Below are 72089 nucleotides of genomic sequence, written 5' to 3'. Positions count from 1 at the left end.
AAAAAGATGGGGAGTTGGTGTCCGAGTGGATCGATAACTGAAGTGGTTACAGCAGCAGCGTATTGAGCCGAATGTCGTGGGTTCGAATCGCGCTCGTGACACTAACTTTTCCATCTCAATCAAAATTTTACATACAAAAGAATAATTAATTGCCTATTGCATATTATTGTTACAATTTCATTATTTGTATATTGTTAAAAAAATTAAATTTTGTTTGAATGAAAACTTGGTACTTAATAACACCTTAAAACTTTAGTGATTTTACTTGCAAGCTATTGTAAATCCGCTACAAATTGTTACATATTATAATTTGTACATATTATTTATTTGTTAATACTCCTATTTGCTTATTTATTTGTTTGATTATTAAATTATTTATTTTGTTGAATTTTGAATGAAATTTTATGTAGGTTAAAAATCAAGTACATCTACAGATTGTATATAATATATGCCATAACAATTTATATAATTTTCTTCTATTTTTATTTACGATATATGTACAATTATTTGATGAAAAACGAACAACTTGGCAAGAGGATTATTGTCCATTGTCTTTTGTAAATTTAATTGTAAAAACGAAAATGTATAAAGTTCAATAAATTTATTTCTTCTTCTATACACATTCAAGCTTTTCCTTAAAGCAATATTAAATAATAAAATCTGCTGTATTAACAAATATTTTTCATCAGAAACACACAAATTAAACTAAATATTTCACAATAAACAATTGGATTAGAGTAATCCGAAAAGAACTTGTACGGTTAGAAAAGGGAAACCTTTCGTTTGGCGGATGTCCCTGTCGGAAAATTCTCTCTGTGCGATTACAGCTTTGAAAGCTCGTCTCAAGAGTTTCGATCAACCCCTGAGGTACAAATGGGTGTTTCCACTAGGTAAATAAAGCCCGGGACACCTTTCGTCAATCTTCATCAATGGATCATCTAACAACCACTTTATCTATTTGCACGCTATTGACTGTTACGTCTATTTATAAAAAAAATGTTTTGACAAACTTTGATATTTTTACAGTTTTTATTCTTTAGAAAAGAAAAAAAATACTAAAACAATCATCATCTTGGTTTTTTGTTAATCTGTTCTCGAAGTTTATCCGTTGATAATGAAACCTGAAGTTATATAAAATATAAAATAATAAGAGTTTTGCAACATCAGCTTGGAATAATGTAAACACTGAAATATATTATTAATTATTCTTTTCATCTAAGGTTTTTGGTTGAGATGAAAAATTAGTGTCACGAGTGGGATTTGAACCCATGACTTTCACTTATCATACTATTACCTATTACATTATTAATACTAGACCTAATTACGAACTTTAATTTTTAAATTGAAAGAAAGTTTAAGCAGGTCGTTTTGTATTTTTACACCTGATTCTTTAACTCTTTTACTGTATTCGATTTTCAAATCGATACTGCAAGAATCGTTAAAACTCCAAGAAGAAAGGAGATTAGAAACCTGAGATCTCAGAGACGCCCTGATTCGCTTTAATTGGTTCGAACACAGTAATCGGCGTAAAAAGGGGTTTTCATTTAATGAATAATAGCGTCTTTAAGGTAACTTACAGCCGGGAAATCTTTCAAAAAACGACTATTTTTCTTTTAATCACGGCTCTGAGTAACGGAGAATTTTTCTGCGGGCAATTTTTCAAGACAATTGTGTATCTCGTTACTTTTTCAATCCATCGAAAGTATTTTCGAGATAAATTTTTATTGTGAACTTTTCATTGTTTTACTATAGTTCGTTATATCATTGTTATTCAGTTGACATTTCGCGATGATTTCCAAACTGATTACATTCTTAAAAATTTTAAACAACAAATTTTAAAAGATTTTAAATTGTTCAGATTGACGATAAAATGGGCTTTTAATTTAAAATAATAATCTTTCTACAGAAGAATGAAGAGTAATTATAGATGTCTAGGCTTATCTGACCTATTTATCTGAACATGCACGCCCAGATTTTTCTATATTTGCCTAATGGGTAGGACTTCAATTCCACTGGACCTCAGCCAAAAACTTCACCAAGCTAAGCCCGAAAACGCTGACTTTAATCAATCATATTACAACGAACATATTTTTGTTTGGTACAAGTGTTTTGTATTTTTGGTTTTTGTTTAAACCGCTGTATCATAAATAATGATAATAAATTGAATATTAAATGTTTCTGCTGGGTTTAAGCCTCACTACGCAGGCAGAAGATTGATCTCTTCTGAAAAACAATATAAATAAAAAAGAATAATGGACAGCACAAGAAGAAAGTCGGGAACAAAGTTTTCACTGTGTATCCCTCTTCCTGAACAATGAAGTTGTGGGTAATTTTCACTCTGACAGGACTAATTTATGCTGAAGCTCGACGGAGGAGAATAATAAGCATTAATTAAAAATTATCGGACAGACAGATTTTGTACAGAATTTTAACATTTTTTTAACCAGGTTTCTTAAATTGAATATTGAAATATATTGTATTTTCAACATTGAAATTTTATATACGTATGTATAAAATATGGAAACAGGTAAAAAGTGAAACGAATTACTTCTGTTTGTCTTATGACTTCTTAACAAACATAAAAAATTTCTATTTTGGAAAGAACATTTTCTATTTTTATGCATTTTTATGCTTTTCTATATCAAATTACAAAATGCCGTATATCTTTGTAAATTCATGCTACGCCGAATGAAAGCAGTGATCAATGCAAGTTGAATAAAAATTCCATGGTTAATGAATTTTTATTTAAATCTCTACGTCCTCGTTCGTTTTGGCCGTGGAATTACAAAAAAAATCATAGATAATTTTAAAAAAATAGTGTAAAATTTTGTATATTTTATATTCTGTAAAATTACTTTCTGAAACTAACGAAATATCTAAATACCAAAAAACTTCAAAAAAGTAGGTATTGTTATAGGTTTTTAGATTTTCACCTACCGGTTGAGGGGCGAGTTGTGAGTCGGGGAATGGAGGTTTTCGACTGATCTCATGTACCCCCAATCGGGTCAAAAATTGGTCAAAATATTTAGAAATCCTTAGTTAAACTAACAAAATCTCAAGTTCTAAAATACTTCAAAAAAGAACTTTATCTTTATCAAGAAGAACGTCGAAAATTAGTTCAACTTGCTCTCAGGTACATATCGGTTCAAAATTTATACCCAATATGTACAAATACGTTCTGAAACGAACAAAAGATCTAAAATACCAAAAAAAAAAACCATGAAAAAAGTATATAAGTTTTTACCGTTTTTTAGATTTTCACATACTGGTTGACAGGTGAGTTGCAATTTGGAGAATGTGAGTATTCGACTAATTTAACTTGATCTATTAATAACTATTTTTTTGACCAATTGATTACGTTCATTTGTAAAGAAAAAGGTCTTCGGTGAGGTCACAATAGAACAACGATTCTTGAAGTTTTTGCCGAGCTTTCGACGATTATATCGTCACATCAGGGCTTTAACTCGATGAGTGTTGAAATATATCTTGAGAAAAAGAAAGTAGATTTATAATAAGTTTATTTAAAATTAGGTCAAGGTCAGTATCTCGATTAAAATATACAAATAAGTTCATGCCTCGTTTTTTATTTAAAATTACTTTTTTTTGTATATTTGAATATTGTATAACGGAACTTCCGTATTCCGTATAATTTTTGTTAATTTTTCATAAATAACTTTGTTATACCTAGATGTTGACTCTTTAAAATTATTAAATCATATACATGCATATGGGCTTCAGGCTACTTAATGAAATATCTCTAAAGGCCTTTCTACATGGCGAGGCTCCCAAAGCACGCAATTTACTCAAATGAACAGTTTAGGATTTTAACTTTTTGTTCAGTTTTGTTGTGGTTAGTATCAAGAACTCTTCGTTATGCTTTGTTTAATTATTCAGAAATCGTGAGATGCGGTCTGGTGTGATGTAGGTTTCAGAAAAACATTTTCTTTATCGTGCCAACGTTTCGATCTTTATTGAGACCATCTTCAGGGCTCAAAGTGTTTGTCTTCTGGGTAATTGTGCCATTCTTGCATGTCGTGTTGAGAGTGCCCACTTTGAGCCCTGCAGATGATCGAAACGTTGGTACGATAAAGAAAATGTTTTTCTGAAACCTACATCACTCTAGACCGCATCTCACGATTTCTGAATAATTATCGATTAACGGTCACTAATCACCACACTTTATGCTTTGTATTAAACCAAAGCTTGGTCAGGGTCGTGTGTCTTCTGCAGACCAGGCTTTTCGTCTCCCAGGAGTAGGAATCTCAATCTGCATTATACAAAAGAGGACACCCCGGGTTTTTCTTTTTTTCCCTGACAATATCTACACAGTATTTTTTGCTGTACTATGTCTAGATATAAACGTCCATAGTCTGTCCGTGTCCAGTCAGCAGTCCAACGATTATTCTAATGCTTATGAATGTCGTATTATGCAACAATCTTATTTCAAACCAACTCTGATGCTTCGGACGAATATTACGATAATCAGTTATGTTTAGTGTTGTTCAACAGAATATAACTTTTCATCATTGATTTTTATTGCATTAGGTAGTACACGTGCTGCTGGTTAGAAGGAAGTATTTGTTGTAGGCCTTGGGTTTTATCATAGTATGCCGTGGTATATGAGAGCAGTAAAAGTTTGATGTCTGATTGATTTACGAGTCGTTGGAGCCACGTGGCCAGGACACCTGCCGATATGGTTCAGCTGGAAAATTTTTTTCTTTAAAAAGTAATAAAATAGAAAAGAAAAACATTTGCATTAAAAAGACGTCCAGAGCGGGGAAAAGGGTCACTTTATTTTCTAGCTGTCGAGTGACAGGTCACATGTTTGCTATAGACCTCTCACCCAAAGGCAAAACAGTTTATCTAAAAATTTTGAAACGCTTCTCTCTAGTTAAACAATAACAAACATGGCCATGCCGCAGGGTCTAACAATAAAAGAACGCCTTTTAACAAATTTAAACTTTTGGAACCGTTTAAGTTGAAAAAAATGCCTAAAGTTTCTTTTATTAAAAAATGTAAATTATTTAATTATGTCAATAAAAAACAAAACACCTCCTCACTAACAATAAAATCAATATTGTTAAAGTTTAAAGACGAATTTAATTAGATAGAAACAGAAAAAAAAAACCAGTGAACTCTGGTTTTGTTCGGTTGCCTTTCAGCTGAAAATCTTCAGAGTTTAATCCTGACTTGACAAAGCAGATCAAAGTTGGTATACGTTTGCATAACTTAATTAAGCCCTTAAAGTAACCGCGGCGAGCACCACTAAGCCCCATCGATCTAGCCCGTGCAATCAACTAACTTTATTTCATTGGCAAACTACTTCAAATATTTTTAGTTTTTCTTAGTTCAAACCTTTTGTAGTTAAGGACGAAGTCTCATCGAAAAATCCTAAATCCTGTCTAACTCTTAACAACTCAATGGACATGGAGATAGCAGAGCCATACAAACATCTACTAGAATTATTAACAAAGAACTTTATTCGAAAATTAATGTAACTTCATTATTCAGTCGAACTAATTAATTAATCAGCAAAAGATCAAAACTTTCTTAAATAATTGACTAAATATTTAGGTTGTCTTTTGGTTTTGGTCGTATCTACTAAAAATTCTACTATATATATTATGCAGGGTGACTTGTCATGTGTCGAAAATTTCCGGAGAAAAAAATTTCTACTCACCATATGTGACAAAAAACTTCCTATAAATCCCTGTCGAAATCTCAAAGGTAAAGAAGTAATTCCAGGTTTTGGGTGTTTTTTTAATTGTTTTGACTTAGATTCACTAAATTGCTTATAAAGTTGAAATAACTGACAGTAGCAAAATCTGATTTGTGCCAACCGAAAGAAGGTAAAATTTTCTGTAAGGAAACCTATTTACAAGGCACAATTGATGAAGAAATTCTGCACGAAAAATTCAGAAAAAAAAAATTTTCACATTTGGATTTTATTAAATGTTGGATTGGTAACTGTTAATAACTACAGACTTCTGGAGCTTTGCAAATTTAACCAAAAGTTTTCCATTTAATGAGATTCTAGGGGTATACCCACCTTTTTGGATTGCGCTTCTGGAAGGCCCAAAAAATTTGCATTTTGTTGAAAAAAACTGGTGACGATGAAGGGGGGCACGTTCAATTTTTCCAGAAAATCCGTCTGGCTGTTGAGTTGTCAGTTTTTTAAAGTTTTATTCAATCAGTTTGCTTTATGTTATCAGCTGACAACTTCCTCACTTCCTCAGGTTGGAGATTTAAATGCATCTTTTTTCCTAATGCACATCTTGCTGATATGCATTTCATTTACGGTTGTATAACGGGTGTTTGGGTCTCGTGTAACAAACTTTTCCCGTAGATTCTACATTCAAAACTGAACCAAAAAGTCTTAAGTTATCTATGGTCCGAATCTCAACAGTTTCGGAGTTATTTCACTTTTTCTGATTTTTTAATGTTTTACGATCTTGCTTCAACAATGATAACTCTAAAACTAAAAGGTTNTCCAAAAAATATTAAATAATATAATGTAAAATATATGAATACATATAATTAGCTACTATAATATATACTATAATTATCCCTTGTTTACAATCAATGTGTTTCTGTCAACTTGTTACGAGTATTTCAGTCAAGAGTAACGAAGGGCTTAGGGGCAGGTGGTGGACGTGAGAGGAATTCTTTCTAACCGCAATAACGTTTAGTATTAATTATTGAGAAACGAGAAAATGTAAGAGGGAAAAAAAGGGTCCACTCAATCCCCCTTCGGTTTTTCTCCATTTGATCATTCGTTATTTCCCTTTCAATTTACCGCCTCTTTCACACCAAGGTCGGTTTGGTAAGTTTGAATTTTTCATTTTTTCTAACGTGACGTTTTCTTGAATGAAATATTTATAAGAGGCAAGAGGTTTTCAACAAGAGAATTTGTGAATTTTTTGTAAATGGAAAAAAAGGTTAAACCCTTAGAATGAAAAACAAAACATGTATTAATTTAAAAATGCCGCATTGATTAATTACAGTGATATCGTTTAGAGTGAGAGAGATTGATTGATTGATTATCGCTTTATGTAATAATCACTCAAGGTTTTGTCTAGTTAGGGATGGTTAACGACCACTCTTACACCTAAAGTGAAATTACAGCAACATGATTTTATAAACTCTACTCAATCTACTATACACAAGAAAGGTGAAAAAATTAATTATACATATAAATACAAACTATATACTTGTTTACAGTGGAATAACACATTCGAAAATAAAAAGTAATCTTTAAATAATAACAAATGTATCTTCTATCAGGAGAAAAACTAACAATAGACATTTGTAGGGGGCGTCGGTGGCCGCAAGGTTTAGTCGTTGACACGGCGCTCATCACAGTAAGGTAAAGGTCCCGGGTTCGAATCCAGCGGCCCTGCATTCGAACCCGACATACTTACAAATGGTTTTTTTTCAAAAACACCGGCACCCTGAGGGTTTATATGATCTCTGCTGTTGCGAACCTTCGTAAAAAAAAAAAAAATAGACATTTGTAAGGGTTTAACATTAAAAACGCAAGCGACAGTTGTAAAGACACATTATCAACATTTTAACATTAGAATGTTTGTACTTAATTGAGGAAAAAGAGACAAAAAAATAATATTACAGTTTATTATTTTTACACATATTTGGATATAGATAATTTTTTAGTTTCTCTAATCTATTAATGTATATAAATTGTGATTCATTATTTCGATTGTAACATTAAGTTTATCAATTTCTGATTGATTTATTACATTTAGATATGCATAAAGGCAAAGTTTACACTTTATAAATGCATTATTAATGTAATTAATATAAATTGAAAAGATCAGTGAAGAAAATGTAGAGCCTTGTGGCACACCCGTTTAAAATTTTTTGATAACTGTTAGTTAAGTAATTTTGACAACATTCAATTGATTTTTTATTAAAATTCATTGCATTAAATATAGATGTTAAAATTCTAAGATTTACACTATCGAGTACTCGGCTACCGTCAACAAGTACAATAATTGTTATTTCGCTGTAATCAAGATTTTGTCTCATTTCCTGTTTTAGCATTATTAATGTTGTTTCTATTATGATAAGAATAAATTTGCTGAAAAAGTAATTTATCGAATATTTTACCTGATGTACAGATTATATTTATAGGTACGTATGAGAAGCCATCAACTTGAGGTGACTTTTTAATTAGAGAGAGAGAGAGAGAGAGAGAGAGAGAGAGAGAGAGAGAGAGAGAGAGAGAGAGAGAGAGAGAGAGAGAGAGAGAGAGAGAGTGAGAGCGAGAGGGTGAGGGAGATGATGCTTTATTTATCAATTACACAAGATTTGGTCTCCAGTACCATTCTTACATTTAATTTGAAATACAATGGTTACTAAATTTTACCTACTTCTAATTTATTAAACATTAATTACATCGAATAACTTTATTTTTGTGGTCAATATGTTCCATCTATTCTTTTGTCATTGAACTTTTACTTAACATTTCATATCGAAATAAATATTCTAATTTACATAATAAGTGAGCAATTAACAAGCAAATTACTATTAAAATAAGTGAAAAAAATACTTTTCAAATATTACTAGTACAAATATTAATTATAATTTACCAATATAAATCTACAAGTAAAACTTTACTTACTAAATAGTAACATAAAAAACTGAAACAAGGCAAAACAACAAAGGAAGTTAAATTGAAGTCATCAATCATAACTAGATAAGAGATGATTTTTAAAGTTGTTCTGAAAATCTTTGATATTTTTACATCGTTTTATGTGTGTAGGGATTCTCGAAAAAAGAGAGAGGGAGTGAGAAAGAAGAGAGAGAGAAAGAAAGAGATAGAGAGTGAGAGAGTGTGATGGAGAGAGATTATGATGTACTTCAGTCAAACATTGCATCTTGACAAGAAATTGTTTCAAATAACGACATGGCCGTTATGTAAACGAGGTTCAATTTTACACAAATGACTAGAATTGCCGTAATAAATCGAACATTTAATTGGCACTATCGAAGTGGCTGGCATTTGAAATATCACTGGAACGGTCAAATACTATCAGCAAACGCGGCTGATAGAAGATAGTCCATCATAATCGTAACAAATTGGTCAGTTGATTGGAAACCAACTAGATGAGTTTTTTTCGGTTACTTATTCATTTTTTTACGGCCCATAAATTTCCTTTCTATGCATATCTTTTTATCCAAACAGCTACTCAAGCTTTTCCGCGATATAATTTTTGGTGTAATTGAATCCGAAGGCACATTTCACTTACTCCTGAAGGTCGTAATGTTGTGGGGAGCCTGTTTTATTAATACTTGGTCATCTACTCCCAGCCTTAATCCACTTATAGAATTAGTGTCTAATTGATTTTCCTTCTTTAAGTCTTAATGGAGGTGGTTTGTAGAGCAATTACCGTTTTAGCCAAGCTGGCTGCCTGCGACATGAATTATCTATTCCATTGGTATGTTTTATTTTTAAATTTATATATTATCTTAACTTTGAACTGAACGGCTCTTAGTCGTTCCGGAACGAGCTTTTTCGCTTCTACTTCTTGAATTGACCTATTTTACTTTGGTGTCCTTTACTTTAACAGCTTTTACATTAAAAACTTGTGAAATAGAGTTACTTGAATATTTCACATCATTAAAACTGATCTTGTTTTATAGTTGTGTTAACGCCTTTAGGTCTGACTAACTTCTCCTTAATTATTCTCAACTGCCAACACTTTTTCAACAATTTTATAAATGATTTGGTTTACATGATAAAAAAAGTGTTAAACTGATACAAAATAGTCATCTTAAGAGAGAGCAAAGTTGCTAGACAAGCCTCGTTATGCTAGACATCTTGATACTAGTTAAGTGACTGTAACTTATGATAATGCGCGATAATGTTTTTATATATTTCAAAAGTTGATTATTATTTCTCAGCAGATTAATGCACGAGTTGTTTATAGCAAGAATAACTGGGAGCCATATGACCCATGTACGAACATCAAATGAAAAGTGGAATATATTTTATAATTTAAAATGCTCGCTGGAAACATGGAGATTGGAGTCTTTTTAGGAGGCGGAAAATGTTGAAATGTAATAAACATAAATCTAAATGAGCCTGGTTGTTTCCATTCGTTAAAACGCTACATGCAACATGTCAGCACAACAGCTAAAACGACAAGAAAAGGAAAAAGACCTAATTGACCTAGTTAATATTAATTTATTAGTATTAGAATCGAAAAAATAGCCTGTTTAATTTTTTATTATTATTATATTATTATTGATTACGGATATCAGGAACTGGGCACTTCAGCTTTACAACTTATTGCGTCAGAAAAATCCAGAGGCGACGGGTGTAATTGAACCCACGACTCAGTGTTTTACTAACCGAGGTCTGACGCCTTAACTGCTCGTCTACTGCGGACCCCGACGAGATATATAAGAAACGGTCAAATTTCGTCATATTCCAAATAAATCCAATAATTTTGAATTTTTTAATCGAATATCTGTGGGTTCATTATTTATAAAATTGAATCAACAAACAGTTCGTTTTTATCCAAAAACTAAAATTCATTCGGATTAGTTAACAATATTTATGAGATACGCCTGGTGCACCAGAGATGATGACTAAACGGTCAAATCTTTGATATCAGTAGTTTTAAATCAAGTCATATTTTTTCTTACTGTAGTCTTCAGTAATGCTGTGAAAACTATTGGCAAATTATTGAATCGTCGATCATCTTTGTATGACTGTTGGTGTATATTTTGGCCCAGAAAGCTCTTTTTTACGAGTCCGAGAGATTATGCTATTTTACATTCAAAATTCGTCCATCGTGTCAGAACTCTACGGACTTAATCAAAAAAAGAATCCTTTCTGTGGGTATTACATTAAAAAATTGAACTAAATTAATTGAGAAAGGTCTGTTATCATTTTTTAAAACTCTTCTCCAGCATAAAGTATATTGGATATATTCATTAACTTAGGACATAAAATATGTTACCTGTGCTTGATATTTGCTTTACCAATTTTTTCTTTTGCTTCTATGTAATGGGATAATAATGATGATGATATAAGTGGACCAGGAAGTAGGGGTTTATGTTCTCAAAACACTTCAGCCTTCTCGCTTATTGTACTTTCCTAGTTTGTAAGTTCAATTTATCGATTAGATCTTTCTTTTAAGCAGTCATTGCCTGTAGGAACAATTCCAGGCTAGGTCTCCATTGAGAGGTCGCTTCGCATTCGACGATGATATGTTTCTTCCTTCCCATTGCGTAATCTACAAATGGGGTCATCATTGAATGTGGTGTAGATGTTTTCTTAGATGCTAAGGACGGTAAATCATATCGCTTCTCGGAGTTTAGCCCTCTCTAACCGTAGCAGAATTTTGCCAGTCTTGTTGAAAGTTGTTTTAGCAAACGTTTACTGTGTCTAATGCCCCTAGAGCTTATCCTGTTCTCTTTTTCAGATAGAGAATTCTATGTTGGTTTTGGTTAACCCAAGATAGGTTCAGGTGGTCTTCCTCAGGCTAGTGTATCTTTTTTTTGTTAACCAAAAGTCCCTTGTGTCCTAGCACCCAACTAACATCAAGTTGGTGAGCTTAGCCAGGTTTTGGAGAATTTTGATGCATACACTGACTAGTATTCATGTGATTTTTTTACATGCTAATGCAAAACTGATTAAATAGTTCAAAACAAAAATAATATTTTTTAATTATTATTTCTTATATACCATAAAGTCAGAGATCCTTACTAACATGGCCTAAATCTTATCCTCAATGGTAACAAGAGACTTTGCATAATTCGTCAAGTAAGATCATTTGGAAAAAAAACTAGAATCTTTCATTAGTTCTTCACAACAGACATGGAATCACCTGGGACAGAGTAAAAATAAAAATAAAGGTCCTGATGGTATTCATCAATTATATTAAACAAATGCAGATTTGTCCTGGCTTACTTATACAATCTGTTATTAAATACAGAAATGTTCCTTGTGCAATGGAAAACTAGTTACGTTGTACAAATCCATAAAAATGGAGATAGAAAACATAACTAATTGTAGGCCTACAAGCAAATTTTCTGTCATACCTAAGTTATTTGAAAACATTGTTTATAATAAAATATGTCCATTGTTCAAAACTATTAATATGGACCAGCAACATGGATTCGTTAAACATAATTCCACTTTAAACAATCCACAATTCCAACAGGACATACTTGACGCATTCAAAGATAATTGCCAAATGGATGTAACCTTTACAGACAAGGCATTTGACAAAGTAAATCACAAGATGCTATTCAGTAAAATGGAAGCACTAGGTATGCATGGTACAATGTTAAAATGGCTTTCCGATTTTCTTAGAAATAAAACATAAATGGTCTCCATAAAAAATGTACAATCGGAACCGATAAAAGTATCATCTGGAGTACCTCAAGGCGGGCATCTCTTCCCCTATTATTTATCATTTTGTGTTTGTCTCATTGCAAATTTCAGCTTTTTACTGATGACTACAACATTTATGAAGTCATAAAATTGTGATAAAGCGCAATGTCATATTCATGAGCTAGTCAACTGGTGTAACAGTAACAATACGTATTTTAATAGGAGTAAATGTCAAGTAATGCGTTTCCACAGAAACGTAAATCCAATTGACTGGTATTATTAAATATCTAACGTAAGTTTAAGCGCTGGGAGTTCCATTAAGGATTTAGGAGTTGTATTTGACAAAACTTTCTCCTTCATGGAACATAGAATTAATTACTAACAAAGCTTTAAAAATCCTAGGATTCTTAAAAAGAAATACATCAGAATTGAAAAATATCAATTATATTAAAATACTATATATCTCATTAGACAGGTTCACTCATGAGTTCAACTCAACAATGTGGTTACCATATTATAAAATATATATTGATAAATTCACTAGTTTTCGTGATCCGCTTGACTAATTAATATCTTTCAATTAATGTAGGTTTTAAGTTGAGATAAAAATTAGTGTCGTTCGTGTGTTTGTGAAGTTAATAAGTTAAAATTAAGTATACTTCACTAACGCTCTTAGTGGCCGTTTCATTTGTCGCCGAGAATCAAATAGATTACACGACGTTTGAAGAATGGCAAAAAGGAGGGAAAATTGAAAAAGGTGGAGTTGAGATGGGAAGTTAGTGTTCGAGTGGATCGAGGTCACGAAAGCTCAAGTGGTAGAGTAGCGGCGTATCAAACCGAAGGTCGTGGGTTCGTATCCCGCTCGTGACTTGTGACACTGCCTTTTTTATCTCAACTAAAAACCTTAATTAACTGAAATATATTGAAAAAATTGAAAGAGTACAAAACAAATTTTTAAGATACATTGCCTATAAAATGAAAATAAATTGAGAAATTGTTACTTATGATAATCTAAGAGATTTAGTTGCTCTCGAATCTCTGAAATGTTGACGAGATATAAATGATGTTTTATTTTCATTTAAATTGCTGAATTACACAATAGTATATCCAGAAATGTTATCGAAAATTAAGTTCAATCCATTATATTTCGTGGTCCGATTGACAAAATAACTTCTTTCATTTAATTAATTTTTATGTAAGGTATTGGTCGAGATAAAGTGGAAAGAAGTCACGATAGCTCAAGTGGTAGAGCAGCTGCGTATTTAGCCGAAGCGTGGGTTCAATCCCGCTCGTGACACTGACTTTTTTATCTCAACCAATCCCTTACATAAAAATTAATTATAACAAAAGTGATAGAAAGAAATTTGTCTCATTTAAAAAAACACGATGTTATTTTACTTTTTACAAATTTCAATTTATAATATAATTGTTTAGGAACTTTGTAACAACTTTGATGGATTTCCTTCAGGACATTGTTAGAAAGTAGTACGTACAAGCACCTCACCCAATTTCCCGGACGGACTACATCCAGGATCCTTTTGTTCGGTCAATCCAAGTTTATTTATTTAAAAATAAACCTCCTAAAAACACCTATATTGATTCAATGAAAAACTATGAGGACTTGATTGTAGAATTCCCCTTTAAATTGCAATCTGCTATAGCAAGAAAAAATATTATTTATAAAAGAGTAATTTATTTTTTTGCTCAAATTACTGTTCGGGAAACGTCACAATCATAAATTTACCTCATTCACACTGGTTAAAAGCAAATTCATCTTCTTAATTAATTTACAACATCCTCGAAGACACCTAGAAGTCAATTTATTATTTACTATTGAGAGGTTTATCATCTCAACCCCACCTTTCGAATTTTCCCTCCTTTTTGTCATTTTTCAAATGTCATGTAATCAGGATACGATTCTCGGCGAAAAATGAAAAATTTCAATCAATACCTTACATAAAGATTAACTAATGGAAAAACGTTGTTTGGTCAATCGGACCATGAAATATAATGGATTTTAATAAGTAAAATGAAGTATATCTTCACTAAAGCTCTCCGTGGCCATTTCATTTGTCAAATATAGATATTCCCTTCTGTCGAACTGTTTACAGTCAACAACGATTATGAGAACGTGACATCTTTTAAATTCTTTGCAAATGGACATATTTTGCAACTCAATTCATGTGTTTATAAAAAAGCTGCATAAACAAGTATGTATTAATATGGAATTATGTACAAATGTATGTTGTGATTGGCATTGCATGCCGTAAATAAAGGTTATTATTATTATTATTATTATTATTACTACTTTTACTACGGAAGACTGCCCATTTCGCGTTTTCAAGGTTAGTTTTAAGAATGTTAACGTAAAAATGTTCAGGTTCGTACTGCTTTTTTATAAAAATTGGATCTTGTAAAAAACTTAGATGAACTGGGTAAGAGCAGTAACGTTTAAAAGAGGCTTAAAATTAGTTTGTTCAATAATTGAACTTTAAAATTCACTTTGATGTCCAAATTAAGTTATTACAAGCCAAGAGGCTTTGTCCATTTTATCTAAGGCAAAAATCAATACGCTTAGCTGGCATAATAAATTTGTTTCGAGGCGTGTAATTAATAGGAAATTTCACAGTCGAATTCTTCCGAACCGAAGACAACTTTTGACATCAAGTTATTTAACCGTTGTTCAAACACTAATGGCCACGAAGTAAACAAATATTTATAACACATGTTCAAGTTGTTCATAATTTGAATATCAAATTGGTTAAGATGACCTGAGGGTTAACAAAGAGATAATTAAAGAGCTGTGAGAAATAATATAATATTTGACTTGTCAAAAAGAGTAAAGTTTCCTTCATTAATTTAAAATTTTAATATAAATATAATTAATATAAAAGAAAGCTATTATTTTTGAGTCTCTGGTGAGCACAAACCCCTCTTCCTCATATCCATCCAAGTAATTTTATTTTTATTTTTGGATGATGAATATAATCATGTTTTTGGTACATGTCAAGATGTTCAAAAACTGACATTGAAGTCAAAAACTAAAACTAACGAAATATTCCTCGTGGAAATTATATTCATTACAATTTATTATCATGAAAGGAAGGGGTGATTTAACCCCGCCCCTAGGAATAACGAGTACTCTGAGGTGACTGTGTGACGTCTGGAGAGTACAAGTAAGTTATCAGAGCGAATGGAGTGGGTTCAAACCCCGCCCCGAGGAATATCAAGTACTCTGGGGTGAGTGTATGACGTCTAGAGAGTAAAAGTAATTTATTAGCGTGAAAGGACGAGGTAACTTATAACCCAGCCCCGACGAATATCGAGTACTCTGGGGGAGTGAATGTGACCAGACATATATTTTTGTGGTGATGTATATATATGTATTGTATGTTTTATTTCTATTTTGTATTTGACAACCTGAGTACAAACGGGAAACTAGCATTCTAGAATATCAACGTAGTATATATCTGAAATCAGAATAAACGCTCAATGGCTGCAGTTTAAAACAAAATATGCGCGAAAGAAATGAAAAAGAAGGAAAACACGCAGAAGGCCGGCGATGACCTCAGCTGTTTTGTCGGCCCATAAACTTCCCACTTATATGTAACGAAATATTTAGCGAGTTTGTAAAATTAATCTTTGTACGATTGACAATGTAGTTTGGCAGTAATGAACTTCAAAAAGCTTTTTGACCCTGAGACTCATCTTTTGTGTTCCTGTGATGTAATTTTAACGTAGAGAAAGGATTAAATATTGCATTCTCAATAATGCACCTATTATCATTAAACCGCCTGACTAATTAATATTAATTGTCAACGGTCTCGAGCTGTCAGTCACGAAATTGGGTTTTAATGTTGCGATCGCGATTCGAATTAAGCCCATTTAATTAAAATACCACCCCATTTAGTCATTATTTGTAGTAAAATTTAAATTCGGTCAAAGCGGGTATTTAATATCTTTCGACAAATATAGCTCCCCCGCTGTGAGGTATTACAAAGAAAATAAGCAATATGTAAGCATGACTTCTCAAGCTTCACTTTTTCCTCTGGAATGCGGTTGTTTTTCTCTTTTATCCTCCCTCATCCTTTGTTTTATTTTAGCATTATTACACGCCATACCTTATGAGCTGACAGTTTATCGGATAAAAAGTTATTTTTATATTATCTCTTTATTGTGATATATTAGAAATAAATTAACTTTTGTGGACGAACTGAGACACATAAATTTCGTTGAATTTCCAAGATTATCAAGAACGTATTGAGATAATCTAGATAGAAAAAAAGAACAATGAATTTTTTGCCCTTTTCGACTTTCCCATATGAAACTTACAACGAAGTCCCTTCGTGCGTAAACATCTGAATCGAACGTGCTATAGTACAAAAATGTAGGGTAAACTTACTTATTGAAAAGGTCGCAGGCAAAAAGTCATGAAAGCCAAATTGGGACCGTGTTATCAGCTTATTTACCGATAGCGAAAGCACCTTCGCGATTCACAGCACTTAGCGACGTTTAAAGTTACGTTTTATCGCTTTCGCTCTTATCAAACTGTGTACTTTATGGAGAGAAGAGGTCACAATTATTATTTAACGTTTCTTTTTTTAATACATTTTGACATTGTATAATTTTTTCTGTAAGTCTCACAGGTTGAGACGGTTACGCTGTACTTTTATCTTATCAATTTTACTATTTTAATAAATTTGTAATTTGTTGAAGTCGTGAAGAGTGGTCAAGAATGAGGAAGTTTAGAAAAACCATTTCCATTTTTTTTTGCCGCTGTTTCGACCTTTATTCCGGTCATATTCAAGGCCTGGGTAAATTAAAAATGTTGATTGAAGAAAATACAATGCAAATATAAATATAAATTTTGAACCAAGTATTTCATACTTACATAAAGTTTGTTATTTTCGTGGTGCCATATCGGTTTTGTGTGAAAGTGTTGTGAAATGTGAATGTAAAATTTCTTCGGGATTGGCGGTTTTATTTAACTCAAAGGAAGTCGAGAATTGGAATTTTCTGGATTGGATTTGTTATTCGGTATTTAATATTGGAAAGGAAGTTAATTGTTAAGAACGATAACGAAGGAAAGGAAAAGCATAAGTCTTTCTGTGTAAGGTCTTTGTTGAGATGAAAAAGTCAGTGTCACGAGCGGGATTCGAACCCACGACCTTTGGGTAAATACTCCGCTGCTCTACCACTTCAGCTATCGTGACTTCGATCTTCTCGGACACCAAATCTCCTTCCAGAAAGAATAATTAATTGAAAGAAGTAACTTCTTCAATTCAATTTACCACTAAAACGTAAATTGGTATAAAAATAAGGTTTAAAGTTTATTTGCTTTATGATGTTCGCCAAGTTTGTATGTATCTGTTCCGCAATTAATCCTGTGTGTCTCTGTTAATGTAAGTCATTTCGAGAAAGTTATGTAAGTTTCTATTTGTGGTTTTTTATTTTTTACTTTTTGTATTGTATTTTGTCGAAATCAAAGCTGTGTTATATATATATATATATATATATATTTATCATAATTGATTATGTTTTTAGGGTAGTTTTTGTTATGTGAGATTTGTTTGTATGTTTGAATATTTTTTATGTGAATGGGTTCATGACTCCGTGTTTAATATTGTGTGTAGGGGGTAGTGTAATAAATAATTGAGGTATTAATAAATTGAATTGAGCATTTGGATCCGGAATCGACTTAATTCTTAAATTTCAAGTTTTTTAAAATTTTAAGTTGATCAATATTTGCATTTTGAAAGGACCAATTCAGTTTAGAGACTAAAGGAAAATGAACATAAATGTCATCATTATAATTAGAACGAGGGAGACTCTAACTGGCAAGTGATATGAGAAATTTGGGAGTCTACATTAAAGTCTTTAATTAATGCAATTGAATCAAAGCCACAGAGGTCAATTACTGAGCTGCCCCTTGGTCCTATAAACGTAAATTCTCACTTTACAACACATTCAGTTCTGCTGTTCAAACTAACAAAGTTATAATCATCAAATAATTCTAGCAAATCTCTACCGATAGAATTTACAATATTTTGATTTTCTTGCTCTATGATTGTGCTCTAAAGTAAATCTTTCGTTAGGGATGGTTAGGGATCCATTCACAAAATACAAAAAACAAATATGCCTAGGAGTGGCATCCATTTATGCCTTTGAGAATTAGGCAATTAAGGGAGCAATTCAATATTCAATTGAGCGAATTCAACCGGGTTCAAGAGTAAAGATTGTTACTGACTCAAAAAGCGTGGTTGATGCTATAAATTCGCAAAACTTAGGGGTACATAACAACCATCTTATCGCCCAAAATCGAATTTTAATATCTTGTGCGTACGAAGAAAATAAACTTACTATTGAATAATTCTGGATTCCTGCACACTGCTGAATTCACGGTAACAAAATAGTGGTTGTTTTGGCAAAGAAAGCAGCTAAGCTTCCCATTGACACGACAATACATGTTAAAGATTTATGTCGGTTATCGAAGATGCAATGTTTGGATTCTTGGCAGCAAGATTGTAATAACAGCAACAAAGGACTATTTCACAAGAAATTATTTCTTAAGGTGTTGGTTACCTGATTTTCAGCTCAATACGCAAATAAAAAGACAAGTAAAATCATTTCCAGACTTCGATCAAATCATAGCATATGTAAAAAATACTTAAAAAATAAAAACCTGTCCATGAACAAGTTATGTGCATCTGGAGCAGTGAAAACATATATTGGAATGTAAAAAATATGAACGAGCTCGAGAATAAATGTTAAATGAGGTGGTGAGCCAAAAAAATACAGTACCAAGCTACAAAGAAATAATAAAATCGGAGTCAACATGCATTTACTCCGCTATTTTCGGCTTCTTTGAAGAGCTGGAGTGAGATTTTAAATAATAATATAACAAAACAAACAGAAATAATAAAATAAAAGACGGTGGCTCCGGCCTATGAGCTGATACAAAAAACAAAACAAAAAAATGTTTTGTTATCTTCAGTAATTCGACAATTATACTATTTAAAAACCTAATACTGAAATATTTTTACAGTAACTTCCATTAACAAACACATTTTAACAAAATATTATCTTTAATTATTTCAATTCAGATAGTACAGTGTACAGTTTCATAATAGAAAATCCTATTTCAACTTCAATTCAATCCATGTCATCGATTAAACCAACATAATGTAAAATAATGTTTCGTCTGTTTATGCTAAACAAACATCCGCTACTAGCTCCACCGAATGAAACGCACACATGGTATCCAATTTAACTTAAATTCTTGAAATAAATTATTTTAAAAAACTAACGTAAGAACATAAATGTTGAACATAGGAATGAATTAATGAATCTTACATAGGACCATAGGGTCTTTTTTTACCGAAGTCAGGACACTTTATGTTAACATTTAATTTTATTCAGCTCTAACAGTTAATTATATCAATTTATCGTAATTTCGTAATTATAATTTTCATTTTTTAAAAGGTGCCAATTCCTATTATATTATGGGTTCTATTTAAGGTTTAAATAGAACAATGATAATTTAATGTACATTAGTAACAATTAACAAATAAATAATAAATATTTTATTTTAATAATTAATAAACAGCAAATTAAGTAATAAATAATCTTAACACAATAGTTCATAATTCATTCTTGTATAATACATATATAACACGAGGATATTGTATTTGTATTTCTATCTATTATTGTATTTTTTCTGGAACGTTTTGTTTAATATAGATTTCGTTTTTACGTATGGTAGAAGTAAAAAAATTGTACAGCTTGTTTTCATTATAATTATTGATTTACTAGAAAAGATGCATTGTAGATAGCAGTTCTAATTTTAGGCAATATAAATTTATGTTTATCAAATCTAGTATTTTTGTCATGAATAGGCTTATACAATTTAAAGTTATTTATCAGACATGATGGTTTTTGCCTTTTTAATAATTTTATTAAAAACATCAAGAATATTAGTGCTCTTCTTTTTTTCATTTTTAAAATTTTTGCTTTGGCATAATATGGTGTTACTTGATCAAAGTATTCGAGGTTAAAAACATACACAAGCATTTTGTGCTCTTTGTAGTTTTTCTATTTTTTTTTTACTTATAGTAGAAAAGCATAGGCAAGCATAATGAAAGATTGGGAACAACATACATTTCATAATTTTTATTTTTACCTCAGGTGGAAGATCAATCTGTATTTTTCGCAGCTGACAAAGTCTTTGGAATTTTTTTGACAAATGTCGATGGTTTGTTCTGACCAAGTCAAGGTTTCATGTCTGTGATACCAAGACTCTTTAATGATTTGGACAGCAGTATTTTGTGGTTATTTATTAGGATATTTACATTTTTAACATTTATACGATTTAAGTTTCTTCTATGTCCTAACAGCATTGTTTGACATTTATCATAGTTTATTGCTACCCTGTGTTGTTCACACCATCGCTTTAGTTCTTTCAAAAGCCGATACAAAATTTTTAACCTATTATTTTCATAAGTGGAAACGATTATTTGGATATTTAAATTATGCGGACAAGAGTCGTTATTTGATACGGATGAGATACGATAATAAAGTCTTTACTTGGAATAAATCTAGAATAAATATAGATTTTAAAAATTGTAGAATTATTCAAGGAAAAAGGATCGAATGACCCAATTGGGTTTAATAGAAAATATCGTTCAATTTCCTTCTTGTATTGTATGTTCTTCCTTTATCAACATGATCACAAAGAGGGAAGTGATAATAAAAGGGATCAGTATTATATTACCAGGGTTACGTAAATCAACGAGAGACGCATGAAATTTGATTTTATTTTGAAAAATCTCTTCTACCATGTGAGCTGTAATAAGAAATGTCGGATATAGATTAGAAAAACACTTGTTCGGATAATCAGCCAAATATGAGTTTATTACTCCTTCTCAAATAGTAAAGTTTCGCTCTCGCGCCACGTCCAGTAAGAAAGAAATGACTTTTAAAAAAATATACTTTTCCCTTGTACACTTTATATATTTACCTACCGTTGTAAAATTTGTTTTGTTGGTTTAAAGCAAAATTTAAAAAAAATTATTACACGTTAATTTGATCGTGAAATCGCTTTGACGTCAAATACGCAGTTAATTTCAAGCCGTCAGACTATTTTTTCCATCGGAACGAACACGGCTTAATCGATCAAGACCTGTTATATCGATAAATTAACCCGTCCCATAAAACTCAACTTTAGTCATTACTGATCTCATCTGGGTCGGCGCATTCCGGCTCCTTGAACAAATTAGTCTTGACTTGAGACAATTATTTATTATATACTTATACAAATAGAAAGAAAAAGTGCACTAATATATTACATTGTTTTTAATAAATAAATTATTTATGATTGAGGAAATGTGGGAAGGTGTGTGTGGTGATTAGTGACCGTTAATCGATATTTATTTAAAAATCGTGAGATGCGGTCTGGTGTGATGTAGGTTTCAGAAAAACATTTTCTTTATCGTGCCAACGTTTCTATCTTTCTACAACAATGTTTGTAAATCCCAGGCCCTGAAGATGATCTCAATAAAGATCGAAACGTTGGCACGATAAAGAAAATGTTTTTCTGAAACTTACATCACACCAGACCACATCCCACGATTTCTAAATAAATGTGAGAAGTTTAGAGGCTGAAAAAAAAATTGAGGTGCTTGCCGGCTCTATGCATGTTTTTATTTCTTTTCCTGGTCTTTCACGCGTGTTCAACTGCAGACATTTGCTCATCTTGATCTGATACTGAACTTTGCTTTTATATGAAGATTAAATCGATATCCTAATGAACTTGATTCTCATTGGTACATCAGATTTTCAACTACTGAATTGACGTCGATACATAATACACAACAACCCCTAGAGGGCGGGGTTAAACGACCTATTCCTTTCACGCTACTAAATTATATTCATTCCAATAATTAATGTAAACCCTTTACCTTTTACAACATAGAATTGTGGTCACACTCATTCCTACAGAGTTCTCGATAATCCTCGGGGCGGAGTCGAAGCCACCTCATTCCCGCTAATAAATTACTTCTACTCACCCGACGTCTCTCACCCCAGAGTACTCGATAGTCTTCAGAGCACGGCTAATCAACCCTTGTTGAAAAGTAAATGCCAAATTGGCTATACATTAGTAAAGTTCATACATTCTGCTTTGAGCTGCCACGCCTCTTTCTTTTTCTATGAAAAGAATAAAAATATGTTCTGTAAGGCCCAAACATCTAGAAACAATTTTCTTAAAAGGATCCAAAATCTTTAAGTTTTTCAATGGTTTATTGTTTTAGAATCACTTACTATATTGATTAATGTGTGGTGATTAGTGACCGTTAATCGATATTTATTTAGAAATTGTGAGATGCGGTTTGGTGTGATGGAGGTTTCAGAAAAACATTTTCTTTATCGTGCCAACGTTTCTATCTTTCTACAACAATGTTTGTAAATCCCAGGCCTTGAAGATGATCTCAATAAAAATCGAAACGTTGGCACGATAAAGAAAATGTTTTTCTGAAACCTACATCACACCAGACCGCATCTCACGATTTCTAAATAAATATTGATTAATTTGGAAAACACGATGTCTACGTTTTGTACAGTGTTGATTTGATATTTTCTCAATGAAATTCCGAAAATATTAAATTCTGACATTATCGTAAAAAAAGACTACATGTCTCATCTTTGAATTTAAGTTAGAAATCCGACACTTGAGAGTCGAGCAGGAGTGGTTTGAACACTTGGAAAGTGGTGATATAAGCTTGGAAAGGAAAGTTAAAGGATGTCCGAATGGAGTGTACACCTACGTCCGACGAGATTCCATTAAGACCGGAAAAAGCACTCGTCAACTGTCAAACGAACTAGGTTTGTCAGATTCCACTTTGAATCGCTACTTGGACAAGTCCGTAAAAAGTGAAAAGGGCGGAGGCTTAAACGAAACCGTCTGAAGTAAACATGCCGGCTTTTTCAAAATCCAGGTTGGAGACGTTTCGTTAAAAGAATTTTGACACACCTGCAGTCTTGAGTGGTGTCCAGGAAGACAATAATTAGTTACAATTGATAATTTATCTACACTGACATACAAAAAATTCCACCCACTTGTAATATAAATTGATTTATATATATTTTTATATATTTATCAAAGTTCCTCTTTTTTAACTTTTTTAAATTCTTTGTCTCAAAAAAAGAAAAAAAGGAAAGTAAATTGCTAAGGAAAATGGAAACTGAAAAAAAGACGAACAGATAAAATTTGTTTTAGGTTTTTAATTAACATTTCAATATCGCGTATTTCTTCCTCTAGCCTTAATAACATCACGAAGACTCCTCCGCATACTTTTTACCAGTCTGGAAATGTCTCTTTGCTTGAGGTTAGCCTATACTTCACAAAGAGTCCTTTCAAGATTGTGGAATGTATCAGGAAGTGATGGACATGATCTTATTCTTCTTTTGAGGTTATTCCATAAATATTAGATGGGGTTCAAGTCTGGAGAACGGGCTGATCAGGCTAAGACCCTGATGTTAGCTGTTGAAGGTTTGTAGTATGCGAGCGACATGTGGCCAGGCATTATCCTGCATTGAAATAGGATTTTCGCGGATTGTATCAAGGATGAGCACCATATGATATTCCATAATTCCATCCACATAGCGAGTAGCCGTGAAAGACCTTCGACGAACAACAACCAACTCTGTGCGACTCTCCATTGAAATTCCTGCCCACGCCATCATTGAGCTACGCTCAAAAGGTTGGTTCTGGGAAAAATTACAGGCTTTCTACCTTTCATTTCGCCTTCTCCACCTTCATTCAGATTCTCAAGATCGTAGAGCAAATCTATACTCATATGTAAAAAGTACAACAGACTATCGTCCTAAGACCAATAGCTGTTTTCTCGAGCTGTTCAAACATACTATATTTTGTATATTTTTGTGTTTTAAAAATAATTAGTATAAGTTACATGTAATTATTGTTGTTAAGTGTGAATTTTTGTGATCTGTACGTCGCGCACCTAAAAGGCCGTAAAGTGACGGGTTTTGTTGTTGGAGACGCGCTTGACGACGAGGTCCAGAGACACTCTTCTTCGCTCCCGCACGTGTTCGATGCAGTCCCGCAACCCGCAAGTTAAAAGGACTTTGTGTACGAGTTACATCCGCAATTTATTGGCGACCGTTTTTTTGTGCGTGTCGATCCGCATTTGTTTGTGACTCGCCGCTCCACTCGCTGACCTCACCCGTGAGTTTTTTCGCTTTAGACAATTCATAGGTCATCCTTTGGTTGTGTTATTTTAGGACGTCCAGAATCGGGCCTTCTATAGTAGGATCCAGTTTCTGGAAAACGTGGAGTCTCGCAGAGTTTCATAGGGAACTCCGATGGCAACAGCCGCATACCTGATGGAACGTCCATCGTCAATGGCTTCCACACCACGCGTACCATCCCCAGCAATAAGTTATAAATCCATTACAGTTCGTGGTCCGATTGACCAATTAACATTGTTAAATTAATTATTATTTATGAAAGGAATTGGTGAAGATAAAAAAGTCAGTGTCACGAGCGGGATTTGAACCAATGACCTTCGGGTAAATACACCGCTACTCTACCACGTGGGCTATCGTGACTTCGAGTGGTAGAGTAGCGGCGTATTTAGCCGAAGGTCGTAGGTTCGAATCCCGCTCGTGACACTGACTTTTTTTATCTTAAACAATATCTTTCATAAATATTAATTAACTGAATAATTTTTAACTTTAAAAATTGAAATTAAGAAAACAAAGATGATAACTAAACCGTTTATTGCTTCAAAATTCTAATGAGACTGATTAAACATTTTAAATCCCATAAAAAGTAAACATTGAAAAATCTTGTATCCTTGTTTTGGATTAAGGATTAAGTGTGTTGACCTCTAATTGATATTAACAATTTAAAACATAGCATAAACAAATATTTACTTTAAAAAAAAACAAATAAAGGCAGAATTTTCTTTTATCAAGAAGAAAGATCAATTGGGTGGAATTTTTTGCCTGTAAGTGTAATTTAAGACAATTACTAATGATTCTTCGTAGATCGTGAGGTGCGGTCTGGTGTGATGTAGGTTTCTGAAAAACGTTTTCTTTATCGTGCCAACGTTTCGATCTTTATTGAGATCATCTTCAGGACCTGGGATTTACATTTACATTTTGTTTAAATTTAACAAATACATGTAGGATATGGAAAAATGTCAATTTATACATTGCAAAAAAAAAGTTTTTTATATTCAAAGTATCTCTACGCAGAAAACAAACACTTTGGGGGAATATAAAAAATATATTTTCCATTGTATAAATTCACTTTTTTTCACATCCTACATGTATTTGTTAAATTTAAACAACGGTTGTAAATCCCAGGCCCTGAAGATGATCTCAATAAAGATCGAAACGTTGGCACGATAAAGAAAACGTTATTCTGAAACCTACATCACACCAGACCGCATCTCACGATTTCCGAATACCCATCGACTAACGTCACTTATCACCACACAATTACTAATTTAAAAAACAAATAAATAAAAGTTATTTTTCACATAAACTATAATCATTTTAAGTGTACAATGGGTTTTATGTTATATTTTCAGTGGGAAACTCTCCTGACGCGAAGGCATGTTTCTGTAATTTCATCCAGTTTAGTGACATATTCGTCAAACGGTAGACATTTATAAGTTCGCATTTCTTTTAGATTGGCTTTCAAAGGGCAAAGGTAAAGACCGATTTCATGGAATTGATGAACGATAACTGGCTGGAACCACACGGGACTTATCTATTAAGTTCTTGGAATGGAAGTCAATTAGATTATTTGACTCGACACAGAATGCTTTACGTTCTCCCTTTCCTGAGAGAAAAGACGACATCGGGAGAAATGAATTACACATTTTTAACTTGACAAAAAACTGTAAGCTTGGCACTATGTTATGATTAAAAATAGACAATAGATCGATTTAATACTTATTTTAAATAGAAAATTATAACGGCATTTTATAAACGAATTTTATCCGTTGTATTGACTGAGGGATTCAATTTTCTCTCCATCCTTCACGGCGTTTATAAAGAAAATAATTGACAATCTCGACAAAGAGGCTCGATTCTTTCGGTATTGATTTGTGTCAAATCATCTTTCTATTAAATTCTCATCATTTGAGTCAATGAGGAATATAAATATCAAAATCACCCACCTTATAAAAGTGATGACGCCGACTTTCGCTATGTCATCTTCTAAAAGTTTCCAGGTTCTCGTCAGATGGTCCATTTCTTCTTTTGTAAGCGCCCTGGGCTGTGGGCCTTGCTGATCGGCATCTGTCAGCGTGTTTTGACGCGATGCCTCGTTCACGCTGCCTTCTTTGCTCAACATCGAGTTGCGCCTTCCGGGTGCTGCGTTTCCCATTTTCCCTGGGGGACAAAGATAAATTTAAAATATGATACAGTTTGAAACAGACTGATGCTGACGGGCCGGTCAGGGTGAATCTACATCATTTCTAATTCACGTCACAAGGCTTAACGCAATTTTAGAGAGCTTTTTCTAATTGTAATTAAATATTTTACAAAAACAGATAAGCTTATTCCTTTTACCTACTCTCCAGTGTTTTATCCACAAGCTCAACTTACAAAAACTTTAATTACAAAACAAAAAACTATATAATTTCTTTGCGGTCTCATACATATTCAGTACAAGTTAACTGTGGGGTCTAATTTGTTCCAATTTAAATAATTGATAACCTTAATATAATCCCGTCAAATTATCGTAGATCATTGTAATATAAAGTGTCCATTCAAATTTAAACAAAGATATTGAGAGAAAGTGAGAAAGAGAGAGAGAGTAAGAGAGAGAGGGATGGAGAGAGGGAGGGAGAGAGGTATAGAAAAGGAGAGAGAGAGAATGAGTGAGAGAGAAAGAAAGAGAGAGAGAAAGAAAAGCAAGAAGAATATTTTTTAACGAAATAATACATTTTTAATAGTTTTATCTCATTTTCATGATTCAGGATTTTTGTAATTTAATACTATCATCTAAGTCTTTAACAATTTGTAATTAGGAAAGAGTTGTTTTGTTAGTTGTAGGATTTACAGGAGAGAATTAGATCTTCAATTTTCATGACTTTTTTGGTTGAATTGGATGAATTTGTTAGGTAACGACTAGGTTTGTTATGTTTACTGTTCTGACTTGTCATATAACTTTTATCTTTTCAAATGGGATATTAAGGTTGATGTATGAATCTTCAAAGCTGGTCCTATGTATATATCTGATGTAAGAATTGAATTTGCACTTGAACATAGACTGTCGTCAATAAATGGTTTTACATAGAGTAAAACTCAGTTTTGGGTTTTTCAGTACTTCCACTTTTTCTTGCCAAAATCTCTGCGCCCCAATAATGATCAAAATAATTCCACCAGTTGTAAAGCATGTTTTGTGAAAAATTAAATCATTTACTTTTGAGAACACAAATTTGGCAATTTGTCATTTTCCACGGTAAGCACATTTATCCACCAATTAAGGGATTATTTTAAATATTTGGAACTGACAAGTCTAACTACAGTGCAGGATGTGTTTTTTGGTAGTTGCAAGAGAAGCTTATCAAATCTGATTTGAATTTTGTCCAAAGTTTCAAAATATGGAGAGCACAATATTTACTAATGAATAAAAAAATATCCTCTTTGTTTTCCAAGATTCTGAGTTCTCCGAAGGATTTGCCTCAACTTTGCAGACGCTGCCGCACCTTGATTCTTCCTTTGCTCAACAACTTTAGTGTATTTACTGTCTGATGTAAAGAAGATGCCGAGATAATTGTATTAGTTAACTGTTACTATTTTCTTATTATTATAGAAAAAGTTTTCGGGTGCCTTAACGCTTCCATTTAAAGGAGGATGCAATATCTATTACTTTGTGGCACTGTTGAAATGCAGAGTGCTTTTAAAGGTGTTTCAGAAGAACAGCAAAACTGTCGGTGCGATATGACCTAAGGAGATGAAGTTTTTTTAGGTTTGAGAATTGTTTTAATGATTAACAAATTTCATTGAATTGGGAAGTAGGTAGTTCTAAAGGTCTGAATTGTAAATGGTCTTAAGGAAAATTAGATATTCAAATAAGATCAAAACCAGTGAATTTTTTTACTGGGAGGTGACTGATAATGAAGTTGGCTGTAGTTATATATTTTCCAATTATCTGAGTTTGAAATTTGAATATTGTCAAAATCAGCGGAACGTCGAATTTTGCAGCTATTACTAAACTCATAATTTTTTTTTAATCTATAAAAATCTGGGTTAAACTTGGCTAATTAAGAAGTTGCGGTGTTTGCTGAGGTGGTCCGTCAGAAACTTAATTGTTAACTGATATTGCTGGATCAATATCAGCCAATTATCTCTTAAAATATAAAGAAGCGTTAATTAAAAACAACCTTTCTAATACTACAAAGAACTTCTAAAGAATAACACGAAATAATGGTCAATAAACTTTATGTAATGAGAGAATTATGTAATTATTATATAAAATTTACAAAGGTAAAAGGTACAAAGGTTGATAGCACCTTGTCGTTTGTATAAAAGAGATTCTTTTTCGTGACTTTATTGTAATGAATAAATATATTCCACCTTGAAAACAAGACTTTGTAAATTGTAGGACTAGGCTTTTCATGTATCCTGATGAACAAAGTTAATATAAATGAGATAAATAATAAAAAAATAACTATGGGGTAGAGACTACTGTTTGATTGCATGGAAAATAAAAATTAAAAATTAAAAAAGAGAAACAGAGCATCAGTGTCAATTCTTTTGACCTTCATGTTCACTCTTACATTAGAGATAAACCTGAATTATGGGTGTAGTGAACGTTTTTCCGACAAAAATGTAGTTTATCAGTTAAAAACATTCACACAATTTCTTTTGCACAGAATTAAAATGGTCCCATGAAATTCCGAGCTTTATAGGAGCTTCAAATAATTGCTTGAAGTTACGAATCAAGTGTTCTCGTGTATCTTGCCTTTATGAACTTGCAAATTACCACACCGTACGCTTTTTGAAGACTCTGGTCTTTGATGTAACATCTGCGTTTAATAGTGAATGGGAAAAATTCGGACTCAATCGGAAAATTGGTCTTATGAAAAGTTGTACTTTTCGGTATGCTTTTCTCCAAAACCTTTCAACAAACTGAATAGAATCTTTTTTCATTTTGAACGCTCTTCGAATGGAAACAATTGCATCGATCAGTTTTTTTAAAAACATTCAGGAGAGAAGAAATATATTGTTTTTTTTTGTTTTGTTTTTTCAATAAAAAATATTCAAATTTTTTCACAATTTTAGGATGTTTAACAAAATTAAGAATTTACTATTATAAAAAATGGTAGTATACTACGTGCAACAAAACATAAACAGATTGGTTTATTGGGGGAAGAAATCTGGACACTTTTTGGCTTCTCCTTGAACAACTAATCTTGAATATTGCTGAATTAGGTAAAATGTTAGAGTTTGATGCTTAATCAGTTAAAAAGTAAAGCCTCTCTTGAAAAAAATGCATAATGTAAAGTAAAAATTGAAAACGAAAATGTAGAATTGGAGTTAAGAAAATGTAACGGAAAAACAAGCTATTAGTCTGAATAATGAACGCTTAAACGCAATAAAATCTATTAAATTGATAAAGTAGATCAAATTCGTCAGCTTTTTGTCCCTTTGAAATTACCCGTTACTGGAAATAGATTTTTCCGCAATTATGTAAATGGGAAATACAATTTAATCTTTAAACCAGTATGATCATTTTAGTGGAAAATATTATAAAGACGATATCACTAGTAGAACAAGAGAGACAGATTTATGATTTAATATCATGCCACAAAAAATTGTTTTTGCTCTAATGATATTTTAGGTCCTTCATTCTGCACTAGAACGCAAGTCATGTCGTCTCGGACTTTTGAAAAGTCTTCTGTGGCGTAAATATTTCTTAATTTTGCATGTTTTAAGCTCATTGGCACAGCGTCAGAAACCTTTTTTTATAGTTCGTCGAAAAATGCGTTACTCTTTATATATTAAAATTTATTTTGCAAAATTGCCTATATTTTTAATGTTTGGTGTTTAGTGGCCGTTAGCCAATGATTATTTGGAAATCGTGAGGTGTGTTCTGGTGTGACGTAGGTTTTAGAAAAACATTTTTTGTATCTTGCCAACGTTTCGATCTTTATTGGTAGTTTTTTGCAAAAAATATATTTTTAATGAAATTTTCATAATTTCCGTAGTAATTATTGGTTTTTATGAATCTGTCCTTAAAGGCGCACAAGCCCGACACTTCTGCAACATTTAGCAGTCGTGCGGGTTTAGTCTATACTACGGGGTAAAAATTTAATCAAGCTGCTACTAGCTGTTTTTTTGCAATTATGCAAACACATTTTAAAGGGATTTTTTTAATCCTCCTAATTTTTAATCGCTGTAATCACTTGAGTTATCGGGACCTCGGACACCAACTGGACATCAACCAAAATACTTGGATAAAGAAAATAATTAATTGGATTAATTAATATGGTCAATTATAGGTTGTACGTTGAGGTTGGAAATTGGTGTCTGAGAGGATCGAATTCACGATAGCTCAAATGGTAGAATAGCGACGTATTGAGCCGAAGTTCGTGGGTTCGAATCCCGCTCGTGACAATGATTTTTCATTTCAACCAAAAACCTTTCATAAAAATTAGTTGAAAACTATGCCTTAAATGCTTTGAGACCTTTCTTTGTTAAAAAAAATTAATAAATATAGAAATAAAAATTTAAACAAAAATGAATGACTCTAAAACGTTTTTTCTGTTTGGTATAAATATTTTGAAAAATGGATCGAGCCCTTTTTGAAACTAATCGGCTCAATTATTAATAATATATTTACCGTACGTGGCATTCTTGTTTTTGATAAAACGGTAATTTTTTATGCACCCTATTATTTCCCCTATGTCGAATTTCGGCCCCAGTATATTTTTTGTCATGTTCATCGAGATAACATGGCAATGTCGTTACGCCAGAGTCGCGGTCTTTGTATAAAATATTCTCTCTTTTTTCCTTCAGCCAGGGGAAAAATATTAACATTAAATGTGTTTATTTACAATTTAGTATTTTTTATTTTAAAAGACTTACGGAATATGGCTAAACAATATTGTAATTCGGAGGAGATAAGCTATCAATATTCTCGTGTTTTGTCACTTACTTATCTGACATGTTGGATTTCAAGTGTTTCCCAACGTTTTCGGATAATCTATTTCTCCTGTCATAGCAAGTCTAAGTTGAAGGATTAATCGTTTACAATACCAAATTAGTAGGAAAAAGTTACAGGGCTGGAACCAACAGTTTAATTTGTAACGGTCCCATTCACTTCAATAATATTGACTCGTGCTTCTTTAAACTTAATCGACCTCCAGGGCGGGGAAAAAAAACAACGGAAGGTCAAAAAATAATGAAGGAGAGCTGTGATCGTTATAAAGAGCAAAAGAGAGAGAGAAAATATTTGAACGCCTTGTGTAAACTAAGGTAATTTAAATTTTTGAGAAATACTTTCCTCTCACTTGCGACGACTGCTGTATTTAATATGCTCAGTATTTATCACAATTTTGTTCTTAAGTCTCTAAAAAACTTCAATTTTCCTAAGCAAATTTTTCAAATCTTTGATAAGTTTTTTTATTTTTTATTTAAGTAGGAATGCCATGTTTGCACCTTTTCATCTCGTTTTTCTCGGTAAATCTCAGGTTATGTCAAAAAGATCCTTTGTTGTCAAGCGTGAATATTGACAAAGAATGGCATTCCTTTTCTACCTCTCCGTCTAAAAGAACCATAAAAGAACAAAGCCATTTTTTCCAATAAACTCTTATTCGACTTAATAAATAATATGTACATACTAAAAAATATTTTAATAATATGACTGGTGAAGTTTTTACAGTAATGGTCGAAATAGACGAAAAAAGTATCTTTTGTTTGTCATTTTCACTAATTTAATGTATGTTTTTAATTATAAATAATCGAATATCTTAAGTGGATATTCAAGTATAGCACAATCTTAGTTTGATTTATGTAATTTGTATGAATACTACGAATGCCGCTACCCCAATTTGTAATATTCACTAAGGTATAATGGATTCACTAACAAAGGGAGGCTTTGGAGCCATATATGGATCCAGAAATTGAAAACTACAGTTATTAGGATGGATTTAGAATGGCCTTTATAGCCGGAATTACCAGGGACACATTCCAGGTCACTTCTGCCAGGATTCCTTGCAATTCCATACGCTTTTGGGCTTTACCTCGCATAAGACTAAGACCTTAAGTGCAACTGACTGTCAGAGAAAATGGCTATCTTTCTGGAATTCCTAGCCGTTCTCTGGCGCAGTGTTCAATTGCCTTTGTTCTACAACGTACGGGTCAAAATGACCCAACAATTTCAAAAACGCGCGTGTGTCAAACGGTAGAGATCGGAAGAGGTTGAGGCCTTGAGTAGCTTTCCTTCTAGTCTTCCTATAGACGTGGACGCCACTGGAACCCTTTTCACAGGTAAGTGACCTCGTAATATTGGAATAAAGTTAGAAAAATCATGGTATGGGTCAATGTGACCCCACGTTGACGACCATTGTACGACATGTTCTTTTAGTTTTAGTTCAAATTTAATTTCTTTTCTCGATGCTTTTCTTTGCAATCTTTCTGGATTGTTTCAGCCATGGCAAATACTTAAGTAGTTAAGTAACTTACAGTGAAGATGAAAATGATTTGTTGCCAAACGACAATGATAAATCTGACGCTTTCGACGTTTTTCCTGAAGACGATGCGTTCTCAGAGGGCCACTTTAGCCTAGAAATTTTTTCAAATTTAGGTTTCAAAGATAGAAAACAAAGCAGAAACTTTGTGTTGGGCAAAGGTGGCGAAAATATCTGATCTGATACCGATCTATTACCGTCCAGAAACGTCAGCTTCATGCAATATGATTACCCATTTGCCTGGTGCCAAAGGAAATGCTCGGAACCTTGTAGATAAGGAACCATTCCTTATTCATCAATCAAGCCATGATTGATGTCACTGTAAAATATACCAATGAAGATAGATATTGATAAATAAAAACTCAATACAGTCCTGACCAGCGCTATATTGGACCCACCGATGGTCTTGATGTGGACGCGTTGCTGGGCCTTTTATTTTTCAGCAGCGTTATGATGGATTTGAACCTGAATGTCTCAGACATATTTTGTCGTCTATTTAGACCATTGATTTTTGGAGCAGTGATGCCCAAAAACCGATTTATCTTCCTTCTTTGCTTTCCGTTCTTCGGAGTATGTATGTCATTTTTGTTCTTTGTGATACTGTGCTCCATTTTTGTGAAGTTACCTTTTTCATTTTCATTTTATAAGAATTTAATTTGCACTTTACGAAGATGTTTGACTGTAGTTTTGTAGATAATATCAAAAACTAGAAGGTAAACTTTTACAAAGAAAGATTTCCCAAAATCTTCGAGTTTTTCCTTGCTAGACAGTACTTTATTGTGATTAAAATATGTTTTATATCACTTATTTTGAAAAAATGTGATTTTCTATCCTAAAAGGTTAATAAAAGTAAGAACTTTAAAAAATGTTATTAATATTTCCCAAAAATGTTGAAAAATATGACTCATTGCACTTAAAAACAGAGTTGGGTGAAAATGACCCTACGTTGTAGTACATGTCCGGTCGTTTCACGTTGTTGACCGAAGGTTATGATTTCTGACTGGAAAACTTAATCTAAGTTTAAAGTCAATTCAGTCTTCGGATACACCCCGAGGATTCCAGCTCTCGTGGTTCTATCCGTTTTTGAGCTCTCAGAATACCAGTACGCCTTCAGAGGCAATCCTTTGGCTCATTATTCCCTTTTTGGTATAAATGCCTTGGAATTAAGTTGTATTTAGTAGTAATGGAATCCATTGGTATACTTCGATTATGCCTATATTTCTTTCCTCAGTTTCCGTTGTTCATTAGGAAGACTTACTTTTGCAAATAGTTGTTTTTTTATGAGCCGCTGCTCTCGCTTCTCCTTCGATTATAGTGAGGAAGGTGGAAAGTTTAGCAACATATTTAAGGCCGCAGTTTGCGTTTTTCTCACAGGTCTAATGACACTGAGGAAAGCTTATCTTTGAGTGCCTTCTAACAACCTGATCGCCCTTGCCTGCAAGGTCTTGGTCCCACCGACCTATCAACACTAAGTCTTATGACCAGAGATCGGATTTTTCTGCAGTAAAGATTACCAAAATATGCCATAAAATAAGCACTTGAAATCCCTGTAATATGCAATAATATGCAGTGTTAATTCGTTTAAATATGCAATGATATGTAGCATTTTTTTTACTGTCGTAATAACTTTAAACAGAAATATAGATAATATATAATAAAAAAATATATATAATAAATATAGATATTAAAACTCTTTAAAACTAAAAAGAATTAAAATTCACAAGCATTTAGAGGTTTTTTTTCCTCCCCTCCAACTACGAGGTTATTTGAACCATAGGGGTTCCGGTGTTTTTGAAAAAAAGCCATTTTGTAAATTTGCCGGTGTTGAATGCAGGGCTGCTGGATTCGAACCCAGGACCTTTATTTTACAGTGATGAGCGCCGTGTCAAGCCTAATCCAAGCGGCCACCGATGCCCCCTAGAAATTGTTTACATTTAATACAAATATTTTCTCCCTTATTTAATTAATGTTAAGTAACTAAAGTACTTCTCTAAATTGTCTTCTGTGAAATTGTGCCAACGGTCACTTAAAATTTGTGAGAATATTGAATGCGGAAGATCGTGGGTTCGAATCCCGCTCATGACCCTAAATTTTTCAACCAAGACCTTACATAAAAAATAATTAATTGAAAGAAGTAATTTAGTCAATAGACAATTAAACATAATGGGTTATTAAATCCATTACATTTCGTAGTCCGATTGACCAAATAACTCCTTTAAATTAATTAATCTTTATGTAAGGGTAATACGTAAGATCGCATTTATCGAGACAAAAAAGTCAGTGTCACGAGCGGGATTCGAACCCACAACCTTCGGTTAAATACGCCGCTGCTCAACCACTTGAACTATCGTAACTTCGATCCATTCGGACACCAACTTCCCATCTCAACCCACCTTTCGAATTTTCCCTTTTTTTTTTTTGCAATTTTTCAAGTTGAAGTTGGGGTCCGAGTGGATCGCAGTCACGATAGCTGAAGTGGTAGAGCAACGATGTATCTAGCCGAAGTTTGTGGGTTCGAATCCCGTTCGTGTCACTGACTGTTTTGTCTCGATAAATGCGATCTTACGTATTACCCTTCATATTGTTCAAATATGCGAAAATATGCCATATAAAATTTAACCTACGGCTTCTTGGATAGATGATCCGGATAGATAATTGATTTCCTTTGACATATGTGGTGCCAAACCAAATAAGCAATTGCATAAAAATCCGGTCGCTACTTATGACATAAGACGCATAGAGTAATTTTGGGTTTTAATCCCAGATTTTAGCACAAAGCCTTCTGCACCGGCATTTTTGGCTCTTTAGGTAGTTTTAAGTATTAGATATAGAATTCAAAAAGGCAAAACGGAAGGAAAATTCAAATCAAAGAATCAATTAGAGGCAACTGATTAAAAATGGATGTAGGTTAAAACAAAGATTAATTGAGAAATGGCAAAAAGGCTGGAAAATTAAAAAAGGTGGGGTTGAGATGGGAATTTGTGTCCAAGTGGATCGAAGTCACGATAGCTCAAGTGGTAGAGCAGTAGCGTATTTAGCCGAAGGTCGTGGGTTCGAATCCCGCTTGTGACACTGACTTTTTATCTCAATCAAAACCTTAATTAATTGAAAATAATTTATTTGGTCACGCGAACCACGAAACCTAATAAAATTAGATATAGATTTGATGTAAGCCACTGATCTAGTGAGACCCCCTATATATTTGCCTTCTTTGGATCATGGAATCTGTAATCAACTTTAATGTTCGACAAAACCATCTGAGATTTACATAAATGTACGTTATTACAAATGTATACAAATTACTTTATAATATACATTATACAACGTACAATCGAAGTAGGTTTGACACTAAAAATCCTTTTTAATTCGATAGTCGATTTAATGGGGTGGCCAAACTGTATCCGTTGGTGCGAAGGGTGAGGAGGCGAGCGGAGAGAGATAGCGTCAAGCGTTGGACACGCTGTATTCATACAGGGGAATAAAAGCTGTGAGATCGAGCCCCTGTCCTCTTTAACGAAGCTACGAATATTCGAAAAAGCTTTCACGAGTCCATTCGCAAAACTGTCAAACCTACTTCGCCCACCAGGGAAAAATCCCCAGTGTAATAACTATCCGGTTTTATAATAGGAAATGCCATAATAGAAAATCGTCCAAGGCGATGTTTATATATTTTCCGACCTGGAAAAGTACAAACTTCTAGCTGTCGTATTTTATATTGAAATGTTTTAAAAAGGGTCGTCAAATTTACTGGAAAATATGGCTGGCGGTTTATTTACTTTCAACTCAGTTCAAAGTAAATTATGCTGTCATAATCAGTGTAAACAGGTTTCTTCTTTTTGTCACCACCTCCTCGTTTTTATAATCCTTTTTTAACGATAATTTTATTTAGACATGAAAATCTATTATTCTGCAAACTTCATTGTATAATTTTTTTTTATTTACTGCAATCATCAGTAGATTATAAGATTAACTGTTAAAAAAGAACTGGTGAAAGAATGTTCATGTAGAGTTTCATTTTACAAAAATTTTCTATAAAAAAACCCTTGTCATAACGACAATTTTGTGTAAATGAAATGCTAATAGTTAATAAACATGAAAAAAAAGAGGTTCACATTGTCTACATTTCTTTACAGAAATTATTACCCAATCTCACTTTATAAACATTATTTCTGCATAAACAAACCTGGCTTTTTTGGGTCTTGTACTAAGATCAAAATGTAAATTCGTGTCAACCTGAGGTAGAATATTTTGTTGTTGGCCGGAAAAGAGATTATTTCATTTTTCTGCCCTTTGGTGTAATTTCACCTCGGTTAGACTCTCTTTTGACTTGCAAATTGTTTTTTTTGCTGTTGTTTTTAATTAGGACAAATTAAATCCGGGAAGTGAATTTCTTCGAGTCAAATTTTATTCAGGGGAAAGTTTGCTTGTGCCTCATGGTGTGTAAAGACTATTGAAAACTGGTTATCTGATCATTAGAAAAATACGGCGTGGCAAAGATTATATACACTTTTTTTTAAATAACATCAGTTATCAGCATGTTATCAGGGTGACCGAAACCCTTTAAAAACCGTTGTAATTTTTTTCGATGATAAAATCTAAACGATGTTACATTAATCAACCCTCCCTCACAGCTCAGTAAATATTTGGAAATATTTGATTATTCTTAAAATTTACACATACGGCCTTGAAAAAATGTTTTGCCTCAATGGGCAAACTAGAAATAAAATTTACATTTTGAATACAATTTGTTTAGAATGGGATTTTGTTCAATGGATCAACAAAAAAACACTTATTTCCTTAAAATGGCAGACTGAATGGCCTTTTTTTCAATGCTTTATTGAATAAAACGCCTAGGAAAAACAATTTTCACAACAAAAACAATAACATGTTGTATAAGAACTATTAAATATACTTATACATAATTATATAGGTAAAAGAAGAACAATCTTTTAGTGCGATAATTTACTTTGAAGCAGTTGAGAATTCTTTCGACCTGTGATGTTAAAAATCAAATTTTTTTATTGCCTTTAGGTTAGAAAAATACAACTAACATGTTACCTTTTCCTTAGATGACTGAAAAAAGGAGCGGCGATGAAATATTCCCTTAACGTCAATACAAGCTCAGCGATTGTCTTTCAATTTTGACATTTGTCTTTACCTCCAGCTCAGTTCGCCTCTCTTTGCTATTTAAATTACGTTTTGGCAGTTGTCAGTTATCATTCCGGACAAGCTATAAGTATTAAAGAACACTCTGGATCAAGGTCATGCGGAAGAAAACAAATTTAGTTGCTGTACGAAGCTTTCGACCTATTTTAAGGTCATCATCAGAGCAAGCCAACCTTAAATATGTCTACAGATTGACATATGTAAGTTTAGGCGATCTCAAATTTCCTTGAAGACTGACTCAGTCCCAATATTGCCAAAGAAATCTTGGCAGTACCTACTGAATTTGCTTTCTTCTTCAAGACCAACCTTAATCTAGACTTCTAGAGAGTGTAAGAAAAAAAAGATACTTCTGATACTGAAAATATAACTATTAACTTCACCTTCACATCTTCGCTTCTACAGCTCTTCCCTATTGCAGCTCTTGACTCTTCTACATCTTTGCTCCTGCAGCTTTTTGCTCGAACAACTCTTCGTTATTACAGCTCTTAGCTTCGCCAGGTATTCACTCTACAGTTCATCACTATTAAAGCATCTCGCGATTACTGCTCTTCTGTTCTATACGTCTTCTATATTACAGCTCTTTGCTCCTACAACTCATGACCTAGAGCTCTTCGTTCCTACAGCTCTTTGCCCTTACAGCTCTTGGCTTTAAGAGCTCTTTGTGTTTACAGCTCTTTGGTCCTACAGTTAATGGTAACTAGAGCTCTTCGTTTTTGCAGCTCTTTTCTCCTACAGTTCTTGGATTCTCGAGCTCTCGTTCCTCAAACTCTTTCCTCCTACATACAGCTCATGGCCTAGAGCTCTTCGTTCCTACAGCTCTTTGCTCCTACAGCTTTTGGCTTTTAGAGCTCTTCGTGCCTACAGCTCTTTGCCCCTACAGCTTTTGGCTTTTAGAGCTCTTCGTGCCTACAGCTCTTTGGTCCGACAGTTTATGGCTCCTAGCGCTCTTCGTTTTTGCAGCTTTTTTCTCCTACAGTTCTTGGATTCTAGAGCTCTTCGTTCCTTCTGCTCTTTCCTACTACATAAAGCTCATGGCCTGGAGCTTTCGTTCCTACAGCTCTTTGCGCCTACAGTTTATGGCTCCTAGCGCTCTTCGTTTTTGCAGCTCTTTTCTTCTACAGTTCTTGGATTCTAGAGCTCTTCGTTCCTTCAGCTCTTTCCTACTACATACAGCTCATGGCCTAGAGCTCTTCGTTCCTTCAGCTCTTTCCTACTACATACAGCTCATGGACTAGAGCTCTTCTCTCCTATAGCTCTTACCTATTAAATATTTTAGCTCCTCCAGCTTTTCGCTCCTGAAACTCTATCCTGTTACAGCCCTTAGCTCCTCCAGCTTTTCACTATTACCGCTCTTTGCTCTTACAGCTCTTCTCTCCTGATTCTCAACGCCAGGACCATGCAAATCGGACATCAGAAGCCGCCAATCTGCGTTCTCGCCCGTTCATGTTTCAACGCTCCGCGATACCACTTTCAGTTCCCATTATTGAGCATTACCTCATATTTATATATATAGATGAGCTCTGTGAGTTAAAAAAAATGTGTTAATTTTTTTCAAAATAAAAAAATTATTTTCATCGTATATGCATTTCTATTTGTTTATTGATTTTTTCAGTAGAAAAATATAATAAATTTTCAAGAATGTTAATAGATATATGAACAAAATGTCAAATTGATCAAGCTTCTTCTTTTTTTTTAACTTGAAATCTATTGTCGGCAATAATAAAAACAATTGATGATTGGCACTGGCGCTTCACACAGAACTTCGAAAACCCCAAAAGTTTACCAATGGAATAATGGGTAAGATAAACTTGGTGAGCTAAGAAAAAGAGATGATTAATTTCACCGGTGAAAGGTTTTGATCCGATCCTTAAAAAAGAGTTTTCCGAAAGAATTAAATGGACGAATAATTAAATTTTTCGTTTATTTCTAATACCGGTATATGTCAGGTCAACTCATACATACCACACGTGTATAGAATTGATCCAATGATTTTTCGCAGCCGATTCGTAATAATTTAAAAATCCATTTTTATCGTGAATGGCAATTTTGATTCAGCACTCATGATTGAACCTTTTAGTTAACTTTTGACATTACAAACCGTATTTCAGCATAAATTGCAAGCTTGCCGATAAACCGATTTGCTTCTGTCAGACAACCCTTTTCATTTCTCCCTCTTCACGTTAAATAAATATCAGAAAGATCAATATTTTACTTTACAAAAACCTCAATGTGTTAGCTTAAATGGATAATTGAATTTTTCAATTAAAAGTACTAAATTAAAAATATTTTATAGAAAATAATTATAAAATCGTTAAGGTAAATTATTCGTTAGCAAAGAAGATCAATAAAATTTTACATTTTGTCATACCCTACTTTTTTTATTTAAAAAATCCAAAGATCGAACCAGTAAATACATGAAAAAAGTTTAATTTTCACGATTTGATATAACAATTAATGAATTTTTAATAAGGCAGAAGGCCAGGGATATTACAAGGAATGAATTAAGACAGCATTAAGAAAAAATTGGGTGAAATGAGAAACTCTAATTTATTCTTTGGATCATCCTCGGTTCAATTATCAATAATTCAAAGGCACAAGGGAAGCGTTAAATTGGGATATTAAAAAAGATACTTTTCTGATAGGACGGATCAATAAAAACACATCCCAAAGTAAAGCAGGAGCGATTGTTTACGCGCCCAAAGAAACGTTTGTTTTCCTTTTGTGTTTTATTATAAACGAATTGACTCTTTTTTGTCTATGTATTTTTAGATTACGGTTGAAAGGAGTTTCTTTGATCTTAACTTTGAATGTTAGATCTTGTTAAATTAATGCAGCGAAAGACTTACCTGAAGAGTCTTGTACAATGTGTACCCGGACACTCCAGTCAGCCCAGCTGACGTTAAAAACTCATTGAAACTATTAAGCTGGAATGACCGAAAACCTAAAATAAGTTATACAGACAGAGAATTGCGAAGAACATAAAAAGATAGGCAGAATTATTCTCTTACGATTAAGAATAGGGCACACCCACCTGACACATGAGAAAGTGCTCTTTGTATGGCGGGGCTGTGACAGCGAGCATATTTAGTAGTGTGCACATAGTGCATCTCGAACGATATAACGAAAATATATCACAACAGAGATTAGAAAGATAAGCTCGTTGGTTTTCTAAAATCGATAAATTCATTTGATCATACTACCTCTCACGCGTGGCGTCTTATCTGTTTTACTGGTAAGAATGTATTTATTTGCGTAAATGGGTAAGTGTATAGTGAGTGTGAAGTATAAATGAAGAGGTTAGATGTAGTCGTACTATCAAATATTGATGTGCCCTGCTAATTTTTAATTGGTCATATGACTTGATAGGTCTATTTATAAGAATTTAATTACAGTCTTACAGACTTACCCTCCACTGTATATTAACAGCAAAGAAATACCGATATCCATTGAAATCAAATACTTAGGGCTGCACATAGGTAGCAAACTGGTGTTCAATCCCACAGACGACATAAGAGACAACAACTTAACAGAAGACTTGTACAACTACGAAGACTTCCAGGACAGAAATCCCTGTTGATAGGGTAGAAGAAGAAGAAGAAGAAGAAAAATAATTTGCTTGTGAGACTGTAGGTCTGGTGTCCCCTAAGAATAATATACGTGAAATAAATAAGTGAAATTCCTTCCATGAAATTAAAAATAAAATTAAATAAAAATCTTGGCATAATGTATACAAGTAAGGCAAGCCATAAGAAAAAAATGGCAAGAATATTAAACAAAAATATCAAATATTAACGGAAAGTCTCTGTTTGGAGGGTAGGGACTCGGAGCAGAAAGGATCTTTCGAATGTATGAGATGTGTGTTGCGAAAGGAAAGATGATGACGAGCGGGTGTTACGAGTGTGTGTGAGGAGGAATTTGAGGGATTGTATGATGCAAGGAGGACGACGTGTGTGGATGGACTGGGTCAGAAAGCAACCTAGGAAATACTGTGCACGGAAGGAGGAGTAGAGCCAAGAATGTTGGGAATATAACCCGACACCAGGGATCTCCGTGGGGTGCCGAACACAAATCTTACGCAACAATTCGGCGGCACCCCTCCGAGACACCACCGTATGCCACACAGCTGTAATCGAAGAAGCGAAGTATAAGGGAAGATACAAGGAGTTTGCGGCATGCGAAATAGGCTGAGGGAGGCGATACAATGGCAGGAAATATGGGAAATGGATGCCAGGAAAGGTTTTGGTTATTTGGCTATTTAACATGAGAGGTGGGATGCTTGGGAGGGAATTGAGGAGTTGCCTGGATCCAATAATTTTGGCGGTGGATTTGGACGAATTGAGGACTAGGAATTTTTATGTGCCCATTCGTTGATGGAATATAGGTCTTTTTGGATCTGGAGAATGGCCGAGTGGTGATCGGAAGGGTGTAAAGATATGTCTATTTATTACGTTTTTTTTTAAAGGAAAAAAATAGATTTTCTGGTGTCTTGCCTGTGCCTGCGTGCGGTGAAAAAATGTTAGTTTTAAGTTGTGTAAATTTGAATTTTGGCGTGGAAGATGAGAGCGTCAGGCGGCAGCACGAGCGTGGGCGTCGAGGCCTGGAACGCGACCGAGAACAGGAGGTTAAGGGCCCTCGGCCCGGAGAGACGTGTCCGCCGTGCGAGGGACGAGCGGCCAAAGGAAAGGGGAAAGTCACGCTGCTGCGGTTTGTTCATCCTCACTACCAGCCATGTTCCCGTGGTCAGAGTGACGGGGAAGAGGACTCAGAAGAGGATTTGTGGTTCTACTAGGGCGGATCATTTACCCTCAACTGAGGTGGCTCCCGATGAGGAGCTCGCTGCGCCAGGGCCCCAACGTGAATTCGCCGAAACGGCCGATTGACTTTTTGTATTTGATTAATACCTTTTGTTAGATTAAGTTTAGTTATAAGACAAAATTGTTACGTTAGGCTTAAGGTTTTCTTTGTTTTATTAAGTAGTGAGTCATTTTAGGTTAAAGAGTTAACATTTAGTTGCTAAGTAGTCTAATTGTCATTTATTTATAAGATTATTTCCGATGTAAGAGATTCTAGTTTAATATAGTATTAAGTCGAGCGGTATTTTGATATTTATTGTGAACCTTTTATTTGGCGGAGGCCAAATCGTCTAGTTTTTTTTTGTTCACTGCACCCGTTGTGGGAGGCACAGGTAAGTCACCGGCGATTAATATTGTTGTTTTTATCTTTCTCTACCTCTATCTCTATCTGTCCGGAGGATGGATTTGGACCCCGGGTTTCGTGGCGATCCCAGACGCAAGGCGGTGAGCTGGCGGGATGCGGCGAGGCTCAGTCGGCACCTTTGGTCTAGTGGTTACGATCGCCGACTTGGGCCTCGAAATTTGTTGGTTCAATTCCAAACTCCGTTACTGCTATTTTTTCCCCCTTTGGATTCTTTTTTTTCTCTTCTTCCTTCCTTTACCTTTATTTCTTTTCTTCTCTTAGGGTTTCGGTATTTACCCTTCCCAAAAATACCGTGGCGCTCAACAATTCCCTACCTCTCTCCTTCACCCACCCCCTTCTCCACTGAGCGACGGGACCAACTGTTTTCGGCGGAAGTTTCGACCGTAACATATTTGGGAGTCATCGGCGTATAAGTGGTAGTTACAGGACTGAATGAGCAAGAAACATGGAAAAAAATGGAAAAGGATCTCACTATACACAATGAACCTCAACATTCTTTTGTCAATGGACGTTCCAGGTTACAAAAGTTTCACGCTAACCACTTGATGCTAATATCTCAATCGACTATGGCCTTGAGAGATCCATGCCATTTAACCCCTAAGCTGAATGGCAGCATTGGCTGGTTTCTCATGGCATCTGTAATCCGGGTAAATGATATGTGCATTAGGGTTTTGCTATGACTGTGTGAAAAAACCTACTATGAACCTATTTGTAATGTGTATTAACATATATAGGGTACAAAAAACAATCATGATTTGTCGAATTGTAAGAAAACTCATACATCTTAATAATGGGAAAAACACGTCTTTTCAAAAAAAGACCTGAGTTTTTCTTCTTTTCTTCCCTTTAATATTTTACCGTTGACGGCAATAAAACACGAGGCATTTCTTATTTCGGAAGCGATGCCAGGGATGTTTTCCCCCATGCCTTTGGATTTTTGTCATTTGTAATTATTTTCGTCACAGAGTCTCACGAGGATTGCCGAAAGTTTAAGTCTCCGTCATGAGCCCGGTAATATATATGACGTTTAAAACACCGGCTTAAGTGTTATTAATGCTTTTCCGAGGGGCGCCCCCTTGACGGTTACAACAACTTGCCTGGTTTAATCTGTTAAATTTAAGTCGTGTTCAAGTCGTTTTATATTAAGTAAAACAATTTTTAGAAAATAAAGATTAACCACTTAGGGATGGAACGCTAAATCCAACATTATTTTCTTACAACAACGAGGGGGATAAGCAAAGACCAATGATCCGATTAAACTTGATTGAAAAATATTAATTTTTTAAGGTATTGTATTTAATATAGAGGATTTTCTTTATTTCAAGATAGGAATTTTAGCAAAAGCGGTGCATGTAAATTAATGAGCTCTCGATTTCATCCAGTAATGCAACTATCACTATTATGCTGACGCCCTCCAAATCTACCTGTCCTCAATCCCTCTGAACTACCAATGGCCATCCCTAAGATGAAAAACCTAAATCAACAACTGGGCCAACAAAAGTTCGCTTAAACTCAATCCTACAAAGTCCATTGCTATTAATCATAGGATCCAGTCATATCCTCAAATTCCTTCCCGATATTACCCTCCCTAACCATCAATAGCCAAAAACCTTCCGCTCGTACATTAAAAACCTTGACGTTATCCTTGACCAAAACCTCTCCTGGTCCCTAAATTTTCCAAAATTTCCCGTCGTTGTAATACCTCCCTCAACCAATCCGTCGGTCCTGGATCCACTTATCGTTTTCCACCTGTAAATTCCTAGTCTCCTCCTTCTTCGACTACAGCTGTGTTGCTTACCATGGAGAAAATAAGCGTATAAAAAGACTAACGATATAATGGTTCATATACGGTATCCCCCGAGGGTCCAGGGTATCACAGTAGTCGGACATATCCCGGCTCTATCCTTCTTCCCGAAGTCTATATTTCCTTGGTTCCTTTACCATTAACACCCATCGTTCCCATTACATTATCCAGTCCATCCGATTCAAACCTTCTTTCCACTTCTGCAATACGCGCTCATCTCCTTGTGACCTAATCCATCCACCCAGGGAGTTGTGTTCCACTTAATATGGAACTACAGCGACGACGGGTGGTACAATGTGGTTAAGGCTCGGGGCCCTGAAAAGGAGCACCTCGTGTCCTCATCCACGCCCCTCTCTCAATCCAGGTGTCTTCACTCTTTCCTGTGACCCCTCCCAACCCTTGGTTACAAGGGGGTGTCCGGGCACAAAATAACGGTGCAGCCCTGAGGGCGTGGCAACTTGTCTAAAGCACAAGCTGTACTCGTCGGCCCCGGGTCGGCATGGGTGGCGGGTGCCTTATCATAGGCTCACGCCAGCTAGGTACCAGATCCTGTCTGCAGAGACGGGGAGGGTGCATAACCATCTTTACTATGGAGTAACAGAAATGTTCCACAATCCAGCCCCTGTTAGACTGGGAATGGATTCGTAGTGGTTCGTGGAGACGCCCCTGGCGGGAACTTAGAGAAGAGGCTGTCTTGTACCTGTGACCTTTGAACGAAACTTGCGTATGACCACCGTTATACACCCGGCCTTACGGGATATAGCGGATCGGACGGCAGCGTATAAGCGTTGAGGACGCTATGATTAAGCTGAAAAGTCCCTCGAATGCGTGAGTAGTGGCGGATGGGAACGGGTTGCTCCAATTCGAGTATGCTTTGCACGTAGGTGTAGGCTGAGCTCGATTGGAGGCTTTTACAGTAGAAGGCCTCCTCTAGGGGGTGGTTAGCAATTCCACTTTAAACAAAACCGCGGCCGGAGCGGATCCGGTAGTTTCTATGCTAGGGAAGCCCCACTACTCTGGGAGATAGAGTGGCCTTCTCTATCTAGTGAGCGGAGACCAGGCTGATGGATTTCGGCAAGGCATACGGTCTCATGCTCAATGCAGACACGGGCGCTAAAAATGGACAAGCGGGGAGCGAGGTGGTCATGGCCCTTAGGGGCTGAGCTGCCTCTACACCAATGCTGCGGCAGAAACACCATTCTATCGTATGTGGAGGTGCGTCAGCACTCACCTTAGAATCAAAACGTCCGATAAGGCCGAATAGGCTAGGTGAGGACTTTAAAAATCTTCAGTGTCCTTTTTAGTATACCGGAAACTCTATGGCCACAGTTATACCGAGTATACGGGAAAGACTGTGACCTAATCCATCCCCTGCAAAATACATCACTTTTAAACGGTGTTTCCTTATCCGAGCACCAAAATTCTGGAACTCCCTCCCTCTAACTTTTCACAAAGCTGCTTCCCGTACCTCTTTAAAGTACCTCCTCTCCCTCCAAACAGACTTTATTTAACCACAGTTGATATGTACTGAGTAATTATTATTTTCTGTTAATTTTCAGTGTAACTCATTTTAGTTTTAACTCCTTTATGCTTTGTTGGTTATAAGTCCATTGTTATTATGTTGCTCAACAGGACAAGGTTTATTTTTGTACCAAAGTGTATTCTTCTGTCTCAGAATAAAATTTTTCTTCTTCTTAGCTACCTCGATTACTAGAGGGCCATATGTGATGCCCTCTCCTGGGCACTCAAAATTGTAGTCGAAAGCGTATTAAAACTGTAAATATTAGTGTTTACCTTTAATTTAGTTTAGGTTTGGTATCAGGTGTATGGTCTTTAGTATGTATGTAACGTCCTAAGTTTGATTAAATTTACAGTGGTATAGCACGATGTAGTTTTTCTGGATTATCTGGCAAAACCTGTGTTTAAATTGAACTATACCAGCAATGAAAGGTTCGTTGTCGGGTTTTCATTTATGATACTTCACTGAAATACATGATATGAGCAAAAAGTACCGTTCATATCTATAAGACAATGTGGAGATAAGATTAGCAGCCAAGCCATTCACATCCAAAGAATCCAATCTTTTCAATCAAAAGTCATCTGTCGCATCATCAACACTTTTTTTTACGTCACTAACCCAACCATCTACAATGACCTAGACATCCCATTCCACAACTTCCCCACCAATTCACTAGCTCTCTTCAACATCCCGCCTTAACAATCCTTCTCGCCGCCTAAAACAGTGGTCTCGTGACCTCGTAACACAACCTCAAAGACACCAAATTTATTGGGAATAGTCGCTGGTCGATCACCTTTACATCACTGATCACAACCCTAAACCAATCAACCATTAACCGTAATCACTGAGAGTTCCAGAAATGGCTGGCGCCTCTCCCCCATTCCGTTGGTCTGACAAGTTCCTGCCAGAACTTTTAATGCTTTTATTTATACACTAAATTGATAAATGTATACATCTCTACAGAAAGTAATGAAATAAATAAATTTGAAATTTGACATTGAAATCAAAGAGGGAAATGATTTGCATAACTTTATAAATTAAATTGACCTTCCGAAATATGAAAAAAACTAATTGAATTTTTTTCACTTTAATTAATTTCACACTTGAACGGAAGAGAAAAAATTAAAACGAAGGCTGAAAATATTTTAAAAGGCTGATTTTATATTTCATACAGGCCAATTTTCATCTCTACACCTTGTTTTTGCCCGGAGGGAAAACGGCATCTTTCATTCCACTCAAACAACCCCGTGAACCGGTTCAAAATGAAAGCCTTTGTCGTTATATTATGTCTGTTGATGTCCGACATTGTTGCTAATGCTTTCTTTCGATCAATTCGAAAATTATGCAGTACCATTACAACTCGGTTTCTAATGGGAAACTGAAAATAAACCCGAAAACAAGATAGACCATAACCGATTCAACTTCTTATCTCAAAAGGTCTCAAAAATGTCAATAATGGATCAAAAGCAATACTCCAACAATCTAAGATTTTTTCTAAACCAAAATGGCTTTAGACAAGGTTGTACAACTGCTACTCTTTTTAACGTACAGTTTTTCATTCTTGCAAACTTCAATGGTAAAAAAATGTATTCTACACTGATTGCAGTAAGACATTCGATATTATAAAAAAATTATAAGCCTTTGGTGTTGATGAATTATTATTTTGGTGATTTTGTTCATGTTCCAAATTAATGTTACTAAAATAACGACCGTTAATGCTTTAATGAGGAGTATCTCAGGGCTCTCCCATAGGTATTGTACTATTAATCCTCTAGGTGAATAATTTGTAAATGGCTCCGAAATATTGCTGATTGTTTGCTCTATGTGGACGTTCTACAAATATTCAAACCTCAGTTTTTTTGTGATCGAATCAACACTGTCAGCTGTCCATTAAGATAAATAAACTTGGTCTGGGAAAAATGGTAAAAAAATTTAAAAATTGTAGAAAATTGGTGTGAAAAAATCCATTTAAATATCAATCCTAAGAAGATAGCTAATAATACAACTTTACAACCTGAGCCAAAAAAACTAAGTTATCTCTCTCTCTCTCTCTCTCTCTCCCCCTCTCTTTCTTTCTCTTTCACTTTTTATTATGTATTTCTCTCTCTCTCTCTTTTTCTCTCTATCTCTTAAATATACGCTCTCTTTCTCCTTATCAACTAATTGCGCTTGAGTACCACTCATTCACTCCCCCTCTCCTCCTTTCTCCTTCTCTTTTTATAACTCTGTATTTCTCACTCTTTCTCTTTCTCTCTATTTCTCACACACATCTCTTTCTTCTTACTCAACTAATTGCTTTCAAGTACCACTCATTCATTCGCCCTCTTTTCTCTCTCTCTCTCTCTCTCTCTCTCTCTCTTTCTCTCTCTTTCTCTTTCTCTGCTCTCCTTCCGTCCTTCTACTTTTCTCGTTAATATAAGAAATGTCGTTCGCGACTTAAGTTTGCAAGATTTTTTAAATTTAAATTTACATGAATTTTATACAAATTCAATGTCATTCCGCCCCTCTCAATTTGTCTGTCTATTTTATTGCCACTTTGTCACTTGTTTTCGCTGTCTGTTGTATTGTTGTTTTTTCATGCCTGTCTACGTCTGTTTTTTCTCTATCTGTCTGTCTCGTCCTTTTCCTTTAACTCTCTCCCTTTATCTCTGTCTTTCCTCTCTCTCTTTCTTTCCCCCCTCTCTCTCTTTTTTTATCTGCTCTCCTCGCGCTTTTCTATTTTTCTCGTTACTATAAGAAATGTCGTTCGCGACTTAAGTTTGCAAGATTTTTTAAATTTAAATTTACATTAATTTTGTACAAATTCAATGTCATTCCGTCCCTCTCAATTTGTCTGTCTATTTTATTGCCACTTTGTCACTTGTTTTCGCTGTCTGTTGTATTGTTGTTTCTTATGCTTGTCTACGTATGTTTTTTCTCTATCTCTCTGACTCGTCCTTTTTCTTTAACTCACTCCCTTTATCTCTGTCTTTCCTCTCTCTTTTCTGTCTGTCTGTTTGTCTCTCTCTCTCGCTCTCTCTCTCTCTCTCTCTTTCTTTCTTTCTTTTTCTCTCTCTCTTTCTCTCTCTTTATCTACTCTCCTCCCGCTCTTCTACCTTTCTCGTTAGTATAAGAGATATCGTTCGCTATTTAAGTTTGCAAGATTTTTTAAATTTATATTTACATTAATTTTCTACAAACTCAATGTCATTCCGTCTTTCTCTATTTGTCTCTGTCTATTTTATTGCCACTTTGTCATTAGTTTGGCTGTATTGTTGTTCCTTCATACTTGTCTACGTCTGTTTTTCTCTATCTCCCTGAATCGTCCTTTTTCTCTAATTTTCACTTCCTTTATCTTTCTCTTTCCTTGATTTTATGAAGTATCACTCTGATTCACTGTCTCGCGGTAAGTCCTCGGTCTTTTACAGTACACTAACGAAATTAGGCTCCATGGGCTGTCAACAAGGTCATTTCAACCCCCAACGCATTCAGTTTTTAAATCCTAAACCACCCAGTATTCTAATTGAGGGTCGATGTTCGCCACTCTCGAAAGGTAACACAGAATGAGATATCTCTAAAAAAATCGGAAGACTCATACAACATGACTGTTGTTTTCCACGGTTCGTTAATATTTGGGTCATTTTCCATGAGAATTGTAAATCCAGATTCATTAATTTTACAGTTTATTACCACTGATTTCATGTACTTCTCGTGTTCCCTGAACAAAATGGTTTATTTGCTCATTAAACAATGAATAGGTTTATCGATTTTAAGTTGACAAAGCTCAGTAGATTTATGTTTATTTACTCTGTGTACTACTAGCTTCATTGGATGAAAACGGGCGCTTTTGAATAAAACTTGTAGTCATATTCCAGTCACTTTCACCCACCGAGAATCGAAGATAGACAAGACAGAATGACAGGTCACATATTTTCTATTAACTAACTTTCAATCTACTCCTACAGGCGTTAATATTCCAATTTTCCTTTAAACATGTTTTTCTCGCAATACTGTGGCACAAAAGGAAATACAAAAATAAGGCTGTCTTGCATAAAAATAATTGGCAAAAGATAAACGTAAAAACGGAAAGTTCAACATCCTTTTACATAATAATAACCTTAATCTTCATACCGATAATATTCACTTCCAAAAATAAACATAGATAAAAATTGTATCATTATAACAAATCATGATTTTATAAAAGTTTCTTGTTACCCATTCACGGAAAACGTGGGTTTGTTAGCCATCTCGATATCGTTAACCGACGGAAATTGAAGTGGCCTGTTTTCAATTTACTTTTTGCGCTTTAAAAGAAAGTTAATTTTGCCAGGGAACGAACAATGTTTATCTTGATGAGAAAGCAGTTGGTTTAGTATTTTCTTGAATGTAATGAGAACTAACTAAAATCAACTGTCGGGTAAGGAAGAAAGGTGGACGTATTAGATAACAAAGCAGTATGAAACGAAGTTGGACTTCTTGTACTTTGTGAATACATGCTGTGTGTATTGTCATTTCTTTCTCATTCCATTTGTAAGGTTTTGGCATGTTTTAAAACCTGGCGATATTTGGTTCTGGTCTAAAGTTTATGAGGGCTACCTCATTATCTGCTAGTTTCGTGGCGCCCAGGCATCCACATCAGAGTTGCTGACTTCTTATTCACAGGGTTTCGATGTTAGGCTTCCAAGACGAGCTTGAAAGGTGGAGGAGATTAAGCTCTTCAATTTTCAAAATATCGCCTTCTGAGGAAGATTCCGAGGTATAATTGAGATAATAAAGTCATTTTCGGGGGATATGCTTTGTGCAGTACTTCAAAAAGGATATGAGAGAGGGAGATGAAGAGGAGGAAGTTTTTTCAAATTTAATTTATTTTGTGCGATGTATAGTGACCGTTAGTTAATGATTATTTGGAGATCGTGTGACGTAGGCTTTAGAAAAACATTTTCTTTATCTTGCCAACGTTTCGATTTTTATTGAGCTCATCTTCAGGCTCTCGGATTTATAATCCTTGTCTAAATTTTAAAAATACATGCAGGATGTAAAAAAAATGAATTTATACAATGCTAGAAATTTTATATTCAATCAAAGTATTTGTACTCAAAGTATTTGTTTTCTGTGTAGATGTGTCATTATTGTGTATCCAATGATTAATTTATTGATTTAATCCATTATATTTCGTGGTCCGATTGAGCAAATAACTTCTCTCAATTAATTCATCTTTATGTAAGGTATTAGTTGAAATGAAAAAGTTAGTGTCACGAGCGGTTCATCTAACCCACGACCTTCGGCTCAATACGCCGCTGCTGTAACCACTTGAGCATCGTGACTTCAAGTTAGAGCTGGTCGTGAGTTCGAATCCCTCTCGTGACACTAACTTTTTCATTTCAACCAATACCTTGCATAAAGATTAATATATTGATTAAAACTGGTTTTATTAGGCGAATCATTAATTTTGAAATAATACATATAGAGCAAATAAATGTTTACATTCTTACAAACCCATTGGTACAGTAAAATTTATGTTTCACTATTCAATAATTTTTAAGTACACTAGTTCATATGGCTTTGTTCTTTTTAATCTTTCGGTTATGCAGGAGTTTGATCGCTGCCACATTTTCGTGCTGAATGAGACAAGACTGGTGTTTGGCGGCAAATGTCTGTATTTCAGTCATGTCCTAAGTATCTTAAGATCCCTATGTAAGTCCTTATTCTTTACGTACCGAGGTGCATTGGTCATGTTACGTAAGAATTTATTTTGGAATGTTTGTATGATTTTGATATTGATGTGTTTGGCACAACCCCATAGTTGAATACCATATGTCCACATAGGCTTTAGGGATTGTTTATCTAATGAAATTTTATTTTGTATAGCAAGGACGGATAGTTGTCTACACCTTAAATCTATTTCTGTCCTCTTTTTTTTCACGTGTACTTTCCATCTCAGCTTGGGATCTAAGGTCATTCCCAGATATTTAGCACCATCGATTGTGAGCGACGTAACACGGTCTACTTTTTTGTTTGCAAAATTTATATGTACTGATTTTAGCTGATTGAGCTTGATTTTCCATTTGTTTGCCCATTCGTTTATCTTATTACAAGCATGTTTTTGGTTGGGTTGATAGTCGGTCCTGCTGATATGTTGGTCACCTGCAACGTTGCAAGTTTTACTCCATCTATTTTTGGAAAATTATTGCTGTATTACAAATAAAGAAGTGGATCTAATATGCTACCTTGTGGCACTCCTGTGTTTATTTTTAATTTTGAATATTGATCTACTTGTTTGACCCTAAACAATCTCTGTTAGGTAGGAACTGATAATATGGACATACTGCTTTGACAGCATCCCTTTTAGTTTATTGATGAGTCTTTCACGCCTTGTCAAAAGCTGGTGAGATATCAAGGAAAATAGCAGAATAAATTTGTTTTTCTTCTATTTTTCTATTGCGTCCGTTACTCGCTGAATTTGGTGTATTGAATGTCTTGTTCGGAATCCAAATGGGTGGTCAGGGATGATGAACTATCGGTTGTAGCGATCTTGGTCAATATGATTTGACCTCGTTCACCGGTTTTTCCGTTTTTTTTATCATCTTGACTTCTGCAAAGATGCTGGGAACATATTTCAGTCTGACTGGAGCATTAAATAGGTATGTTAGTTTAACTATCCTCTTTTTTGGCAATTGCTTTAGTATTTCTCCAGTGGCAAGGTCATATCCTGGAGTCTTTTTAGCAGGCAAATTTTGAATTTCTTTTGCCACTTCTTTAGGTATAATTAACTTAATATTGTCTTCTCGTTGAGTGGTTGTTAGTTCAAGTAAGCTGCCGTCGATGTTTTTATTTGGTTTGAAGATTTCAGCAAGGTGAGTGGCAAATAAATCCGCCTTTTCTCTGCTGTCTCTTGCTCAGGTACCATCAGTGGCGGTTCCAAGGGGGGTGTAAAAGGGGAATTAACCAGCTATAGCCAAGTAAAGATGTTATATGTTAAATGTAATATGCCTAAGTTTGGCCTTAATTAGGAAGAGGCTTACATTTCAGGATTATACAAACCTTGATCTGTTACCTCTGATAAACCTTCCCTAAATTAAATCAGTTTCCGCTCAACATGTCGTCCTTTGGCTTTTTTGTCTCCCGGTTCGATACTTCGACTTGATGGCAAGAAATCTGTATGTTGATGTTTAATTGTAGGTAAATTTCTTTCAAAAATCTTGCGCTCTCTAGCGGTCGCATTTTTGCTAGCATACCAATGAAATTGGGTAAATAATCCTATAAGAAGGGTTGGGATTGTTTTTCAGCCAAATCGACTGGTGGTCGCAGAATTATAGGCAATTAAAATAGAAAAAGTTATTCGAAATTTTTGCAATTTTTGCGTTTTCTCCCGCACCATAGCTCGGTCTGTTTAAATTCACTCCCTTCTAACTCCGCACCTCATTATTGGATTTTGTCATTTTTCGTATAGTTTTTAAGCTGGATTCTTCCTGTAAATTTTAAGCTCGGTTTAGCTCAAATCCAAGCAGTATTTTAAAAGTTATCATAATTTGAAAAATCCCATTTCTAATCAGGATTTTTTCTCAAATACTGTACCTTCATACCTAATTTCTTTCGTTTAAAAGCTCAAATTAATTTCTTTTTTATAATAGAAATGAAACCATAGGCGTTTCTTAATTTTTTGTTAGCAAATATGCCAAGATTTCTTATTAAAAATATGGTGTGTTATTTTCTCGTAAAACTCACATTGTTACCAAAAATGTAACAGTGAAGTAACTCGAGAAAATAATTAATTAAATAGCTTAAATAAAATTTCAAATTAGGTAGTTAACTAGTAAACCATTATTTTATTTTCATTATTTTCAGTCGTCTTGGAAAAACGGGCCGAATCTTTTTTTTTTTACTTTTAATTTATTTATTTGTAGCCTATACATACTTGTACATAATACAAATGTGATCACAATGTATATTGTTCACCGGTCGGTCACAGCACTAACATTGATGCCAGCGCTGCACCCGGAGGACGCATGCCATGAGAAGCCAGCCAGTGCTGGCACTCATTTTAATGGATTAAGGGGCCAGGAGGTCTCGGGGCCATCCTCGTTTTAGGCACCGTGTTGGATTTTCGGGATGGGAATATGTGGAAAGGGCTCTAGCGGTAGGGTTAAGATGGATCGATAGGTTGGTGTGAAATTTTTGAAATCAGGAATGGATCAGTTCGTGGACAAAAGGAACATTGAGGTCTTTGAGGATAGTGAGGTTAGAGACGTAAAAAGGAGCTTTGACAATTTGTCTGAGGACTGGATACGCTGGATATTGGATGGTTTGGCGGAACCCCACTCTTCTACACCGTATGTCCAAAGTGGTCACAGTAAAGTCTTGTAGAAGGTCAGTTTATTGCTGATGGTCAACCCGGATTTTGGTCCTAGTAGTCTGCGTAATTGTTCATGTCTTCTGTTGAGTTGTTGTCTTTTAAGTCTGTGTGGGGATTCCACGTCAGTCTGCTGCCAAGGTATAGTCCTAGGTATTTGACTTGAGTGGAAGTCGGTATCTCTTCATTGTTGATGTATAGTGGAGCGCAAGACTGTTTGTTCAAAGTAAACTTGCATTGGATGCACTTTTCTTCGTTTAATCTTGTCCTCCACTTTTTACACCAACCTTCGATGAGCTCAAGGTATTCTTGGACATTAGAGGTAGCTTGGGTAGGATTCAAGTTAGAGGACAAAATTGCGGTATCGTCCGCGTAAGTGGTAATGATGGTATGGGGGTGAGTAGGTAGGTCAGCAGTACAGATGGTATAAAGAATAGGACAAATGATACTCCCTTGTGGGACACCGGCTTATATTGGCCTGATTTCAGAGAATTCGTTACCGCACCTCACTCTGAAGCAGTTAGGTAGGATAAAATAAGGAGTGGGTAGGAAGCGTTTGAGTTAATAAAGTATGCCCGGATGCCAGACCCTGTCAAAACTTGTGCTACATCTAGGAACGCACCCAGGCAATACTCTTTGTTCTCAAGAGCAAAGGAAATGGTGTCCACAACTCTAAAACCTTGTTGGGTCGTAGAATGATGTTGGCGGTAGCCGAATTGCTGAAAGGGATACTATAAGTATCTAGGATAGGGATTAGTCGTTTTAAGAGGAGCCTTTCAAGGATTTTGGACAATCTAATTTAAGAATGCCCAAATCTAATTTAATTTAACGCCAGCTGTTAATAAGAAAGAAAACAATTGATTAATTTTTTATCCTATTGCAATATGTTTATGATGTTACGTATTGCATAAAATAAATAATATATATCCATTGTTTTCAGATTATTGTATAATTTTTAAAGTAGTAAATTTTTAGCACTGCTGGATTGATTTCACAAAAGAAAGACGTCTACCTCTCACTTCTTACTGCCATGAGGTTTTTTTGTTCGTTTATGTTTTGTGCTAAAAAAATTACATTGCAGACCATGATTTTTTTTTCGTGATTAGACTTGTCCTTCTGGTGCTTTTCTGATTTATTTTTATTCGATCTCTCGATGATCTGATAACCTCTAAGTTGGCGATAAATTTTTTATATTCGTTAATGTTGGTTACTGAAAAAAGGGACTATGAGGGAAAAACATTTTAGAAACTTACGAAAATTATGCACCTTTTTTAATTAAACTATTCAGACATTTGAATTAAAAGATTTTTTTCAGTTTTTTCTTAGAAGGAAGAGAAAGTATTACGTTCAGACGAAAAACGATGTGTAGAGTTTTCTATCGATTTGCACGTTTTTGGGTCCTATGTACACAAAAAATCGAAATTTTTACCCCTCCCCATTGATGATCAACCTGGATCCGCCCTCGTGTACCATCCCCTTTTTTTAATGGAGGAATTGGGGTGATTGGTCTTTTAATTTTTTATGGCCTTCCACAGCGAGTAGTCACTGGCTTGACCTGGAGTTAGATAGATAATGTAGTTTTTTTTAGCTTAAGTTTTGGGCTATACTGTTAAGAAGAAATAAATTAAGTTTTATTACATGTGTTCATTATTTATGCCTGGATTATAGGAGTAAAAGTAGATGTTAAATGAGAAAAAACGTTTGTTTTATTAATTCACTAATTTCGTGGTCCGCTAGACCAATTGATACATGACAATTAATTAAGGTTTTTAGTTGAGATAAAAAAAAGTTAATGGCACGAGAGGGCTTCGAAAAATGGCAAAAGGAGGGAAAACTCTTAAGGTGGGTTTGAGATGGGAGTTGATGTCCGAGTGGATCGAGGTCACGATAGCTCAAGTGGTAGAGCAGCGGCGTATCTAGCCGAAGGTCGTGGGTTCGAATCCCTCTCGTCCCATTAACTTTTTTTCATCTCAACTAAAATCCTTAATTAATCGTTTGTTTTATGTTTACCAGTATGGGCTTTTCCCTTTTCGACTCGTTCTCCGTGAACCAGGAACCGACTTATTGAAAAAAATAATAAATAAAAAATATAAAAAAATAAAAACTCTGGATCGAGTTTATATTAAACTTAAATTAGTTTTTTCATGATTGTTATGCTTTGTATAAAATTACTGTTCCGAAGACAATTTTTATAGAATTTGTAAGAGTTTGAAGAGAGGTGTAGGGATCTCATTTTAAATTTAAATTTTCTATGTACTATTATTCAGCTAGTGGTATTCTAATTAGGTTGTTATTTAACCAAAGCGTATTAATATTCAAAATTCAATTTATATTCATGTTTTATGAGATTCACATTAATCAAGTGACTCTTCGTTTAATCACGGGCTTTAAATGAGATTTTCTCGCTTACACAAGTAGAAAGGCCATCGAATGGATTTTCTCTATTTGTTAACAGATTCCCGCGTTTATGCGAGGGCGAAATTAACCCTGCCACTCGAACACCGTGGACCTTTTTAATATTTAATTCCGATTCAGGGGGAAAAAAGAAAAAAGAGCGACATATTTAATTAAAATCCTCCCCCCTTTCTGAATGTTCCAGGTTCAGGCCTCATTCCAAACGGCCTTTTAAAATTTGCTTTCTACAAGAGATTTCGTTTACAAAAGGATCCCGACCGGGCCATTGTTTTCCCAAGTTCGGAACCTCAGGAAAGCAGCCTGTATTAAATCAAACTTAGACAATGGAGTTAAAATGACAATTATTGAGTCATTATTCTTCTTTTTTTAAACGGTTTTTGGAGTTTGTAAGCCGTATTTACAACGGCCGGCTGAGAAATGTAATCTTGAAATATGTATAAAAAAGCTTGGAGATTAGAATATTTTATGCTCGTCGTATTAATTATGCAAAAGAGATCTAACTAAGATTGAAAACCTGGATTTCCCATATAAATTATTCTTGGTAGGGCAGTAATTTTTAACTCAAATCTAACTCAACTACTGAAAAATCAACAAAAAACTGTAAAATCTCTATAATTAATTCATTTCTGATGAATTTGTGATTTTGGTAATTTATTCGTACCATGGCTACATAATAAATTAAAATTCGTTAGATATTAAATTCTTCAGATTTAATAAACATTTCAACTGTTGAATTCCATCTGCAATATTTCATTACGTGTAGATCCAACGTTGACAAACGAGATTCCATTTCGTGGCCCAAATGGGAATTAAAAGGCCTCGTGGATGGCCCATTTGTCCCCGTGAAAATTTAAAAAGAGCCTAAATTCTTCAAAGATCTCAATAATAGACAAGATTCCATTTCACATTGAGGGGGGGACGAGTGGAATGAAAGTTTTATAGGGATGGAGCTGTTGCTTTCGCGTCTTAGGACGTCTGCAGCCCCTCAGAATAAACCGAAATCGGGCTATTTATATTTGCCCGAGGCTACAAAGCCCTACGAGACTCCTTTATAACTTCCTTCTGTACATGATAAAATGAAATTGAATTCCTGTAGTGAGAAGTGTTTTGTGTTAACGTATAAAATTAAATTAGGCCACTTTCTCCTGCCAAAAGACGTTAAGGTGATAATGATTGGTGAAAATCACGTCAGTGGAAACTGCTTATTACGGCCGAATTATTTATTTTAACTTTTTTTTATTCATTCGGACTATTTTGTGAGCTGTTAGCCTGAATCATAATATGATGGCATAAATATCTTTTCTTTGTACCTTCATGTATGCGATCTGTGTTATTTATTGTAACGAATGTATCTATTTGCGTGAATGGCTGGGTTTATCTCCAATTACCCGAGGAATATCGGAGTACTCTGGGGTAGTTGAATAGTTTGCGGTGTGTAATGTAACTTATTAGCATGAATGCCATGGTTTACCCTTAATTACCCCGAGGAAAATCGGAGTACTCTGGGAGTATTGGGATAGAATGTGTGAATGTAACTTTTAAGGGTAAATTGAAGAGCTTACCCAAATTACCCGTCTGTGTCTTTGTTTTTTGCCGCACTTAAGCCATATTCTTTATGGCATGGATGTCTATGAAGCTTTTTGGTTTAAAGACGAAAGGTATGTTTTTTCTTTTGTCAATTAGCTGGTCGCTCACTCCACCTGGCAAGCTCTTAGTCACTGTATGTCACTGAGCCCAGAATGGGCCTCGCGGAGGCGGCTCAGTCGAGATTTTATGAGGAGGAATAGGTTTTATGTTTCTTTATTTTTCTTAATGAAAGACATCTTACTGCGAAGGCACTGGCTTATGTTAGGCTGGCCATCCTTTTCTCCTGATGATAGCTTTTCATATTTTTCGGTAGCCAAGTACCCAGCACGGCTGGATATGATGCGGCATAAGGAGTCCATACTTGGAGCATGAACATTGGATTCATACATCCATCTCTTCCGGATGACTGTGTACTTTTCGCATACTAAGGCCACATTTTCGACCGTTTCCAGCATGCCGCACTCGCACAATGGACTTTCAGTCCAAATCCGTGAAGCTTGGCTGAGAAGTCCCCATGCCCCGTTAACAACTGGGACATGTAATGGTCCGTCTTCAAACCCAAATTACCCTTCAAAGGTCTAAGGCTGCTTGTTCCTATGTCCGTTTCCGGACTTACACAGGATGTACCACATACCCCTGCCATATATCCGTGCCCAGGATGGACCAATTGACCGGGGAGGTGCCTGGTCGGGATAAGGGTGAGGGTCGCACCTTGCAAATATCTTACGTGCTAATGAGGGGTGCCCCATCTCCCCGTACACTGAACCCCGTCCAGGAGAGAAAGAGAGTGGGCACTACTCAAATTACCCTGGGGAATATTGAGAACTTTAGGGTAGTGTGAACAAAAGTATTGTGTGTGAATGTCATGTGTTAGGGTAATTGGAGAGGTATATCCCCAATTACTCCGAGGAAGGAATATGTACTCTGGGGCGTGGGGTGTGCTGTACACGGAGGGAGAATTTAAACAATTATCGCTCCCTCCTGCCGCAAGCGTGTACACGGCGGAACTAAACGCCATATCCCTCGCAATGAGCATGATAAAAAATAAAAACGACAACTCTTTTTTGTTATGTAACGATTCGCTCAGTGCGGTCCAGAAGCTCAGGAGAAGAGCGTCCGTAGACCCCTTAATAAACAAGATAAAAGAACATTTAAAAGGGATCGATGCAGTTGGAAGAAGGTCGTGTTGGCATGGGTTCCCGGCCACTTAGGGATTACCGGGAACGAAGAAGCAGACAGGGCGGCCAAAGGATCCGCTGGAATGCCCCACAACGCTTCCCAGCCTATACGCCCAGCGGACCTAAAACTACTAATTTCAAACTCAGTAAAAAAAGAGTGGGAAAATCGCTGGGCTCAAAGAAATAGAATTAACCCTGCCAAACTGTGGCAGGTTAAGAAAGAAGTCGGTCCCTGGTCCACGAAGAACGGTTCGAAAAGGGAAAAGGCCATACTGACAAGACTACGAATAGGTCATACAAGAATAACGCACGGGCAACTTCTGGCCGGAAAGCGTCCGCGTAGGCGCCCGTTATGTAAGGATAGAATAACGGTCGAGCACCTCTTCAAGTGCAGAAAGCTTGATGTATATAGACAATATTTTGGCATATCATCGGACCTGTGCGTAGTCTTGGGGCACGGCAGCGGGCACAGATCGCTGTTCCGGTACCTCAGGGCTATAGGGATTTTTAAATGTATATAGTTTTATGTGTTTGTGTTGTGTCTGTGTTTGACTTTATGTTAATTTATTGGAATGAATGTAATTTATTAGCATGAAAGGAAGGGGTGATTAAACCCCGCCCCGAGGAATATCGAGTACTCTGGGGTGAGTGTGTGACGTCTGGAGAGTAAAAGTAAGTTATTAGCGAGAGTGGAGAGGGTTCAACCCCGCCCCGAGGAATATCGAGTACTCTGGGGGAGTGAAAGTGACCAGACCTCTATGTTTCTATCGAGTGTTGTGTTTGTGTTAATTTATCGGAATGAATGTAATTTATTAGCGTGAAAGGAAGGGGTTGTTTATAACCCCGCCCCGAGGAATATCAAGTACTCTGGGGTGAGTATATGACGTCTGGAGAGTAAAAGTAATTTATTAGCGTGAAAGGAAGGGGTTGCTTATAACCCCGCCCCGAGGAATATCGAGTACTCTGGGGGAATGAATGTGACCAGACATCTATGTTTGTGGTGATGTATATATATGTATTGTATGTTTTGTTTTTATTCTGTATTTGACAACCTGAGGTACAAACGAGAGACTAGCATTCTAGAATATCAACGTAGTATATATCTGAAATCAGAGAGTCAGTAACCAGATCGAGACGCTCAAATGGCTGCAGTTTAAAATAAAATATGCGCGAAAGAAAAGAAAAAGCCCATTAACTTCCCACTTTATATATATATATATATTATAGAATGAGTGAATGTGATTTTTTAGAGTGAATTGAAGGACTTACCCCAATTACCCTAAGCAATATCGAGTAATCTGGGGTAGTGTGAATGCTAACCAGACTATCATGTTTTTATCTCGTTTCTGAGTATTAGTGTTTGCTATTTAAGTTATTTGATCCACCATTAGCCATGCCTTCAGTTACAAAGAAGCTAGCAATAGGATAAAAAAAGAGAGAGTTTGTTAACTTTATATCATGAAAAATCACAACTTGGCTGGTGAAACAGTAAAACAAATTAGTAGGTTTAAAAAGCTTGAAAGATGAGAAATAAAATGCAAGGTTGAGAAAGAGAATGCTAGGAATAAACAATGTAGTTTGCCGGCCCTTAAGATCAATTTTTTTTAAACAAACATTCTCATTTGTATTTATATTTTTCTATTTCAGTACAATTTTGTCTTTTGTCCGTTTTTTAATTTAGTCCCTTTTTAGACAGCCTGGGCTACAAATGCGATCCAAAGAAGAAAAAAATGTTCAAATGCTGAGAAAAACGACATGAAAAGTTGCACCGCTGGATGAACCCTTCTAATGTGCGGAAAAGTGGAAATTCACGCTACATAGTTCTGAAATATGAAAATGAAACACTGGAATACGTGAAATGGTATACATTATTTATAATAAACATATTGTACATACAATTAAATGTGACAATGTCCATAAGAATTTACGAATAAATTGTGAACCATTTGACCATTCTTAAAAATGACAGCATGCCCTATTTTGTTTAGCCTGAGAAAATGAAAAAGTAGTTACAAAAAAGACTAATATTTTACGTAAAAAATAAATGTTTTCTGTATGTACTAGAGAGGAAACAAACGTTGTCGACTAAAAGGTTTTCGGGATAAATGATTCGGCAATTAGTAAGACAATTTATACATCGCGAACCGTGTTTGAACTCGGCCTAGTGGAAATAAAACTTTCCTTTTAATGCTGACCATTCCTTCGTGCGTGTGCTTGTATTTAGATAAACATAAAGTCGAATGCTGATCAAAAGGGTTCGGAGGAAACAAACCGAACTCCAGTGAAACCATTCCGTGAATTTCAGCAGTCGGCAGTCATTAAATTTGTTCTAGCTATGTTATTTATGGAACCAGATGGATATATTTGTGTGTTAAGGATATGGTGTAATTTAGTTTAAATATACATTTCTTAACAGCGTAACGTAAAGGCCTGCTAGCCTTCCTGCCGGTATTTTCGCTTTGCTTTATTTCTCACATGTAATTGATTAAAATAAAAAGTGTGCAAAAAAAAGAAGAGCTAGGTAGATTTTAAAAATTAAATTTCATCCAAAGATTTACATCAAGGCACTTGTAAAAGATAATATAGATACTCTCTCTTCTAACCTATTGGTATTAAACATTTTTTGCGACCACCATGCTCATTTTGAATAAAAAACCAATTCGACTAAAATCCTTACATTCCACGCCCATATTTTTCCTCTTCAATGAAAAATATTGAACCGTAGACATGTAATATACGTCTCTTACCATAAACCTAAATTGAATCAAACCTAATCCAATTTGATCTAAACTGAACCGTTACTAAACCTAACTCGTTCGTAACCTAATACGTCCCTGCCTCTAACCCTAACCTAACGTAACCCAACTTCTAACCTAACCTAAACCAACTTCTAACCTTACCTAAACCAAATTCTAACCTAACTAAACCAAATTGTAACAACCTAAACCAAATTCTAACCTAACCTAGACCAACTTCTAACCTAACCTAAACCAAATTCTAACCTAACCTAGACCAACTTCTAACCTAACCTAAACCAAATTCTAACTTAACATAAACCAAATTCTAACCTAACCTAAACTAAATTCTAACCTAACTAAACCAAATTGTAACAACCTAAACCAAGTTCTAATCTAACCTAAACCAAATTCTAACCTAACTAAACCAACTTCTAACCTAATCTGAACTAAATTCTAACCTAACTATACCAAATTCTAACCTAACCTAAACCAAATTCTAACCTAACTAAATCAAATTCTAACTTAACCTAAACCAAATTCTAACTTAACCTAAACCAAATTCTAACCTAACCTAGACCAACTTCTAACGTAACCTAAACCAAATTCTAACCTAATTAAATCAAATTCTAACTTAACCTAAACCAACTTCTAACCTAACCTAAGCCAAATTCTTACCTAACTAAACCAAATTCTAACTTAACCTAAACCAAATTGTAACCTAACCTAAACCAAACCCTAACCCTACCTAATCTAAACTAAACATTCTCCTGCTCTAACTAACTTAAAGTAACCCTAACCTAATCTAATCAACGGTTTCAAAAAAAATAAACAACCAAAAAACAACCCATGTCAATTGAATAAAAAACAAGAAAACGAACTGGTTCCAACTACTTATCCCCTTTCCTGATGCCTTCCTACAATTACACAAAACTATAAATAACCTTCCCGTACACGTTGATGATGATAATGAGGATACCAGATGTCGTACTGCAGCCTTTTTGTTTATTGTTTTATAGTTTAGTTTAATTGACCAGATCCTTCGTTTAAAAAGTAGAAAGTCATTGACGGTCATTACTGCAATTGTTCTTGCACGGTGCTTGATACCCTAGGATATACCTCTTTTGAGCTGTTGCTTTCCATTCAAAATTAATATAGGTGGCAGATTCCTCTTCCTCAATATGTAACTTTCGATTTGAGTTTATCATTGTCATAATAGACATGTTGTGTAGATGCTTCTTATACGCCATTGACCGGTTTATAGCCCTATCATTTCTCTGTTATCATGTCTAACTGTAGCAATTGTTTGCCAGTTTTGTTAGGGTTCTTTAATCATTACATCAGTACCACAGAATATCACCATTTTTATTTTGTTTTGTAAGAACCAATTCCAAGATAGAAGAGTGTTGTTTGATCATGCCGTCCCACGTTCTATACCAGTAGTTGGCCTCGAGCTAGTTTGTCTGCTTGTTCTTTACCGAAAACTTCTTTGTACCCGGGCTCCCAAGTTACTGTCAGGTCATATTTTTATATTTTCACAAGATTGAATGGATTAATCGACTATTTCGGATGTGATGTTCTTACGCAGTTTGGTTATGAGATTTTTGTTGCCAGATTGATAACATTTTAAGGATTTCCATTGCACGAGCATTATTCGCGTGTATTTCAGCATAAACGTCTTTCGTTCCTAATTGCTTTTAATTTGATTTTTACCGATCATCTTGTTCGATTCAACTATGAATAACCTTCTTCAAGACGTTGCTTTAGTATATGCCAGCCGCGAAAAGATGTATGTAGAACAATAACACTTTTAACACAAGACAGCAGATTCTTAAATACTCCAAGGATGAGAAAACCTTCCTATCCATTCTATCGATACAAATATAGTATTATTGTTTGACACAGGCTAAAAACAAAGCTCTATAATTGACTTGGCATTTTACGGCAGTTTGTTTCTAATGTAACGCTCAGAGTTAAGCTAATTATGGTTTACGACTTACTTGGTTTATTTTTAGATGTAGTTTTTGGCTCAGTTGGCGGTTTTTTCAACATTAAAAATACTCGTATTTGCATATATCTGCCTTTTTCTAACTGATTGTAACATGTAAGTTTGTGACGATTTAGCGGATTTTAACCTACACAGGTACAAACCACTGACCTCTTATGAATCTGATTCCAGGAATTATAAAAGGAAGGAGGAAATAAAGTTTGTCATGCGGCAATTCATTTGAAGTAATTCAAAATAGTGACCCGATGATGGTGCCTAGGCTTTTTCGCGGGGTATCGACAGTTTCACTTTGGGATGGTTAAAATCCAAATCTTGGGAGTGTGCAGAGGGTGCTCATAGGAGACTCCAGCAAACCCTTCCCAACCCTTTTTTTGCAAGGGGGTTTCCAAGCACAAAATAATGGCGTAGCCTTGATAACGTTACGCACTCTCTGCCCAAGCTGGACGAGTTTCCTGGCGCACATGATCGCCTTAAGCATCCTCAGCATGCGAACCAAGAAAGCGTATAGTGTGTGAGGACGCCAAGACTACGCCTACCTAGTCCCTCGAGATGCGTCTAGGGAATTGTTGGCTTGCGAGCTAACCTCGGACGGCGAGTGTTCCATCAGAGGCACACGGGGGTTAGGGTACCAGATCCTGTCTAAATATATTTTTATATATATGGACGGGGGAGGGTGCATAACCATCTGAACTGCGGAGCAGCGAATTTTCGTTCCAGGTTCAAGCCTCTCAAGGACTCGCAGTGGCTTAGTGGTGAGACCCCTAGCGAGTACCTACAGAAGAGGCTGTGTTTCATTCGTGGCCGTAGTACCGTAGTACTTGCGTATGACCTCCGAATTACTTCCCGCCCTCGTGGGAGCGTATAGCCAGCGAGAAGCTATGACTATGTTGCTGGCCGGCGTCCCTCGAATGCGTGAGGAATGGTGGACGGGGGTGGATGCATGCCGGTGCCGGTGGTGGTCGTCTGGGCTGCCTTTACTGTAGGAATAGTTTCCACTAGAGGTTGTTAGAGATACCTTTGAAATTGAAACCGCGGCCGGAGCAAATCCGGAGGTTTCAACGCTAATGGAGCTCCTACATCCATAGAGATATAGTTGTCGTCTCTATGTAGAGAGTGCTTGGGAGTTTGGCTGATGCATTTCTGGTTAAGTGCACAACGTTAACCCACCCCCTCGGAAGGGGCAAGCGGGAGAAGTCAGCGTGACTGTCGATTAGTCTGTGGATTTGCGGGCTTCTACACCTCTCGGAAGAAGCAAATTTTCCGTGCGCGGAGGTGAGCCGCTCCAAACTTGAGCGACCCCAGTGGGAAGGTATAGTACCTCGCAATTTGTAAGTCTACTAAGTACGGCAACGGCCAATGGTGCGTTGTGGAAGCCCACTTTGGAAACCTCCCGTCTTACCTAGGAAAAAGAGCTCCCTGCCTAAGTAAGCTTTTCGGGGTCGTCCAGTGATTCTTTTGCGTAAAAAACAAGGAGAAGCATCAGCGAGTATATCGACTATGCCGACGTTCGGATCCGGATAGAAGAAGAAGCACATTAAGCGGACAAGAGATGCCGAGATCATGCTAGAACTTCTCAAGATGATGCTGATGAAGGAGCCTTTGTATTCCCAAGACGAAGATCTTCTCAGCACAACAATATCCTAAGTATGTTACGTCAAAATTACGATCCTCCCCGATAGGCCTACAAAAATCCGCCGATTCGTCACAATGCTATTGAGTTACTGTATTTTCTTACTTATACTGACAATACTGTTTATTATTGAACTTTTATTAAAAAAAATTATTGCAACATTACTACCCAAATATTTTATGGTAGATTCTGCAGAAAACGTTCAATATTATTATAAAGGATTTGCGTTAAACCTATGTCCTAAATACACATCAGCTCATGTATAAACTTTGGAGTAAGCATTCCAGTGTCATTAGTGATTAATGAAAGAAAAATAGGTCTGACAGCAGTTTAATTAACCTCTAATTGTTCAACATTAATTACTTATTGATATTTTCTCTGTTCTATTTATTACAATTAAAATGGATTTATTTTTATAAAAAAATTTGTGTCTTTGGTGTTGTTTAATAATTGTTTTGCTGGCGTTACAAAAAAAGCCAATCATCTCCGTGAACTTTTGGCCCGTTTGATCTGGTTAACGATTCAACATGTGAAACGCCTGTACTGTTAATGAAAATGGTTAATTAAAGATGAGAAACGTCACAAACAAAGACACCATGACAAAATTGATCGAATTAAACGTCAGAATGTCTAATTAATCGAAAACTAATTTCTTCAAAGTCTGAAAAAATATTTTAAAAAATATGTAAAAGTATATGTTAAATTTTATTTTATGTTGTAAGGATAATAAATACACTTTATTTTTATTTTTCCATTGGTTTCTGGTGAGGTAGACCTTTGAGCCTTATTATTTTTTGGGCGAAATTTAGGCTGTACGAACTTGGGTCAGAATGTACATAGCAGGATTTCGTCCCTTTGTCTTCTAAATTTTCTCTCTTTTAAAAATTTGCCAATATTTTTTGTTTCTTTGTTCATATTTGTGGTTGTCGACAGGGATTTTACTTTAATAAATAAATAAATGAGAATAATTAATTCTATTTATCATTTTCTATAAATAAAAAATATGTAAAAGTGGTATATGTTAAATTTTATTTTATGTTGTAAGGATAACAAATAAACTTTATTTTTTATTTTTCCATTGGTTCCTGGTGAGCTTGGGTATAGCGCAAGGTAGACCTTTGAGTCCTATTATTTTTTGTGCGATATTTATGCTGTACGTTCTGACTTTTATCAGAATGTATGTAGCAGGATTTCGTCCCTTTGTCTTCTAAATTTTCTCTCTTTTAAAAATTGGCCAATATTTTTTGTTATTTTGTTCATGTTTGTGGTTGGATTTTATTTTAATAAATAAATAAATGAGAATAATTAATTTTATCCACCATTTTGTATTATTATTAGAGGATTTTTGTTGTTTACACGTTTGGATAACTTTACCAAAGGTGGATTTTCTTGGTCGGTTGATTTAAGTGCTTCAGTATTCACTTGTTTTAGGCCGGTGGGCGGGGTTTCTTTTTTGACGAGAAATGGCCAAACAAAACCTGGCCTTATTGACGGAAAACAAAAGAGCAATTTCTGGGAAAGTAAAAGGGGAGGAGGCAGTTATGGATTTGTGTTGTTGCCCAACTTCGAAACTTAGACGACCGCATTCTCAACGGTTACGCTTTGTGTCGACCCTCGCGGTATCTTGCTTGTAATTTGGAACGGTAGGGGGGGCTGGGTGGAATTTATAAAAGTAGATCTAGATTCGAAAGACAATAAGACCGGTGTGATGATGTTTAAATCTGTTTATTTAAACTTACCTAAGCTCCACTTCAACTCTTAGCTCAGTTTTCAAAGACCTATTGTTGAAAATGACAATACTTTCCCCATGCCGGCTTCTTCGATCATCCCTTCCCATCAACGATCATAATATTTATGAAATTCCTGTCATTAGACTAAATTGTTCTTGATTTACAAACAACATACACTTTTTTTTAACAGAACGTTAACCCGAATTCTAGCCAAGGATTCTCCAACATCCACGAACACCTACAGAATTTCAAAAATTAATGTCCTTCTCCAGAAGGCCATATTATTTTTAGCTATAAAAACAATGCCATCCTATCAGTAGCTTTCCTCTCCTCGTCTCTTTCCTAGTGGTTGTTCTCAACCCTAAACGTTGTGACCCCTGTTAGTCGTTATCGTCCAAAATATCCCGAAGAGACATTTTAAAAATTTAATACCATCCTGGATTCATATAAAATCATTTCTTTTACGTCTTAATCATTCTACTATTCAGAAACTTTTCGCTAACATTATTTCTTCTCTTTACATACAGTATTGCTCGGGAAGCTTCCTGCATATAGCTACGGTATCCAGGCATCATCATATCATCATACCACCAATAAGCTTAAAAGCTTCCGACATACCCCTTATATATCCTTGATGTAATTCAACGATGCTGCAGAATGAGGTTAAGTGCAACGAATACTCAAATATCAGAACAATATAGGCCGGCTTCTCACCTAGGAGAATTAGGTTCCCGTATGTAATCGTTAGCCCTTAAAAGGACATGAGGACCTAGCCTTTCGGCCCTACCGGACGTTTTGATTCTCAAGATGAGAGATGACGACTGGATGGGTGTTACACCCGCAAGTTTTGGTGTAGAAGCTACCCCGGCCCTGAAGGGAATCTCACTCTCCGCTTGTCCAATCCGAGTGGACCGGGCTGCATTAAGCATCAGACCGTGTGCTTCTCGGAAAGGGTAACCACATGAGGCCGAAATACATCAGCCAGGGTCGTCCAACCGAGCTCCCTAGCTAGAGAAGGCAACTCTAGCTCCCAGATAGACAGGCTCCTCCAGCTTAAGAACTACCGGATCCGCTCCGGCCGCGGTTTTGTTAAAAGTGGAATGTCAAACCACTCCCTAGAGGTACACTGCCCTCGGAAAACCAATAACGGTACCCCCGAGCAACAGGTTCACACTAAGTTCTCGCCAGGAGCCTCACCACTAATCCACTAGTCCATTCCCATGTAGCAGGGTATGGATTGGAACATCCCGTACTTCAGATGGTTATGCACCCTCCCCCGTCTATGCAAACAGGATCAGTTATCGTAACTCTTGTGTGCCTCTGATGCAGCACCCGCCGTCCGCTGCCGACCCGGTGGCCGACACGAATTCAGCTTGTGCTTTAGATAGGTTTTCACGCTCTCAAGGCTACACCATTATGTTGCGCCTGTATATCCCCTTTGCATCCAAGGGTTGGGATAGGTCTCAAGGAAATATGCCGTACGACCTGGATTGGAAGGGAAAGGGACCGAGGACACGAGGCTCACCTTTTCAGGTTGCACGCCCGCCTTGGCCACACTGTACCACCCATTGTCCACCTAGGAGCAATCTCGGTTCCATTCTGTAAAAAATTTATACTGCTGATAAACATGCAGATGATACAGTAATTTGTCTTCCATATAAACAATCGCGAACATCTAACAACACCTTGAGGTTATTAAAAACTAGTGCAAACATTGGAGAAGACTGAATGAGGAAAATTTATGTCAGACCAAATATAATCAGGAGTCTCACAAGAGTTTGTTGACTTTCCTTCACAACTCCTCACCAGTATTACCACTTGTTTACGCCAATGTAAACATTTTTATATATGAATAGTTAATTAGAAATCTTATCCTTTATTATTTTAAAATTATTATTTTTAAAAAATTATAAATACAGAAAATTTGTAAGGATCACGACGCTGGAGTGAGAAACAGGTCAATTTTCAGCAATCCTTCGTAAAAGGAGTGAGTTACTGCCTGGTTTTCGAATTGTTCGCACGAAGTACAACTGTCTTCAGAGTTCAGTCAGTCTCTCCTGGGTTTCAACCTGTACGCACGAACGTACATTAGCTGACTTCAGTGAGTCACTCCCTGGTCTTCGACCTGTACGCACGAACGTACAAAAGCTGTCATCAGTGAGTCACTGCCTGGTTTTCGAACTGTTCGCACGAAGTACAACTGTCTTCAGCGAGTCTCTCCCGAGGATTCAACCCGTACGCACGAACGTACATCAGCTGTCTTCAGTGAGTCTCTCCCGAGGATTCAACCCGTACGCACGAACGTACATCTGCGGTCTCCAGTCTGTCGCTCTCTGGCTTCCGACGGATACGAACGAACGCACCTTTGACGTCGTCCGGCGAGTGGCTCCCAGACTCCAATCTCAAGCTCCAAGATAAGCGCCAAATCGTTTGATTTTCACTGTCGTGAGTCGACAAGACGTACGAACGTCCTAATTCTTTTAATTCAACATTGACATTTTTTGTATTAACTTTCTTATAGCCAACTCTCTATATTTCTATATATTCGTTAACTTTGTTTTGTTTCTGGTCAGATTTTAGTTTCCGTATTTTTATCATAAATTGTCAGTTAATAAATTTAATCATCAAACGAATTATTCATTTTTTTAACCTTAAGTCCTTTACGCAACAGCCGGCAACTATCCCTGGTAACGCCGGACTTGGAGGGTAGATATCCAATACTCACTCCCGCCGGCGTCTACGAAACACCACTTATGAGCATAATTGCCTTTTAAACCGAATCCTTCCGAACCAACCTCCAACAACCAAGAAAACATTGAAGTGATCAAATATTGGTGAAACAGTAGACGACGAAACTTTAAGAGGAAACAACCAAGAACACCTTGAGCATATCACTAGTGCTAAAATGGAAGACAAGGCTGAATGAGGAAAAATGTTGACAGTGGAACTTTATATTAAAGAAAGTCTTGCATTGTACATCAACGGTGGAACTAGCTACTTCCACCCAAGACTGCAGATTCACATGCAGCACATTTTTTATAGGGTATTTCAATAACGAGCTTAAATAAACCCTCGGAGTGCCGGTGTTTTTGAAAAAAAGTCCACTTGTAAGTATGTCGGGTTCGAATACAGGGCTGCTGGAACCTTGGACGTCTAATGCCAACGCCTAAACCGTAGCGGCCACCGAAGCCTCCAAAAAATTATTGTGTCAGCAGTGGGACCAGCCATTTTACATACGGATTGGAATTGTAGGGTCACACCAAACCAGCCAATATTCCGCGCATCCAATCCATTCTTAAAGTTCTCAGACAAATATCCCCTTACTTCGTGACTAACCGAATAATCTACAATGACGTCGACATTCCTTTTGCTAACGAGCTGATTCTATCTCGCTTCCGAAAGTCCCACAACAAGGTCCATTCTAGCTTTACTGTCCAAGCCTCTTTCCAATCCTGAGAACCCGCCAGACCGCCTTAAATGAGGACGAATCCTTGTCCACCCATAATTTCTCGTATCACCAATATGCCAGGGAAAACTATAATGTACACATATATTTATAATTTATATTTTGATGTATGTTCAGGCTCAAATAAATGAACCCTAATGATAGGAAAATGAACTTTTTTTAGATTTAGTCTAGTGACATCAATTGTCAACTTCGATTCATGCACA

Source organism: Cimex lectularius, unplaced genomic scaffold (assembly GCF_000648675.2).
Source record: "Cimex lectularius strain Harlan isolate CLEC.00 unplaced genomic scaffold, Clec_2.1 scaffold331, whole genome shotgun sequence".
Classification (NCBI taxonomy): Eukaryota; Metazoa; Arthropoda; class Insecta; order Hemiptera; family Cimicidae; genus Cimex; species Cimex lectularius.
This window is presented reverse-complemented; position numbering follows the sequence as displayed.